Raw genomic sequence first — 72,089 nt, forward strand, 5'->3', positions numbered from 1 at the left:
TGCCAATCTGCTGAGCGCGCTGAAACAGGGCAAAATTACACACGTGCCATGCATGGCACGCGTCCTGAACTTGGTCATACAGCGATTCGTTGTCAAATACCCTGGGGTCCAGGACATCTTGCGGCAGGCCAGGAAAATCTTGGGCCATTTCAGAAGATCTTACACAGCCATGGCTCGCCTTGCTGACATTCAGCGGTGACACAACCTACCCGTCAGGCGTCTTATTTGTGACTGCCCGATGCGATGGAACTCAACCTTGAATATGCTTGATAGGCTGCTCCAGCAGAAACGTGCAGTTAATGACTACCTGTACGAACTCTACGGTAGGACAGGTTCTGGGGAGCTTGGGTTTTTTTCACCGTGCCAGTGGCTGCTCATGTGCGACGCATGCAGACTTCTGCAGCCATTTGATGAGATCACCAAACAGGTCAGTCGCGGCCAGGGCACCATCAGTGACATTTTACCGCACCATCAGTGACATTTTACCTTACGCCTTCTTTCTGGAGCGTGCATTGCGTCGTGTCATTGATCCATCCGTCTAGGAGCAGGAGCAGGAAGATGAGGAAGTCGCAATGTTGGATGAATTCCCAGGGGGTGCTACTCCATCTGAGACAAGTCAACAACAGGAGTCTGAAGAGGAGTCAGAGGAGGATGGTGCCGGGGTGGATGAAGAGGAGCAAGAAGAGCATGCCTTAAACCTTTCTGGGATCCCTGGTGTTGTCCATGGATGGGGGAAGGAGAACGAGGACAACATTATCCTGGATGATGAACAGGAGCAAGGCCACTACACCACTTCCAGTTTAGTGCAAATGGGGGCCTTCATGCTCCAGTGTTTTAAGGGGGACCCCCGTATAAAAAGCATAAAGGGCAAGGACCAGTACTGGGTGGCAACGTACTTAGACCCCCGGTACAAACAAAAAATGGCAGAAATGTTACCACCATCACAGAGGGCGGTCAGAATGCAGCACTTCCAGGCCTTGCTTTGAGAAATGCTGCATTCTGCTTTTGCATGCACTGGCAGAGGAATTTCCACTCACAGAAAAACAGTTGCGGTTACCAATCCTACAGCGCCTGCAAGAAGAGGGCGTTTGAAGATGTGTTGGTCACTTCGGATATGAGATCATTCTTTCAGCTGACCCATCGACAGCTGTACTCCGGATCCAGCATCATGGAATGCCTAGACTGACAGGTGACTGACTACATCGGGTTAATGTTGATGTGGATGCTCTGAGGAGTCATGAACCCCTGGACTACTGGGTAGGCAGGCTTTACCTCTGGCCAGAGCTTGCACAATTTGCAAAGGAACTGTTGGCTTGCCCCCTGTCCCGTCCGAAAGGACGTTCAGCGCAGCAGGGGGGAATGTGACCGATAAGCGCATTCGCCTAGCTCATGACAGTGTTGAATACCTCACCTTATAAAATTGAATGAGGCATGGATCTCAGAGGAATTCAACACATGTGACCAGTAGACCATGTTTGATTCAAATTCCTCATGACAGGCCACAAATATCCGCTAGACCGCCATCCCCCACAACAATTCATGGTCCTTGTCTTCAGTAAATACAGCAGCATAAAAGGCATTTTATGTCCATTGAATGCTCAATTTTTGGGGCCTTTCATGGCCGACAATTATTTATCCTGTCAATGCCTAATGTACCTCCAGCCACATAATACAACGTTTTTAGCTGTCATGTAAACGGATGTGGGCTAATTTTTGGGGCCTGTAATGGCCAGGCGACACTTCTTTCTGTATCCTGTCAATGCCTAATGTACCTTCAGCCACAGAATACAATGTTCTTAGCTGTCAGGTAAACGCATGTGGGCTAATTTTTGGGGCCTGTAATGGCCAGGTGACACTTACTTATTTATCCTGTGAATGCCTGATGTACATTCAGCCACAGAATACAACGTACTTAGCTGTCATATAAACGCATGTGGACTATTTTTTGGGGCCTGGAATGGGCAACACTTACTTCTGTATCCTGTGAATGCCTAATGTACCTTCAGCCACAGAATACAACGTTCTTTGCTGTCAGGTAAAAGCATGTGGGCTAATTTTTGGGGCCTTGAATGGGCGACACTTACTTATTTATCCTGTGAATGCCTAATGTACCTTCAGCCACAGAATACAACGTTCTTAGCTGTCAGGTAGACGCATGTGGGCTAATTTTTGGGGCCTGGAATTGGCAACACTTATTTATCCTGTGAATGCCTAATGTACCTTCAGCCACAGAATGCAATGTTCTTTGCTGTCAGGTAAATGCATGTGGGCTAATTTTTGGGGCCTGGAATGGGTGACACTTACTTCTGTATCCAGTGGCGGTTTTAGGCATGGGCGAACAGGGCAGCCGCCTGGGGCGGCATTTTTTCATGACACGTGGGGGGCGGCACACGAACTTGGAGGAAAAAAAAAATCATCTGTGCCGCTAAGCGTTTTTTTATTATCTATGATACCTGCGCCGCCCCTGCTGCTGAAGGAGCCGCACAGAAGCTGAGCAAGCGGAGAGGGGAGGGAGGGGATGAGGGGCGGGGGGGGAGGCGCAGAGTACAGTTCACCTCTCCCAAATGAAGCGGACAAGGAGGGGGGCTAAACTATGTCAGTGACACACCTGACTTTCTTACAAATAACGCACATTTCATTCGAAATATTTTAAACACAGACCAATAATTTGCAAATTTTTTTTATGTATTTAATTGTGTAAAATGGCTAATAAAAATAGGTAATAAAAAATGATTATGATGTGGAGGTGAATTGGTTTAGTCTTGACTTCTCGTCGTGAGTGACAGCGTTGGGAGATGGGAAATCTGTTGATTGCCGATCACTTAGTAAACACAGCGATGGAGAGAAAAAGGCCAACGCTGTCAGGTGCCCAATTTAGGAAAAAAAGAAAAGAAGATGAGGAGAAACGGGCAAAAGATAAAGGTATGCAACAATATTCTCTCTGCATGATTAAGGTATTCATGTCATTGTGTTAATTAGTGGTTAGTGTTGAGCGAACACGGACTGTATTATTCGTGTTCGTACCGAATAATTGGATTTTTTGTACCCGAACACGGACACGGACACTTTACTGTATGTTCGGGTAAAAATCCGTGTTCGGTCGTTTTATTTCCGGGTTTTGCATGCTTTGGCGCTCTTTTCATGGCGGGCTTTCAACAGCCAATCAACAATCGTTTAACTGGTGTGCCTTAAGCCATCCCAGCCATGCCTGCAAATGTCTCAGTAGCTGTGATTGGCCGTCTGAAGCATGTGACCAAGTCTTTATAAGTTCGAGGCAGCCGCAGCGGCGTCATTATGCTGCTTAGATTCAGGGACAGAGCACACATCAACGTGCTGGCTGCTGATTAGGGAAAGATAGGCAGGAAAAAACCATTTGTGTCCGGATAGAATTGAGGGACAGGTCGGAGTGTTTAGGCAGGGCGAGTTGTAGGCATTTTAGGGATAGAGTCTGCTGAATTATAGGGTCAGTGTCTTCTACAAACTACAATCGATATTGCTGTGTGGGGGGTGGGGTGAATCTGCACTCAATCCTGATCTACGATCTCTTCTCAATCCTGTTAGGGACAGAGTCTGCTGAATTTTAGGGAAACTGTGTTCTACAAACTACAATCGATATTGCTGTGTGGTGTGGGATTGGAGATAGGCAGGTGTCAGTGATCCACATCCATTTTTCTGTGTGTGAGCTGCAGTGAACACAATCTTTTTGGGCTGCAGTGAACACAATCATTTTGGGCTGCAGTGAACACAATCTTTTTGGGCTGCAGTGAACACAATCTTTTTGGGCTGCAGTGAACACAATCTTTTTGGGCTGCAGTGAACACAATCTTTTTGGGGTGCAGTGAACAAAATCTTTTTGGGGTGCAGTGAACACAATCCTTTTTGGTGTGCAGTGAACACAATCTTTGTGGGGTGCAGTGAACAAAATCCTTTGTGGGGTGCAGTGAAGACAATCTTTTTGGGGTGCAGTGAACAAAATCCTTTTTGGGGTGCAGTGAACAACATCCTTTTTGGGGTGCAGTGAACACAATCTTTTTGGGGTGCAGTGAACAAAATCCTTTGTGGGGTGCAGTGAACACAATCTTTTTGGGGTGCAGTGAACACAATCTTTTTGGGGTGGAGTGAACAACATCCTTTTTGGGGTGCAGTGAACAAAATCCTTTTTGGGGTGCAGTGAACAAAATCATTTTTGGGGTGCAGTGAACACAATCTTTTTGGGGTGCAGTGAACACAATCTTTGTGGGGTGCAGTGAACACAATCTTTTTGGGGTGGAGTGAACAACATCCTTTTTGGGGTGCAGTGAACAACATCCTTTTTGGGGTGCAGTGAACACAATCTTTTTGGGGTGCAGTGAACACAATCTTTGTGGGGTACAGTGAACAGAATCTTTGTGGGGTGCAGTGAACACAATCTTTGGGGGGTACAGTGAACACAATCTTTGTGAGGTGCAGTGAACACAATCTTTGTGGGGTGCAGTGAACACAATCATTGTGGGGTGCAGTGAACTCAATCTTTGTGGGGTACAGTGAACACAATCTCATACTTCTGAAGGTTTGAGGGTGCTGCCTGTTCCATACTCCCCCTACTCCTCATCTAGCCTTTTAGGGGTACAAACAATAGTAATTGGGGCCTAGTGTGGTTGTGTACGTGTGATATACATACACTTTTTTGGGATCATATTTTCTATTCCGCTATTTAATCAAAAACCTTTGGGGATCAGTTAAATTGGGGGATAGTCTGTGTTGGTACGTGTGAGAGAGATCCACCTTTCCAAGTTGTTGGGGTTCATCTCATACTTCTGAAGGTTTGAGGGTGCTGCCTGTTCCATACTCCCCCTACTCCTAGCCTTTTAGGGGTACAAACAATAGTAATTGGGGCCTAGTGTGGTTGTGTACGTGTGATATACATACACTTTTTTGGGATCATATTTTCTATTCCGCTATTTAATCAAAAACCTTTGGGGATCAGTTAAATTGGGGGATAGTCTGTGTTGGTACGTGTGAGAGAGATCCACCTTTCCAAGTTGTTGGGGTTCATCTCATACTTCTGAAGGTTTGAGGGTGCTGCCTGTTCCATACTCCCCCTACTCCTAGCCTTTTAGGGGTACAAACAATAGTAATTGGGGCCTAGTGTGGTTGTGTACGTGTGATATACATACACTTTTTTGGGATCATATTTTCTATTCCGCTATTTAATCAAAAACCTTTGGGGATCAGTTAAATTGGGGGATAGTCTGTGTTGGTACGTGTGAGAGAGATCCACCTTTCCAAGTTGTTGGGGTTCATCTCATACTTCTGAAGGTTTGAGGGTGCTGCCTGTTCCATACTCCCCCTACTCCTAGCCTTTTAGGGGTACAAACAATAGTAATTGGGGCCTAGTGTGGTTGTGTACGTGTGATATACATACACTTTTTTGGGATCATATTTTCTATTCCGCTATTTAATCAAAAACCTTTGGGGATCAGTTAAATTGGGGGATAGTCTGTGTTGGTACGTGTGAGAGAGATCCACCTTTCCAAGTTGTTGGGGTTCATCTCATACTTCTGAAGGTTTGAGGGTGCTGCCTGTTCCATACTCCCCCTACTCCTAGCCTTTTAGGGGTACAAACAATAGTAATTGGGGCCTAGTGTGGTTGTGTACGTGTGATATACATACACTTTTTTTGGATCATATTTTCTATTCCGCTATTTAATCAAAAACCTTTGGGGATCAGTTAAATTGGGGGATAGTCTGTGTTGGTACGTGTGAGAGAGATCCACCTTTCCAAGTTGTTGGGGTTCATCTCATACTTCTGAAGGTTTGAGGGTGCTGCCTGTTCCATACTCCCCCTACTCCTAGCCTTTTAGGGGTACAAACAATAGTAATTGGGGCCTAGTGTGGTTGTGTACGTGTGATATACATACACTTTTTTGGGATCATATTTTCTATTCCGCTATTTAATCAAAAACCTTTGGGGATCAGTTAAATTGGGGGATAGTCTGTGTTGGTACGTGTGAGAGAGATCCACCTTTCCAAGTTGTTGGGGTTCATCTCATACTTCTGAAGGTTTGAGGGTGCTGCCTGTTCCATACTCCCCCTACTCCTAGCCTTTTAGGGGTACAAACAATAGTAATTGGGGCCTAGTGTGGTTGTGTACGTGTGATATACATACACTTTTTTTGGATCATATTTTCTATTCCGCTATTTAATCAAAAACCTTTGGGGATCAGTTAAATTGGGGGATAGTCTGTGTCGGTACGTGTGAGAGAGATCCACCTTTCCAAGTTGTTGGGGTTCATCTCATACTTCTGAAGGTTTGAGGGTGCTGCCTGTTCCATACTCCCCCTACTCCTCATCTAGCCTTTTAGGGGTACAAACAATAGTAATTGGGGCCTAGTGTGGTTGTGTACGTGCGAGATACATACACTTTTTTGGGATCATATTTTCTATTCCGCTATTTAATCAAAAACCTTTGGGGATCAGTTAAATTGGGGGATAGTCTGTGTCGGTACGTGTGAGAGAGATCCACCTTTCCAAGTTGTTGGGGTTCATCTCATACTTCTGAAGGTTTGAGGGTGCTGCCTGTTCCATACTCCCCCTACTCCTAGCCTTTTAGGGGTACAAACAATAGTAATTGGGGCCTAGTGTGGTTGTGTACGTGTGATATACATACACTTTTTTTAGATCATATTTTCTATTCCGCTATTTAATCAAAAACCTTTGGGGATCAGTTAAATTGGGGGATAGTCTGTGTCGGTACGTGTGAGAGAGATCCACCTTTCCAAGTTGTTGGGGTTCATCTCATACTTCTGAAGGTTTGAGGGTGCTGCCAGTTCCATACTCCCCCTACTCCTCATCTAGCCTTTTAGGGGTACAAACAATAGTAATTGGGGCCCAGTGTGGTTGTGTACGTGTGATATACATACACTTTTTTGGGATCATATTTTCTATTCCGCTATTTAATCAAAAACCTTTGGGGATCAGTTAAATTGGGGGATAGTCTGTGTTGGTACGTGTGAGAGAGATCCACCTTTCCAAGTTGTTGGGGTTCATCTCATACTTCTGAAGGTTTGAGGGTGCTGCCTGTTCCATACTCCCCCTACTCCTCATCTAGCCTTTTAGGGGTACAAACAATAGTAATTGGGGCCCAGTGTGGTTGTGTACGTGTGATATACATACACTTTTTTGGGATCATATTTTCTATTCCGCTATTTAATCAAAAACCTTTGGGGATCAGTTAAATTGGGGGATAGTCTGTGTCGGTACGTGTGAGAGAGATCCACCTTTCCAAGTTGTTGGGGTTCATCTCATACTTCTGAAGGTTTGAGGGTGCTGCCTGTTCCATACCCCCCCTACTCCTCATCTAGCCTTTTAGGGGTACAAACAATAGTAATTGGGGCCTAGTGTGGTTGTGTACGTGTGATATACATACACTTTTTTTGGATCATATTTTCTATTCCGCTATTTAATCAAAAACCTTTGGGGATCAGTTAAATTGGGGGATAGTCTGTGTCGGTACGTGTGAGAGAGATCCACCTTTCCAAGTTGTTGGGGTTCATCTCATACTTCTGAAGGTTTGAGGGTGCTGCCTGTTCCATACCCCCCCTACTCCTCATCTAGCCTTTTAGGGGTACAAACAATAGTAATTGGGGCCTAGTGTGGTTGTGTACGTGCGAGATACATACACTTTTTTTGATCATATTTCCTATTCCGCTATTCAATAAAAACCTTTGAGGATCAATTGAATTGCGGGATAGTCTGTGTCGGTACGTGTGAGAGAGATCCACCTTTCCAAGTTGTTGGGGTTCATCTCATACTTCTGAAGGTTTGAGGGTGCTGCCTGTTCCATACCCCCCCTACTCCTCATCTAGCCTTTTAGGGGTACAAACAATAGTAATTGGGGCCCAGTGTGGTTGTGTACGTGTGATATACATACACTTTTTTTGGATCATATTTTCTATTCCGCTATTTAATTTAACTGGGCCTCCATGCGAGACCTGTGTGCCTTGTTGCGCTGTTTTGAGTACTCCACCAACATGGCCAGTGGCAATGACGCCGTTCTCAGCTTAACTATCCCACTTCTATGCCTCCTTGAAAAAACAATTCGGGCGATGATGGAAGAGGATGTGGCACAGGATGAGGAGGAGGAGGAGGATGAAGAGGTAACATTTCCAAGGCTTTCAGGGCAGTCATTCGCAAGGGGCTCCGAGGGTGGGTTCCTGCACACGCAAACGCCAGGGACGCAATTGTCCAGCAGGGGCACAGTTCTGGAGGATGAGGAGGATGAGGAGGAGGAGGAGCTGGAGGAGGAGATGGAACCATGTTCACAGCAGGGTGGCACCCAGGCCAGCTCATGGCCATCACTGGTGCGTGGCTGGGGGGATACAGAGGACACGGAGGATACACCTCCCACAGAGGACAGCCTTTCGTTGCCTCTGGGCAGCCTGGCACACATGAGCGATTACATGCTGCAGTGTCTCCACAACGACCGCCGAGTTGCCCACATTCTAACTTGTGCTGATTACTGGGTGGCCACGCTGCTGGATCCCCGTTACAAGGACAACGTACCGTCCTTAATTCACTCACTGGAGCGCGATCGCAAGATGCGCGAGTACAAGCGCACGCTGGTAGACGCCATGCTGCTGGCATTCCCATCTGACAGCGGGGCCACAGTGGAAGCACAAGGCAGAGGAGGAGGAGGAGGAGGTCGCCAACGCAACCAGGGCACCGCCAGCACCGCAGAAGGCAGGGTTAGCATGGCCGAAATGTGGAAAAGCTTTGTCAGCACGCCACAACAAACAGCAGCACCAGCAGCTCAGATGGAACGTCTTAGCAGGAGGCAGCATTTTACCAACATGGTGGAGCAGTATGTGTGCACACGCCTACATGTAGTGAATGACGGGTCTGCCCCCTTCAACTTCTGGGTCTCCAAATTGGGCACATGGCTTGAGCTTGCCCTTTACGCCTTGGAGGTGCTGGCGTGCCCTGCAGCCAGTGTATTATCTGAACGGGTATTTAGCACGGCTGGGGGCGTTATAACAGACAAGCGCAGCCGCCTGTCCAGAGACAATGTGGACAAGCTCACGTTCATTAAAATGAACCAGGCATGGATCCCACGGGACTTTTCCGTACCTTATGCAGAATAGCAATGGATACCGACCTTACCCACCCATTGTTCCATTTTTGCTCTTTCTCACTCTTTTGGGGTGCACCCTCATTTAAAATTTTTGAAAAGAAGCAGTGTTGGCTACCTCGTCCTCCTCCTCAGGGCCAGATTAATGTAGGGGCTATTGGAGCTGCAGCTCCAGGCCCCTACCTTTTATATAGGCCCCGGGTTGGCCATATTCACTGTTACCGCTCTTCTGTCACTTGTAAACACAGAAGTCTGGCTTCTATGCTCGCTTCCCCAGGCAGCACCCTCAGAACCTCCCCACACAGCGTGAAGGCCGGACAAGGAGGGACAGTTGGCGATGCATGGATGTGTTTATGGGCTTCAGAGACAGCATCCCATGTTGAATTAGGCATGCATGGCTGCACCCTTCCTCCTCTGGGTGCATGGCAAGGCACGGCCCTTAAGGCCCTTCAAAATCCTCAGCACCAAGCCCATGATGCTGTTAATCCGGCCCTGGTCCTCCTCCACCGCCGCTTCCACCTACACCGCCCATAGGTGTGCGCAGCCTATTGCATTAAGGTGTGCACCCCAAAGTTGAAATACACATGCATGTGTTTGCCAGCAGGGAGAGTAATGTATCGGGGCCATGTACCTGTAGGCAAGGAGAAATAGAGCAGAGCAGGTCCCAGGGAGATCTTTCCCATCTCCTCACTGGCAATGCTATGTGCCCTAGGTGATTAGGGTGTGCCCAGGCACACCCAGCACACCCTGTGCGCACGCCTATGTCACCGCCACATCCACCACCACCTCAACCTCCCTCCTACTCCATATGGGCCTCGTCCTTCAGAGATGAAGAAGAACATTGTTTTATTTTTCTGTTTTTTTTTTGTTGTTTTAAGTTATTTCCCTATCCACATTTGTTTGCAGAGCACTTGCCATGCTCTTAATTACGTTTTGCTGCCATTTGCAGCACTCTAGCCCTTTCCTTTGGTGTTTTAGAGCCATTTTAGTGCCTTAAAGTTCGGGTCCCCATTGACTTCAATGGGGTTCGGTGTCCGGGAAAAGTTCGGTAAAAGTCCGGGACACGGACCCGGACTTTTTTTTAAAGTTCGGCCGAACCCGTCGAACACGGACATCTAGGTGTTCGCTCAACCCTATTAGTGGTCTAACGTTAACTCTTAGGTTTGTTGTTAGCCTTCTTGCTTATGATGCATGCTATGCTTACCTTGCTAAAAAAAAAAAAAACACAGTAAAAGCCTAATATACAGTGCCTTGCGAAAGTATTCGGCCCCCTTGAACTTTGCGACCTTTTGCCACATTTCAGGCTTCAAACATAAAGATATAAAACTGTAATTTTTTGTGAAGAATCAACAACAAGTGGGACACAATCATGAAGTGGAACGAAATGTATTGGATATTTCAAACTTTGTTAACAAATAAAAAACTGAAAAATTGGGCGTGCAAAATTATTTAGCCCCCTTAAGTTAATACTTTGTAGCGCCACCTTTTGCTGAGATTACAGCTGTAAGTCGCTTGGGGTATGTCTATATCAGTTTTGCACATCGAGAGACTGAAATTTTTGCCCATTCCTCCTTGCAAAACAGATCGAGCTCAGTGAGGTTGGAGGGAGAGCATTTGTGAACAGCAGTTTTCAGTTCTTTCCACAGATTCTCGATTGGATTCAGGTCTGGACTTTGACTTGGCCATTCTAACACCTGGATATGTTTATTTGTGAACCATTCCATTGTAGATTTTGCTTTATGTTTTGGATCATTGTCTTGTTGGAAGACAAATTTCCGTCCCAGTCTCAGGTCTTTTGCAGACTCCATCAGGTTTTCTTCCAGAATGGTCCTGTATTTGGCTCCATCCATCTTCCCATCAATTTTAACCATCTTCCCTGTCCCTGCTGAAGAAAAGCAGGCCCAAACCATGATGCTGCCACCACCATGTTTGACAGTGGGGATGGTGTGTTCAGGGTGATGAGCTGTGTTGCTTTTATGCCATTGCATTGTTGCCAAAAAGTTTGATTTTGGTTTCATCTGACTAGAGCACCTTCTTCCACATGTTTGGTGTGTCTCCCAGGTGGCTTGTGGCAAACTTTAAACGACACTTTTTATGGATATCTTTAAGAAATGGCTTTCTTCTTGCCACTCTTCCATAAAGGCCAGATTTGTGCAGTATACGACTGATTGTTGTCCTATGGACAGAGTCTCCCACCTCAGCTGTAGATCTCTGCAGTTCATCCAGAGTGATCATGGGCCTCTTGGCTGCATTTCTGATCAGTCTTCTCCTTGAATGAGCTGAAAGTTTAGAGGGACGGCCAGGTCTTCGTAGATTTGCAGTGGTCTGATACTCCTTCCATTTCAATATTATCGCTTGCACAGTGCTCCTTGGGATGTTTAAAGCTTGGGAAATCTTTTTGTATCCAAATCCCGCTTTAAACTTCTCTACAACAGTATCTCGGACCTGCCTGGTGTGTTCCTTGTTCTTCATGATGCTCTCTGCGCTTTAAACAGACCTCTGAGACTATCACAGTGCAGGCCCATTTATACGGAGACTTGATTACACACAGGTGGATTCTATTTATCATCATTAGTCATTTAGGTCAACATTGGATCATTCAGAGATCCTCACTGAACTTCTGGAGAGAGTTTGCTGCACTGAAAGTAAAGGGGCCCGGCTGAATAATTTTGCACGCCCAATTTTTAAGTTTTTTTATTTGTTAACAAAGTTTGAAATATCCAATAAATTTCGTTCCACTTCATGATTGTGTCCCACTTGTTGTTGATTCTTCACAAAAAATTACAGTTTTATATCTTTATGTTTGAAGCAGTGGCGGCCTGTGCATAGGGGGCGCCAGGGCGCCGCCCCCCCCCTAAAAAAAGAAAAGAAAAAAAAAAATAAAAAAAAAAAAAAAAATTACAAAAAATCGATAAAGTTTTCAAAAAAAAAAAAATTGTGTTCGCCGGCCTATGTGGAGGCTGTGGGGGGGTGGGGTTTACGACCCAGAAGAGGCGCCGATTGGCTGCCTTCTGGGGCGTAACCTGGGCGCAGGGTACAGCGCTAGGAAACCCCCACTTTCGGAATGTCCTGGCTGTGATTGGTCCAGTCTCCAGCCTGGACCAATCATCATCCAGGACATCCGATGCTGACCCGTGACCCCGCTGACGTCGCGTACGTCAGTCACGAGTCAGTGCGGTGGACGGATGGGCACAGCAGAGCGGAGCGGACTCAGAGTCAGCGGAGACTCGGAGAGCAGACCGGACACCGGAATCGGCTTCAGAGAGACGGACGACCCGACCAGGCAGTCACCTCACCAGGCCGCAGCCGCGCAGCGTCTCCAGAGGAGTGGAGGTCATCTGGACTGGAAGAGAAGACTCGATCACCACCGGTAAGTGAGCTGTGGCGCTCTGCAATCATTGGGGGACAATGCTGTGGCACTCTGCAATCATTGGGGGACAATGCTGGCACTCTGCAATCATTGGGGGACAAAGCTGTGGCGCTCTGCAATCATTGGGGTACAATGCTGGCACTCTGCAATCATTGGGGGACAATGCTGTGGCGCTCTGCAATCATTGGGGTACAATGCTGTGGCACTCTGCAATCATTGGGGGACAATGCTGTGGCACTCTGCAATCATTGGGGGACAATGCTGTGGCGCTCTGCAATCATTGGGGTACAATGCTGGCACTCTGCAATCATTGGGGGACAATGCTGGCACTCTGCAATCATTGGGGGACAATGCTGTGGCACTCTGCAATCATTGGGGGACAATGCTGTGGCACTCTGCAATCATTGGGGGACAAAGCTGTGGCACTCTGCAATCATTGGGGGACAAAGCTGTGGCACTCTGCAATCATTGGGGTACAATGCTGTGGCACTCTGCAATCATTGGGGGACAATGCTGTGGCGCTCTGCAATCATTGGGGTACAATGCTGTGGCACTCTGCAATCATTGGGGGACAATGCTGTGGCACTCTGCAATCATTGGGGGACAATGCTGGCACTCTGCAATCATTGGGGGACAATGCTGTGGCACTCTGCAATCATTGGGGGACAATGCTGTGGCGCTCTGCAATCATTGGGGTACAATGCTGTGGCACTCTGCAATAATTGGGGGACAATGCTGTGGCACTCTGCAATCATTGGGGGACAATGCTGTGGCACTCTGCAATCATTGGGGGACAATGCTGTAGCGCTCTGCAATCATTGGGGTACAATGCTGTGGCACTCTGCAATAATTGGGGGACAATGCTGTGGCACTCTGCAATAATTGGGGGACAATGCTGTGGCACTCTGCAATCATTGGGGGACAATGCTGGCACTCTGCAATCATTGGGGGACAATGCTGTGGCACTCTGCAATCATTGGGGTACAATGCTGTGGCGCTCTGCAATAATTGGGGGACAATGCTGGCACTCTGCAATCATTGGGGGACAATGTTGTGGCGCTCTGCAATCATTGGGGGACAATGCTGTGGCGCTCTGCAATCATTGGGGGACAATGCTGTGGCGCTCTGCAATCATTGGGGGACAATGCTGGCACTCTGCAATCATTGGGGGACAAAGCTGTGGCGCTCTGCAATCATTGGGGTACAATGCTGTGGCGCTCTGCAATCATTGGGGGACAATGCTGTGGCGCTTTGCAATAACTGGGGGACAATGCTGTGGGCACTTTGCAATCATTGGGGGACAATGCTGTGGGCGCTCTGCAATAATTGGGGGACAATGTTGTGGCGCTCTGCAATCATTGGGGGACAATGCTGTGGCGCTCTGCAATCATTGGGGGACAATGCTGTGGCGCTCTGCAATCATTGGGGGACAATGCTGTGGCGCTCTGCAATCATTGGGGGACAATGCTGTGGCACTCTGCAATCATTGGGGGACAATGCTGTGGCACTCTGCAATCATTGGGGGACAATGCTGTGGCGCTCTGCAATCATTGGGGTACAATGCTGTGGCGCTCTGCAATAATTGGGGGACAATGCTGTGGCGCTCTGCAATAATTGGGGGACAATGCTGTGGCGCTCTGCAATAATTGGGGGACAATGCTGTGGCACTCTGCAATAAATGGGGGACAATGCTGTGGCGCTCTGCAATCATTGGGGTACAATGCTGTGGCGCTCTGCAATCATTGGGGGACAATGCTGTGGCGCTCTGCAATCATTGGGGGACAATGCTGTGGCGCTCTGCAATCATTGGGGGACAATGCTGTGGCGCTCTGCAATCATTGGGGGACAATGCTGTGGCACTCTGCAATCATTGGGGGACAATGCTGTGGCACTCTGCAATCATTGGGGGACAATGCTGTGGCACTCTGCAACCATTGGGGGACAATGCTGTGGCGCTCTGCAATCATTGGGGGACAATGCTGTGGCACTCTGCAGTGATTGGGGTACAATACTGTGGCGCTCTGCAGTGATTGGGGACAATGCTGTGGCGCTCTGCAGTGATTGGGAACAATGCTGTGGCGCTCTGCATTGAAAGGGGCTCGCACGCTTAACTCTGCATTGATGGGGGCACGGAACAGTTGCATTGAAGGGGGCACGCACGCTGAACTCTGCATTGTGGGGGCACAGAACAGTGTTTATTGCATTGAAGGGGGCACAGCACAGTGTTTATTGCATTGAAGGGGGCACAGCACATTGTTCATTGCATTGAAGGGGGCACAGCACAGTTGCATTGAAGGGGGCACAGCACAGTTGCATTGAAGGGGGCATGCACGCTGAATTCTGCATTGTGGGGGCACAGCACAGTGTTCATTGCATTGAAGGGGGCACAGCACAGTGTTTATTGCATTGAAGGGGGCACAGCACAGTGTTTATTGCATTGAAGGGGGCACAGCACAGTTGCATTGAAGGGGGCATGCACGCTGAACTCTGCATTGTGGGGGCACAGCACAGTGTTTATTGCATTGAAGGGGGGCACAGCACAGTGTTTATTGCATTGAAGGGGGCATAGCACAGTGTTTATTGCATTGTGGGGGCACAGCACAGTGTTTATTGCATTGAAGGGGGCACAGCACAGTGTTTATTGCATTGAAGGGGGCACAGCACAGTGTTTATTGCATTGAAGGGGGCACAGCACAGTGTTTATTGCATTGAAGGGGGCATGCACGCTGAACTCTGCATTGTTGGGGCACAGCACAGTGTTCATTGCATTGAAGGGGGCACAGAACAGTGTTTATTGCATTGAAGGGGGCACAGCACAGTGTTCATTGCATTGAAGGGGGCACAGCACAGTTGCATTGAAGGGGGCACAGCACAGTGTTCATTGCATTGAAGGGGGCACAGCACAGTTGCATTGAAGGGGGCATGCACGCTGAACTCTGCATTGTTGGGGCACAGCACAGTGTTCATTGCATTGAAGGGGGCACAGAACAGTGTTTATTGCATTGAAGGGGGCACAGCACAGTGTTTATTGCATTGAAGGGGGCACAGCACAGTTGCATTGAAGGGGGCACACACGCTGAACTCTGCATTGTGGGGGCACAGCACAGTGTTTATTGCATTGAAGGGGGCACAGCACATTGTTCATTGCATTGAAGGGGGCACAGCACAGTTGCATTGAAGGGGGCACAGCACATTGTTCATTGCATTGAAGGGGGCACAGCACAGTTGCATTGAAGGGGGCATGCACGCTAACTCTGCATTGTGGGGGCACAGCACAGTGTTCATTGCATTGAAGGGGGCACAGCACAGTGTTTATTGCATTGAAGGGGGCACAGCACAGTGTTTATTGCATTGAAGGGGGCACAGCACATTGTTCATTGCATTGAAGGGGGCACAGCACAGTTGCATTGAAGTGGGCATGCACGCTGAACTCTGCATTGTGGGGGCACAGCACAGTGTTTATTGCATTGAAGGGGGCACAGCACAGTGTTTATTGCATTGAAGGGGGCATAGCACAGTGTTTATTGCATTGTGGGGGCACAGCACAGTGTTCATTGCATTGAAGGGGGCACAGCACAGTGTTTATTGCATTGAAGGGGGCACAGCACAGTGTTTATTGCATTGAAGGGGGCACAGCACAGTGTTTATTGCATTGAAGGGGGCACAGCACAGTGTTAATTGCATTGAAGGGGGCATATCACAGTGTTAATTGCATTGAAGGGGGCACAGAACAGTGTTTATTGCATTGAAGGGGGCACAGCACAGTGTTTATTGCATTGAAGGGGGCATGCACGCTGAACTCTGCATTGTTGGGGCACAGCACAGTGTTCATTGCATTGAAGGGGGGCACAGCACAGTGTTCATTGCATTGAAGGGGGCACAGAACAGTGTTTATTGCATTGAAGGGGGCACAGAACAGTGTTTATTGCATTGAAGGGGGCACAGCACAGTGTTTATTGCATTGAAGGGGGCATAGCACAGTGTTTATTGCATTGTGGGGGCACAGCACAGTGTTCATTGCATTGAAGGGGGCACAGCACAGTGTTTATTGCATTGAAGGGGGCACAGCACAGTGTTTATTGCATTGAAGGGGGCACAGAACAGTGTTTATTGCATTGAAGGGGGGCACAGCACAGTGTTTATTGCATTGAAGGGGGCACAGCACAGTGTTTATTGCATTGAAGGGGGCACAGCACATTGTTCATTGCATTGAAGGGGGCACAGCACAGTTGCATTGAAGGGGGCATGCACGCTAACTCTGCATTGTGGGGGCACAGCACAGTGTTCATTGCATTGAAGGGGGCACAGCACAGTGTTTATTGCATTGAAGGGGGCACAGCACAGTGTTTATTGCACTGAAGGGGGCACAGCACAGTGTTTATTGCATTGAAGGGGGCACAGCACATTGTTCATTACATTGAAGGGGGCACAGCACATTGTTCATTGCATTGAAGGGGGCACAGCACAGTTGTATTGAAGGGGGCATGCACGCTGAACTCTGCATTGGGGGGGCACAGCACAGTGTTTATTGCACTGAAGGGGGCACAGCACAGTGTTTATTGCACTGAAGGGGGCACAGCACAGTGTTTATTGCACTGAGGGGGGCACAGCACAGTGTTTATTGCATTGAAGGGGGCACAGCACATTGTTCATTACATTGAAGGGGGCACAGCACATTGTTCATTGCATTGAAGGGGGCACAGCACAGTTGTATTGAAGGGGGCATGCACGCTGAACTCTGCATTGGGGGGGCACAGCACAGTGTTTATTGCATTGAAGGGGGCATAGCACAGTGTTCATTGCATTGAAGGGGGCACAGCACAATGTTCATTGCATTGAAGGGGGCACAGCACAATGTTCATTGCATTGAAGGGGGCACGCACGCTGAACTCTGCATTGAAGGGGGCATGTACACTGGTCTCTGCATTGAAAGGGGGCATGTACGCTGGTCACTGCATTGAAAGGGGGCATATACCATCTCCTGTACCATGACCCGTGACATGCCTATACCATATCTGTGCCATGCCTATACCATCTCCTGTACCATCACTTGTGCCATGCCTGTACCATCACCTATGCCATGCCTATACCATCACCTGTGCCATGCCTATACCATGACTTCAAAGTCACGCAATTTTTTACTGCGTTTTTTGACGCGAAGCAATACCTATTACATTTTTCTTTTTGCGCCCCCCCAAAAATTTTGAGCACCAGCCGCCACTGGTTTGAAGCCTGAAATGTGGCAAAAGGTCGCAAAGTTCAAGGGGGCCTAATACTTTCGCAAGGCACTGTACAAACCATCACTGCTTCAGCATCTGCACGGTTGTTTGGTATGACATGCTATCTGCAATACAGCATGTCAGCAAACTCATGCAGTCTCCAAATACGCATGTCGACCTAGCTGTGAATCTTTTGAAGAAGACTGAGCAAGGTCTCCAGAGCTACAGGGCAAGTGGCTTTGTGACTGCACAGATGGCGGCCAAAGACATTTGTGAAGAAATGAATGTGCAAGCTGTTTTGAAACAAAAAAGGCTGAGGTCCACAAAGCGCCACTTCTCATATGAATCACATGATGAGCCTTTCAGGGATGCCCATAGGAAGTTGGAGATTGGATTCTTCAATGTTGTTCTTGATGCAGCCCTGTCAGCCATCGCAGAGAGATTTACCACATTGGAAAATGTGGAAAACAAATTTGGGGTTTCGACAAATTTCCCTAGTCTTGCAGATGAGGAGCTGGCAGAGCAGTGCAATGCACTAGGTACCACACTGCACTTCGAAGGGCATTCTGATTTGGACAGTAGAGAGCTTTTGCAGGAAATCAAGAACTTCCCTCACCTGCCATCAAAAACCATGAGCCTCCTTGAGCTTATCACTTTCATGCACGATAAGGATCTATCTGAGATCTACCCAAACTTTTGGACTGCTCTCAGGATTGCACTTACCCTGCCAGTGACTGTGGCTCAAGCAGAGAGGAGCTTTTCCAAACTGAAGTTAATCAAGACATACCTGAGGTCAACCATGTCTCAGGAACGGCTCACTTGCCTTGCTGTCATAAGCATTAATCATTCAGTAGGGGAGCATATCTCATATGATGCCATTATTGATGACTTTGCATCTAGAAAGGCCAGAAATGTCAGATTTTAGTTTCAGTTTGTGTTTTCTGTTCTGCAGTGAAATAATTTAGTTTTCTTTAGTGTGATTTATTCTATATTTTATTTGTATATTATTCTTAATAATTTAAAATATTTTTTCTTAAATATTGGTTTGTACAGAGTATATTTAAGTTATGAGCAGCTTATTTATTTATTTATTTTTTTGCAAAAATTGGTCTGTTACGGAATGACATAGTATTACTACCATAAAACGTGTGGTGTGTACAAAATGTGAAGTTTTGTCATGCTATTTTTTTTGGGGGGGGGCGCTGGGAGGGAGTCTCGTCCGGGGAGCAATTTAATGTAGAACCGCCACTGCCTCTATCCTGTGAATGCCTAATTTTTCAGACTGGAATTGAAAATCAATGGGTCTGTAAACGTTCCGCTAAATTGTGGAAAGGATGCAGACCCATTTTACAGACGTGTGAATGGACCCTATATGTATTTGAGATGTATTTACCGGCTGCTGTCAGTTCTGGCTGATTTAGAAAAAAAAAACAAAGTTTTTTGCTGAAAAAAAAAAAAAAAACATTTTTAGGGCAACTTTTCCAATAGCAATACTTCTGTTATGACATGTGGTGGGACTATTTGTGCACAGCTAGTAAGTATTTTGTGGCTGCAAATATGACCGGAAGGTTTTTAAAGTTCGCCTGCCATTAAAGTCAATGGGGCCTGCCGCAAACTTGCATTTGAGAAAGTTTGCGGATAACGTTCACGAACCGCCCCGGCCGATGTTCGTCCATCACTAATTAGCATACCTTTATATACATAAATACATATTTATGTAGCAGGATTCCCTGCTGTTTTGCTGGATATGGGTCCGCCTGGGTTAACGATAGCAACAACAGCACATTTAAGCATGTTCTCCAAGTGTAAGCGACAACGACCAGTCCAGTATCTTTGGGTTTTTCTATTTATTGAGAACTTGTAATGGGAGAAGGGAATGAGTGGGATACTCCTTTGGCTCAACTATGCAAAAATTGCTAGGGACAACTGAAAAATGCCGAGCGGCGCTGACTTGACGCTGGCTAGATTCTTGTCAATGCCGGTTGACGTTGGTTAATGATGGCTTGCTGCCTGTTATCTCCGCACTGACTGCGGACTGCTTTCTTGCATAAAGAAGTCCTCTTTGAGCTCCCTTAAGAACTCCTTGCTGGGGTAGCTACTTGTACTACTGCTGCACTGCTGAACACTTCAGGGCCCACACCGGCGCCCTCTTTCACTCACTTATCTTCAGGGCTTAGACTCTCACTCCCGCTTTTCTAAGCCTTCCTCTACTAGTTACCTGGCTCCCGGATCCCTCTGACCTTCTGGAGTGGTCCCCTCTCCTAGGCAGACCCCTGGGCAGTTTTGAGTACTGTTATATACTATTTTTACTTTTTTTCCTGGAAACTTCTGTCCAGCAGCTCCACTCTGTCAACAGCACATTGGATCCCTCTCTGCAGCTGAGCTCAACCTTCGTCCTCTAGGCCAACTGCCCAGGACACCCTTTACTAGCGCTGACAGGAGGAGAGACAGCCGTCACCCTCCTCCTAGGACTCTGCTTCCCATCAAAGATGCTCTGTTATGTGCTCCCCTTAGACTTATACCCCATCCCAGGGTGCATTGCGGCAGGTTCCACCCACTGAGACTAATATAAGCCCTGGTGTGCTATTGGTCAGGTTTCCTCCACTGTCCAACAAGCACCCACATTGGATACAGGGATACTCCCCACGCTCAACAGACACACCTGGAAGCACATGACAGCCTATCTGAATGATCAGGCCCCCCTGATAAGCAGACAGGGTCACAATATGCTCTTTCCTAGCACCTACCTAGGAGGGTGCTATAGTTACATAGTTAGTCAGGTTGAAAAATGACACAAGTCCATCTGGCTCAACCAATAAAAAATAAAAAATAGTAAAGAAAACCCAACCATACAATCCCATATTCACAATCCTATGCCCGCAGTTGATCCAGAGGAAGGCGAAACAACCCCAGCAAAGCATGATCCAATTTGCTACAGCAGAGGAAAAAAATTCCTTCCTGATCCCCCGAGAGGCAATCGGATATTCCCTGGATCAACTTTACCTATAAATATTAGTACCCACTTATATTATGTATACCTAGGAAAGAATCCAGGCCTTTATTAAAGCAATCTAGTGAGCTGGCCAGAACCACCTCTGGAGGGAGTCTATTCCACATTTTCACAGCTCTTACGGTACAGAAACCTTTTCGTATTTGGAGACAAAATCTGTTTTCCTATAGACGTAACGAGTGCCCCCTTGTCTCCTGTGTTGGCCTCAAAGTGAAAAACTCAACACCAAGTTCACTATATGGACCCCTTATGTATTTATACTTGTTGAGATATTTAGATGTATTTTTAAACACAACCCATGTAAGTCGCTGAATTTGACTTATAATTAGGGTAGGAATCTGCTGACCTCTACTGTCTGTATTTGTAAATAGCTATTGCTTCGTAATTAGCACATAGTTAGTTGGTTATAGGCAGCTACCTCCTGTCCCTTCTAGCTGGTACAGAAATCCCAGAAGGAGGAAATGAAGACAGAGACAGAGCGGTTGAAGACCACATGTCCTGCTATGGAGGAGCTACTACTAACCCAGGCCAGAAGCAGGGATTATTAGGCAATAGTGTTGGGTGAATGGTTTGGTCCGAGAATGAGAATAATTTGTATGGAATGTGTTAATGATAACAAGAAAAGCAGTAAATTAGATCCCCTGCAGCCAGCAACATTAGACCCCCCAGCTACAATACATCCCCCCAGCAACAATGGACTCCACCCCAGCAACAATAGACCCCCTGCAGCAACAATAGATCACACATTAGCAACAATAGACACCACACAATGGACCCCACCCCAGCAACAGTAGATCCCCCATACAGCAATAAACTCCCTTAAAAACCACTGACTCCTCTCCAGCAACAATAGGTCCCACAAAGCAACAATAGACCCAACACAACAATAGATCCCACACCAGCAACAATAGACCCCACACAATAGACCCCACCCGGCAAGAATAGATCCCCCACAAAACAATATTAGACACCCCCCCCACAGCAACAATGGACCACCCACAACAAAATACCACACCGAGCAACAAAAGACCCTCCAAGCAGCAATAACAGATCTCCCAGCAGCCAGCATCAATTGACCTCTCCCTCAACAGTAGATCCCTACCAGCAACATAAGACCCCCAGCAACAATAGACCCCCACCAGCAACAAAAACAGATCCCCACCAGTGAGAATAGATTCCCCAGCAGCCAGCATCAATAGGCCCTACAATACACCCCTCACCCCTTGCTGTTACATACATTCAGTGCTGGATGTGTCGGGACAGCTTTCCCCTGCATTCCCACTGAAAAAAGCCCTGTGCACTTTATTGTCAAACTTTTAATATATGTTGTATTATTAATATGTATGGGTGGTTCCTGCGCTATCTGAGGTGGTGTATATTTTCCTTCTTACTGCAGCCCCACGGTGCTGGTACCAGAAACCAGTTTATATAGGTAAAAATATTGTGTGTTTGTGGCGCGCTTCAGAAGTGAAAATACAAATGCCTTATAAACTGATGTGAATCTGTATATAATCCTTGAATAAAACTGTGTTCTTTTTTAGCTGAGAAATAGTTGGTCACTTAAAATTGTACCGTGATTAAATATAATACAAGATATAAATAAATAATTAAATGGTTCCAATATGTCTCTATATATATCAAAAAGTGCTGGGTGCTTGTGTTCCAAATAAAATAAATAAATATCCAATTGACTCAATATAAATATTTCTTCAAAATCAATCAAAAAGTATAGACTCACTCACTATGAGATTGGGACAATACATTGACACATTTCTACAACCAATAATTCCGCAAACAAAAGCCTTCACTAAGGATACAAAGCATATTTTACAAATACTGGAAGAAAATCAACAAGAAGAAAAAATTCAAATGGCCACCATAGATGTAGCATCGCTATATACAATTATCAAGCATCATGAAGCATGCGAATCCGCGAAATGGGCTCTAAGGAAATATACAGGATTGATTTGCAAACAACGGAAATTCCTAATAAAATGTTTAGACTTTTGCCTAAAGAAAAATTATTTCTGGTATAACAGCACATACTATCACCAGAGTATCGGAGTCGCAATGGGCGCGAAGTTCGCGCCGAGTATAGCCAATATATTCATGGCTCAATGGGAAGAGGAGACGATCTACAAAAACAGACCACCAGAATTGATTTTATACAATAGATTCATAGATGATGGACTAATCTTCTGGAAGGGTACAAGAAATACACTTGAAGAATTCTTGGAGAAATTGAACAACAACGATAAAAACATAAAGTTAACATGGAACATCAGTGAAGAAGAAATAAACTACCTGGATCTTCATATCTCGCAAGACAATGGAAAAATCTCGACAAAAACCCACTTTAAGAGTACAGACCGCAATAGTTACCTCCCCATCACCAGTTGCCATCATAAAAACTGGCTATGGAATATCCCGAAGGGACAACTACTAAGGCTTAAACGCAATTGCACAGAAGATAAAGACTTCGAAGAGCAAGCTAAATCGCTAGCCAAAAGATTTTTGGACAAAGGCTATGAACCGAAATTTATGGAAAATAAAATAATTGAAGTAAAGAACACACAGAGAAAAGATCTTTTGAAGACAAAGAAAAAGGAAAATTCCTATACAGACAAAATTCCAATAATATTAAGCTATAATTCACAATATAAAGCAGTGGAAAAAATATTTAAAAGACACTGGCATGTATTAAAAATAGACAAACATCTGAGGAAACACATTCCAGAGAAACCACACTTCATATACAAAAGGGCACCAACACTGAAAAACAAGATAGTAAAAACCATCATAGAACCCCCAAAAAAAACATTTTCCTTTTTTACTGGAAAGGGATTTTACCCTTGCAAAAGATGTTTTGCATGTATAAAAACAAAACAACCAAAGCAGAAAATAATGGAGTTCTCATCTACCAGTAATGGAACAAAATTTAAAATTAGAGATTTCATCTGCTGCAATACAGAGGGGGCAGTTTATGCCTTACAGTGTAGTTGTGGACTACAATACATAGGTAGAACAAAACGTCTGCTAAGGATCCGCATTAAAGAACATGTGCAAAATATAATTAAAGGAAGTGATAAGCACACTGTATCAAGGCACTTTGCAAAATACCACCACAAAGACCCCTCTAAAATGATCTTTTGGGGGATAGCTCCCTACATAAGACATTGGAGAGGGAGTCATAAAGTTCGCACCTTAAGTCAACTTGAATCACAGTGGATTTTTAAAATGGATTCTTTTACACCTAATGGTCTTAACGTAGATTTTGACTTAAACTGTTTTATTAGTGATTTTTAGTTTTTTAAAGTTTTAAAGTTTTAAAGTTTTAAAGTTTTAAAGAAGGAATATCTCCCACATTTTTTTAAAAAAAGTACAAGTTCAAAATACACCTTTAATATTCTTAAAAACAATGAAAGGTCAGAGGTCCTTGTGTTTTAGGAAAGTATTAATAATGTTCCCCATCCCCCCTGGGTATATTTATTAAAACCTTTTGCGAAGAGATTGAATAGACGGAATACACACACTGTTTAGGAATATACACCTATTTTATCCAGGAATAGATATTAATCATGACTATTTATATCGTCTTGTGTATATAATCTCCGCTGTATGTTTCGTAAATATGCATCTGCAGATAACAAATTGGTTGGTGTACGCAGTACATGTATTTGTCTAGACAGGAAATACGATCCACAACCTCATTTCCGGTGTAAACAATGAGAAAAAATCATTAGTAATACATTCGGCAATACGAGCAATATGGCGGAGTTACTATATCCGCCGGAACTCCGATCATAAGTTCCCTCAAAATGGCCGCGGTGAGACTTCCGGCCCGACTGATATAAATAAACGTCACATCCAGTATAGGCCACTCCCTGAGGAAGTCACGTGATGTGACGTAACACGTAGGAGGAGCCGCCAGACTACCGGAAGTGACGTTGGAGATCGGAGCGAAGTGCTCCCAACGCTGTATTTGCACAATCTTTGCGTACAAAATACCTGCTAAATGTAAGTGCAGCTCTATATTTTTTTAACAATAAACTGGTTTGATATACTACACCATGATGCCCCTTTGTGCTTACTGAGCCCGAGGTACGATAAGGAGTTAAGGACGCTAGAAAGCATATAACCCCCCAGACACGGACAAGACAGGAAACACCCGTGGTCATAACAGGATATCGGAACGATTAAAAAGCCCTCAACTATCGATTCGGAGACCAAGTTGTATATAATAGGCGCAATATACACCTTATTAAGGTGAGAGTCCAGAGCACCTAGATGTGACACCTGGTGGAAGTAGAAAGTCACAACACTTTCCCTTTGCATGAGAGCACTTTTGAAGATATTGAATAGAATTGCACCTTACCGTTTGGATTTATGTATATGGACATTATGAAACACAGTATTGTATTAATTTTTAATTGAAGAAAGCACAGAGCACTTTTTGATTGATTTTGAAGAAATATTTATATTGAGTCAATTGGATATTTATTTATTTTATTTGGAACACAAGCACCCAGCACTTTTTGATATATATAGAGACATATTGGAACCATTTAATTATTTATTTATATCTTGTATTATATTTAATCACGGTACAATTTTAAGTGACCAACTATTTCTCAGCTAAAAAAGAACACAGTTTTATTCAAGGATTATATACAGATTCACATCAGTTTATAAGGCATTTGTATTTTCACTTCTGAAGCACGCCACAAACACACAATATTTTTATTTATGTTGTATTATTATCATACTGCTGTGCATCTGTATATGTATGGTTAGTGTTATATGCAGGCTGCAGTGGTTCCTCTGCTCCCAATTATTCTCAAAAGAATACTGGTTAATTTTCCCAGGAATGAGATCACCCTCTCTTCACAGAGGCCCTGTCCTGAGTGAAGGCACTACCAACTAAAATGTGATCTCTTTAACTGATCCAGTTGTGACAAGATAGCTATAACTTAATGTCAGTAGAATTAGCAGACAGTGACAAGAGCCAAATTACATCTTGCATATTGTGAAAAGCTTTAATCCAAAACTTGTGCAGATATTAACAGATGAACATCAGATAGGTCAAATGCTGGTACTGCATGTGCCACAATCAGTCGGTGTGCGGTCCACAGGCACATAGTGCAAATATATAGAAGCTGTTTTTTCCTGCGCTACGGAGCCTAAAGAAACCCTTAGTTGCAGCTTCTCATCACCATGTGAACATTGATATCTTTCATAACACCCACGGGGAGGGGCGAAACGCGCTGATGCAATTTCCGGCTGACGGTAATACCAACGGCGTCACTTCTGGTAACCAGGTGGAACGCAAATAGGGAAGTGCACACCCGTAGCAGCCACAGGAACACCGGATACCCCTGACATACTACTAGCTTTTTTTGCAGCTAATAACTAAGTGCATTTTTGGCTTTTTTAATAAAACATCTTTAACGGTATTACGCTATGGAGATTTTTTCTTTCCTATCACTTATGAATTAATGTCCACTGGGGATATCTACACAAAGTCCATCTACCGCTGGGGGGGATCAGGAACAAAGTGCCCACTAGGCTAACCAGTGTCCAATCATACTGGACCCTAAGCCTGAATGACCCACATGCAGTACTGCTAAGGGGTCCACAGAGTCCGGAGAGTGGATTTGAAATTGGGAGTGCACCTTCACTTATTGCATGGTTTTTATGGACTGGCATTAAGTAGTACTAGGAAGATAGCACAGAGCATGTCTCACTTTTTTTCTTCACTGGCTACCTGCTGATTTGGACTTTGTTTGGATTGGGACATTGTTTAATATATATACAGTATATATATTTGGTGGTCATTCTAACACTAGTGTTGCTCTAAAATTATTGCACTACTATTATTTTATTGAGGACATGTATATATTTTTTTGGTAAGAGGATTTATTTTTAATTTTATTTTTTCCACAGTCATATTCATTTAAACTTATAAGGATTGATATAACCCCTTTATTGCGCTGTGTTTCAAATGATTGTTTACAATTGATCAGGTTTGGAAAACTTTCGAATACACTATACTCTGTTAGGGACATACACACAGAACTGTTTTGCTCAGTTGTGAATGTATCCCAATACTATCTTACTATATGTTTAAACATGGAAGCAGTTTATTTCACATATTAAAAGCTCAGCAATATCAAAGGCTAACAGGGTGCATAGAGTTAAAGCCTTGGAATGGTATGTGCTGGTTTTGTGGTCAGCTTGGCCCCACCGAGGACAAAACCCATACTTAAGCCCCGTACACACGTACCGATCGTCGGCCGTAAATATTCGGCCGACGACCGATCGCCCGATTGTAGGCTTGTTAGTATGATGCTTCCGACAGCCGACAGCGCATTTTCGGCCGAACAGAATCTGTTGTGCAGGCATTAAAATTTTTGTTGGCCAACACCAGAACGGCCGATTGTTCGCCAGTCAGTACAGATTTCGGCCGACAGACAGCAGATTTGCAAGACTGGGCATGCTCAGAAAAGAAAAAAGACAAGGAAAGTTAACCATCACATGACATCACTTCTGCAGTCGGCTGTTTTTGGCCGACAAAATTCGTGTGCAGTCTTTTGCAGTTTTCAACAGACACGACAGCCCTGGACAAAAGACGGCCGACCGTTCGGCCGACAATCGCTACGTGTTTAGCTTAAAGCCCCGTACACACGTACTGATCATCGGCCGAACGATCTATAACTTTGTGGTAAGCTACCACAGCTTTTTCAATGGAAGCGTGGGTCTCTCTTCTGGTGACATTCTGTAAAGATGCAGAAATGTAAGAGCACGGCATCTGAAGATGTTCTAGTGCTTTCAGAGACTGGTTTTATGATTCCATCTTTGTTGTTTTTCTCTGGGTAATGGGGCATCCTGATCTGTGTTTTCAGAGGTAAGCTGTCTTGAAAGTATCTAATGCTGAATGGTAAAGGGTGCTATGAAACCCAAAGAATCATAAATGCCGTCCACAGAAGACAAAACTCCTCATTTTGTGAAGGCCCTAGTAATACTTGAAATTAAAATGTGTCTTGTTTGACACCCCAAAGCAATCCAAGGCGGTTTTATGTAAGGGAAAGATCCATTCCTAGTTTGAATCTCTTTACACTAACAACATCGTTGCCAGAAGGAAAGGCCTTCATTACCTTGTCACTGTTAGAGACAATTTTGTGAAGTCTGAGGCTGACAGTAGCAAGCATATCCTGAGTTCTCTTGAGAAAATCAATTGCTTCTTCTTCTGTAGGCAGAGATTTGACCCTAACGTCTATATAGAAATTCCTTTCCACAAATTCACATGCATCAGATCCAAATTCTTTTGCACCTTCTTGAGTTGTTCTTTTCAGCCCATAAATTGCTACAACAAAAGGGCCGATACCAAAAACACCAAAAACATGTCATATCATTTGGTAGTGTATGACTTTGACGCTGACGTTGTTGCGATACCATTGAACTTGAGTACATTTCTGTTTTTTCATGCTTTCATAATAGCAACTGAATCTTGTCAGAAGCAGAACAAAACTGCTATAAGGTTGTTGTTCAGACTAGACCCAGTGAGAAGGGTGTCGTTGAGGGAGACACTTTCATATTGAGCACTTGAGTTGAAGACCACCTTGATCTGATCTGGCTTGCAAGGTTGGTACAGCATGGGAGGCACCAACAGTCCTCTCCTTCCCTAAGAGGTGGTGCAGGCTCAGCATGATCTTTAGCAAACACTTTCTGCATAAAGTCAACAAATTGTTTTTTTCTCTCAGGTTTTCTGTTCAGCGTGCATTGTAAATAAATACACCGGTGGGACTAGTGGAACAGCTAGCACAAAATACTATTGTGTTGTTAAAAAAAAAAAAAAAGATAATTTGGACTAGGGATGATCGAACTTTTGAAAAGTTTGGTTCGACCAGAACACCCGAACTTCCTGAAAGTTCGGGTCCGGATTCCAGAACCCCATTGAAATCAATGGGACCCGAACTTCGGTAATCAAAAAACATCATTTTGAAGCCCTAAAACCCAATAAATGCCCATAAAAAGTGCCTAGGGTTCTGGGTCATACCCCAGGGACTATTAATCACACAAAAAAAAAGTTCTTAAAAATTGTCGTTTTTGATAGAGAGCCAATTACTGAAAAAATTACTGAAAAAAAAATGAGTTTTCTTTGGATTTAGTGTCTGGGGGGTCTAAAAAGTGTTAAGTTTCAGCTCTGTAGCAAGTCCAGAACCAGAAAAAAAGATAATTTTTCTTAGAATTTTTTTTAGCGCAGGGATGGAGTTCCGCTACTCTCACACCTGGGCGTTTTTGTTTCAGGCGTTTATTGGGCATTTTTGGGTGTCTTTGGAGGCAGGCATGACATCTGAACTTCTGTATAGGGGTATACACACACACACACACACACACATATATATATTATATATACCGTATATACTCGAGTATAAGCCGACCCGAATATAAGCCGAGACCCCTACTTTTGCCACAAAAAAGTGGGAAAACGTATTGACTCGAGTATAAGCCTAGGGTGGGAAATGCTGCAGCTACCGGACCCAACTGAACGACCACGAGACACAAAACAGGGGCTGCGGGCATGGTACAGGAGATGGCGCAGGTCATAGTACAGGCATTGCACAGGTCATGGTAAGGGCATGGCACAGGTCAGGGCACAGGTGATGGTACAGGCATGGCACAGGTGAAGGTATAGGCATGGCACAGGTCATGGTACATGCATGTTACAGGTCATGGTACAGGCATGGCACAGGTCACGGTACAGGCATGGCACAGGTCATGGTACAGGCATGGCACAGGTCACGGTACAGGCATGGCACAGGTCATGGTACAGGCATGGCACAGGTCATGGTATAGGCATAGTACAGGTGATGGTATAGGCATGGCACAGTAAGTACAGGCATGGCACAGTATGTATAGGCATGGCACAGTAGGTATAGGCATGGCACAGTAATTACAGGCATGGCACAGTATGTATAGGCATGGCACAGTATGTATAGGCATGGCACAGTAGGTATAGGCATGGCACAGTAGGTATAGGCATGGCACAGTAATTACAGGCATGGCACAGTATGTATAGGCATGGCACAGTATGTATAGGCATGGCACAGTAGGTATAGGCATGGCACAGTAGGTATAGGCATGGCACAGTAATTACAGGCATGGCACAGGAGATGCAGTGCTGCGGGCATGGTACAGGAGAATGTCCTGTACCATGCCCGCAGCACTGCATGAGGAAATACAGGGGCTGCGGAGGCATCTCACTTACCTGTCGGTGAGGCGCCGTCTTCGATTTAAAAATCGCGCCACCCGGCGCCGCCATACGTCACCGCAAATGCGCCACCGATGCTCGGGAAAAGCCGAACGCGTTCGGCTATTTCCGGGCATGCGGCACATGCACAGTGACACGTCGGCGCCGAGCGGCGCCATTTTTAAAAAGACACTCCAGTCAGTGACTCGAGTATAAGCCGAGGGGTGCATTTTCAGCATGAAAAAACATGCTGAAAAACTCGGCTTATACCCGAGTATATACGGTACACATACACACATATAGGTGTGAAAGTAGCGGAACCCCATCCCTGCACTAATGAAATTATTTGCAGGGATGGGGTTTCCGCTCCTATCACACCTATATGTGTGTGTGTGTATATATACCCCTATACAGAAGTTCAGATGTTATGCCTGCTCCAAAGACGCCCAAAAAATGCCCAATAAATGCCTGCAACAACACACCTGGGCGTTTTTTTTGTTGCAGGCGTTTATTGGGCATTTTTTGGGCGTCTTTGGAGGCAGGCATAACATCTGAACTTCTGTATAGGTGTATATATACACACACACATATATGTATATATACACATACACACATATAGGTGTGATAGGAGCGGAACCCCATCTCTGCAAATAATATCAGTAGCGCAGGGATAGGGTTTCCGCTACTTTCACACCTATATGTGTGTATGTGTGTGTATATATATATATATATATATATACAGTGCCTTGCGAAAGTATTTGGCCCCCTTGAACTTTGCCACCTTTTGCCACATTTCAGGCTTCAAACATAAAGATATAAAACTGTAATTTTTTGTGAAGAATCAACAACAAGTGGGACACAATCATGAAGTGAAACAAAATTTATTGGATATTTCAAACTTTGTTAACAAATAAAAAACTGAAAAAATGGGCGTGCACAATTATTCAGCCCCCTTAAGTTAATACTTTGTAGCACCACCTTTTGCTGCGATTACAGCTGTAAGTCGCTTGGGGTATGTCTCTATCAGTTTTGCACATCGAGAGACTGCAATTTTTGCCCATTCCTCCTTGCAAAACAGTTCGAGCTCAGTGAGGTTGGATGGAGAGCGTTTGTGAACAGCAGTTTTCAGTTCTTTCCACAGATTCTCGATTGGATTCAGGTCTGGACTTTGACTTGGCCATTCTAACACCTGGATATGTTTATTTGTGAACCATTCCATTGTAGATTTTGCTTTATGTTTTGGATCATTGTCTTGTTTGAAGACAAATCTCCGTCCCAGTCTCAGGTCTTTTGCAAACTCCATCAGGTTTTCTTCCAGAATGGTCCTGTATTTGGCTCCATCCATCTTCCCATCAATTTTAACCATCTTCCCTGTCCCTGCTGAAGAAAAGCAGGCCCAAACCATGATGCTGCCACCACCATGTTTGACAGTGGGGATGGTGTGTTCAGGGTGATGAGCTGTGTTGCTTTTACGCCAAACATAACGTTTTGCATTGTTGCCAAAAAGTTCGATTTTGGTTTCATCTGACCAGAGCACTTTCTTCCACATGTTTGGTGTGTCTCCCAGGTGGCTTGTGGCAAACTTTAAAAGACACTTTTTATGGATATCTTTAAGAAATGGCTTTCTTCTTGCCACTCTTCCATAAAGGCCAGATTTGTGCAGTATACGACTGATTGTTGTTCTATGGACAGAGTCTCCCACCTCAGCTGTAGATCTCTGCAGTTCTTCCAGAGTGATCATGGGCCTCTTGGCTGCATCTCTGATCAGTCTTCTCCTTGTATGAGCTGAAAGTTTAGAGGGACGGTCAGGTCTTCGTAGATTTGCAGTGGTCTGATACTCCTTCCATTTCGATATTATCGCTTGCACAGTGCTCCTTGGGATGTTTAAAGCTTGGGAAATCTTTTTGTATTCCAATCCGGCTTTAAACATCTCCACAACAGTATCTCGGACCTGCCTGGTGTGTTCCTTGTTCTTCATGATGCTCTCTGCGCTTTAAACGGACCTCTGAGACTATCACAGTGCAGGTGCATTTATACGGAGACTTGATTACACACAGGTGGATTCTATTTATCATCATTAGTCATTTAGGTCAACATTGGATCATTCAGAGATCCTCACTGAACTTCTGGAGAGAGTTTGCTGCACTGAAAGTAAAGGGGCTAAATAATTTTTCACGCCCAATTTTTCAGTTTTTTATTTGTTAACAAAGTTTGAAATATCCAATAAACTTCGTTCCACTTCATGATTGTGTCCCACTTGTTGTTGATTCTTAACAAAAAATTACAGTTTTATATCTTTATGTTTGAAGGCTGAAATGTGGCAAAAGGTCGCAAAGTTCAAGGGGGCCAAATATTTTCGCAAGGCACTGTATATATATGTATGTGTGTATATATACCCTTACACAGAAGTTCAGATGTCATGACTGCCTTTAAAGACGTCCACAAAAAAAACCCAATAAATGCCTGAAACAAAAATGCCCAGGTGTGACAGGAACGGAACCCCATCCCTGCTCTACTAATAATTCTAAGAAAAATGATCTTTTTCTTATGGCGGTCACCCTGACATGGATGAATTCGGTCACCCTGGCATACAAGGAGCGGAGCCCCATCCCTGCTCTACTATTAATTCTAAGAAAAATTATCTTTTTCTTATGGCAGTCACCCTGACATGGATGAGTTCTGTCACCCTGGCATAGCAGTCAGAGTCAATTCACCCTAAGCTACACTACGGTCACCCTGACACTTAACACTTTCCCTACAGAAACTAGATTATTGAATCTAACTTAAGTGGTATATAGTACCCTAACTACACTAGATATCCCTTTCCTCACACTAATAATTGCTAAATGACACTTTTGCAGCAGGAGTAACAGAACTGCTTCCACTCTCTTCCACAGCCCCTGTATTACAATGCTAGAGATTTGGCTGGGCTATGTTATGTACTGGGGGGCGTATTCACTACTGATTGGCCTCTGGACCCCCTAGTCACTCCAATCACATTCCTATCATCGTCCTGCCCCCTCAATTGGCTTTTACCAATGTTTCTGGTCCAATCACGGGCTTTTAAAGCCCAGTTCCTGTCCCATTGCATTTTGGGCAGTTCTGGTTGCCGAATTCCGAACTTTTTGCGGAAAAAGTTTGGAAATTCGGCCTAATTTCGAACAGTCAATGTTTGGGTCGAACTGATGGTCGACCCGAACCGTTCGATCATCCCTAATTTGGACATGCCATTTTCATAAATGTATTGTTTTCATTTCTCTAAGCTATCTGTTACCACTTTTACCTTTCAGTATGATTGGCTACAGAAGATAGAAGAGTACCTGATGAGCTAATACACCGATCAGCCATAACATTATGACCAGCCATAACATTATGACCAGCCAACTAATACTGAGTAGGGATAGGCTTCGTGTTCGAGTCAAACCTAAGTTTGACTTGAACACAGCCCCTTCGCCCGTTCCCCGAATGGCAAACAAATGGGGTTCTTTGTGTGAACTTCAAATTCCTGCATCCATAATGCACTGCTCACTGGCAGTGCATTATGTGATTGGCCAAAGCATGGACTCTGCCCTCCATGCTTTGGTCAAAGGCAGGTGCCTTTAGATAGTCATGGCACAAGGCAGGTGCCTTTAGCCAATCATGGCTCAGGGGCAGCTGTTAAACTCGCTACACTCTCCCTGAAGGAATTCCACTTATAAATCACCCACTGGCCAAGGGATTTGAACCCACAACCTCTTACATTGTCTGTTCGCGCATTCGTTGAATGACAAACAAATGGGCTTTTCTTCACAGAAACTTTGAGTTTCTGCATTATCATGGACTCTGACCTCTAATTCCAATAAATCACCTGCTGGCCAAGGGATTCAAACCCACAACCATCTCAATTGCAAGCCTGGCATTCTACCACCTACGCCACCGTCAAGCCGGCTTAGGGGTAAACAAACTCTCCCTAACTTCTATCTCATCCACTATGTGTAGGGTGAGATAGAAGTAAAGTAGTTAGGCAGGGATAGTGTGTGCAGCTTAAGCCTGCTTGACAGTGGCGTAGGTGATAGAATGCCAGGCTTGCAATTGTGAGGTTGTGGGTTTGAATCCCTTGGCCAGCGGGTGATTTGTAAGTGTCATTCTATAGTTAATAATACATTGCTGGCAGGCAGAGAGATTTGTGCTTTTTACAGTTTGTTGAGATCAGTGCAGTGCAGTGCAGTATATACCACAAAGATATATATATATATATATATATATATATATATATATATATATAGGCAGTTTATATCTGTTTATGTCAGTATTGCTGAAAAAAAAGGCGTGGGGTTCCCCCTAAAATCCATACCAGGCTCTTATCCGAGCACACAGCCTGGCTGGCCAGGATGGGGGTGGGAGTGAGTGAGTGCCCCCCCTCCTGAGCAATACCAGGCCACATGCCCTCAACATGGGGGGGTGGGTGCTTTACGGCAGGGGGGATTCCACCCCAAAGCACCTTACCCCCATGTTGACGGGGACAGGGGGCTCTTCCCGACAACCGTGGGCTGTGGTTGTGGGGGTCTGCGGGGGGAGGCTTATCCAGATCTGGAAGCCTCCTTTAACAAGAGGGCCCCCAGATCCCGCCCCCCATGTGAATGGATATCGGGTACATCGTACCCCTACCCATTCACTAAAAAAAGTGTACAAAAAAAATAAAGACAAAAGCCAGTTTTGGACAAGTCCTTTATTAAAAAATAAAAATAAAAAAATAGTATCCCCCGATGATCACGTCACCCGCCCGCCCACAACCGAAAAACATGACGTCAGTAATTTATTCACTGCACCTGAGCAGTGCATTATGGGGCGCTCGTGACATCAGATCCCTATAAAAGAGCTGTCAAACTCAAAGAGCTCATTAGCGCAGGAGGCGTCTTGAGAAGCAGGAGCTTCTTTTTTTTCTCTTTTTCGGTTGCAGGCGGACGGGCGACGTGATCATCGGGGAATACAAATTTTTTATTTTTATTTTTTAATAAAGGACTTGTCCAAAACTGGCTTTTATCTTAATTTTTTTGTACACATTTTTGATGAATGGGTAGGGGTACGATGTACCCGATATCCATTCACATGGGGGGAGGGGCCGGGATCTGGGGGCTTCTTTGTTAAAGACTCTGATAAGCAGACCCCCACAACCACAGCCCACGGTTGTCGGGAAGAGACCCCTGTCCCCATCAACATGGGGGCAAGCTGCTTTGGGGTGGGGGGGGCAGAGCCCCCCATGTCCCAAAGCAACCACCCCCATGTTGAGGGCATGTAGCCTGGTATGGTTCAGGAGGGGGGGGCACTCGCTCGCCCCCCACCCCCATCCTGGCCAGCCAGGCTGTGTGCTCGGATAACGGTCTGGTATGGATCTTAGGAGGAACCCCACGCCATTTTTTTTTTTTACATTTTGGCGTGGGGTTCCCCTTAAAATCCATACCAGACCCGAGGGGCCTGGTATAGACTGGGGGGGGGGGGGGGGCATGCCGTTTTTTTTTTTTTTTTTCAATTTTGTATCTGTATTGCCGGGAGCCGATAATACATTACAGCCGCAAGCAAGTTTAAATGACATGTTTTCCTTTAAAAATGTCAGTATTGCTGCGGCAGGCTACATACATCGCACAAATGCGCCACTTTTCAGGCACATTAGGGGGCCCTCCAGGCACGATATTTAAAGGATTTTTTCATTTTTATTGTTTCACTTTAAGAATTATTAAAATCACTGCTCCTGTAAAATCGATCGTTTTTAAAAAAAATGTTTGCATCGATTCATGTCCCACAGGGCAGTACCCAGGTCCCCATACACTTTTTTGGGCCAATAACATGCATTTAAGCCTTTAAAATTACAACTTTTTTTCATGTTTGTGTCCCATAGACTTTAATGGAGTTCGCATGTTCGCTAGAACATTTTCCCTGTTTGAGATGTTCTGGTGTGAACCGAAGAGGGGGGGGGGGGTGTTCGGCTCATCACTAATACTGAGTATGGCCCCCTTTTGCTAAAAAAGCCCTGACCCATTGAGGCATGGACACCAAAGTAACATCCAAATAAATGACAGGACCCAAGGTTTCCCAGCAGAAAATTGCCCAAAGCATTACACTGCTTCTGCCGACTTTCCTTCTTATACCGTATCCTGGTGCCATCTCTTCCCCAGGTAAGTGATGCACACGAACCCAGCTATCCACATGATGTAAAAGAAATTGTGATTCATCAGACCAGGCCACCTTCTTCCATTGCTCCTTAGTAGGGTTGAGCGGACACCTAGATGTCCGTGTTCGACGGGTTCGGCCGAACTTTAAAAAAAAGTCCGGGTCCGTGTCCCGGACTTTTACCGAACTTTTCCCGGACACCGAACCCCATTGAAGTCAATGGGGACCCGAACTTTAAGGCACTAAAATGGCTCTAAAACACCAAAGGAAAGGGCTAGAGTGCTGCAAATGGCAGCAAAACGTAATTAAGAGCATGGCAAGTGCTCTGCAAACAAATGTGGATAGGGAAATAACTTAAAACAACAAAAAAAAACAGAAAAATAAAACAATGTTCTTCTTCATCTCTGAAGGACGAGGCCCATATGGAGTAGGAGGGAGGTTGAGGTGGTGGTGGATGTGGCGGTGACATAGGCGTGCGCACAGGGTGTGCTGGGTGTGCCTGGGCACACCCTAATCACCTAGGGCACATAGCATTGCCAGTGAGGAGATGGGAAAGATCTCCCTGGGACCTGCTCTGCTCTATTTCTCCTTGCCTACAGGTACATGGCCCCGATACATTACTCTCCCTGCTGGCAAACACATGCATGTGTATTTCAACTTTGGGGTGCACACCTTAATGCAATAGGCTGCGCACACCTATGGGCGGTGTAGGTGGAAGCGGCGGTGGAGGAGGACCAGGGCCGGATTAACAGCATCATGGGCTTGGTGCTGAGGATTTTGAAGGGCCTTAAGGGCCGTGCCTTGCCATGCACCCAGAGGAGGAAGGGTGCAGCCATGCATGCCTAATTCAACATGGGATGCTGTCTCTGAAGCCCATAAACACATCCATGCATCGCCAACTGTCCCTCCTTGTCCGGCCTTCACGCTGTGTGGGGAGGTTCTGAGGGTGCTGCCTGGGGAAGCGAGCATAGAAGCCAGACTTCTGTGTTTACAAGTGACAGAAGAGCGGTAACAGTGAATATGGCCAACCCGGGGCCTATATAAAAGGTAGGGGCCTGGAGCTGCAGCTCCAATAGCCCCTACATTAATCTGGCCCTGAGGAGGAGGACGAGGTAGCCAACACTGCTTCTTTTCAAAAATTTTAAATGAGGGTACACCCCAAAAGAGTGAGAAAGAGCAAAAATGGAACAATGGGTGGGTAAGGTCGGTATCCATTGCTATTCTGCATAAGGTACGGAAAAGTCCCGTGGGATCCATGCCTGGTTCATTTTAATGAACGTGAGCTTGTCCACATTGTCTCTGGACAGGCGGCTGCGCTTGTCTGTTATAACGCCCCCAGCCGTGCTAAATACCCGTTCAGATAATACACTGGCTGCAGGGCACGCCAGCACCTCCAAGGCGTAAAGGGCAAGCTCAGGCCATGTGCCCAATTTGGAGACCCAGAAGTTGAAGGGGGCAGACCCGTCATTCACTACATGTAGGCGTGTGCACACATACTGCTCCACCATGTTGGTAAAATGCTGCCTCCTGCTAAGACGTTCCATCTGAGCTGCTGGTGCTGCTGTTTGTTGTGGCGTGCTGACAAAGCTTTTCCACATTTCGGCCATGCTAACCCTGCCTTCTGAGGTGCTGGCGGTGCCCTGGTTGCGTTGGCGACCTCCTCCTCCTCCTCCTCTGCCTTGTGCTTCCACTGTGGCCCCGCTGTCAGATGGGAATGCCAGCAGCATGGCGTCTACCAGCGTGCGCTTGTACTCGCGCATCTTGCGATCGCGCTCCAGTGAGTGAATTAAGGACGGTACGTTGTCCTTGTAACGGGGATCCAGCAGCGTGGCCACCCAGTAATCAGCACAAGTTAGAATGTGGGCAACTCGGCGGTCGTTGTGGAGACACTGCAGCATGTAATCGCTCATGTGTGCCAGGCTGCCCAGAGGCGACGAAAGGCTGTCCTCTGTGGGAGGTGTATCGTCCGTGTCCTCTGTATCCCCCCAGCCACGCACCAGTGATGGCCATGAGCTGGCCTGGGTGCCACCCTGCTGTGAACATGGTTCCATCTCCTCCTCCAGCTCCTCCTCCTCCTCATCCTCCTCATCCTCCAGAACTGTGCCCCTGCTGGACAATTGCGTCCCTGGCGTTTGCGTGTGCAGGAACCCACCCTCGGAGCCCCTTGCGAATGACTGCCCTGAAAGCCTTGGAAATGTTACCTCTTCATCCTCCTCCTCCTCCTCATCCTGTGCCACATCCTCTTCCATCATCGCCCGAATTGTTTTTTCAAGGAGGCATAGAAGTGGGATAGTTAAGCTGAGAACGGCGTCATTGCCACTGGCCATGTTGGTGGAGTACTCAAAACAGCGCAACAAGGCACACAGGTCTCGCATGGAGGCCCAGTTATTGGTGGTGAAGTGGTGCTGTTCCGCAGAGCGACTCACGCGTGCGTGCTGCAGCTGAAACTCCACTATGGCCTGCTGCTGCTCGCACAGTCTTTCCAGCATGTGCAAGGTGGAGTTCCACCTTGTGGGCACGTCACATATGAGGCGGTGAGCGGGAAGGCCGAAGTTACGCTGCAGCGCTGCCAGGCGAGCAGCAGCAGGGTGAGAACGCCGAAAGTGCGCACAAACGGCCCGCACTTTCTGCAGCAGCTCTGACACATCGGGGTAGTTTTTAAGGAACCTCTGCACCACCAAATTCAGCACATGCGCCAGGCAAGGGATGTGCGTCAAACCGGCTAGGCCCAGAGCTGCTATGAGATTTCGCCCGTTATCGCACACCACCAGGCCGGGCTTGAGGCTCGCTGGCAGCAACCACTCATTTGTCTGCTGTTCCATGCTCCTCCACAACTCCTGCGCGGTGTGTGGTTTGTCCCCCAAACAGGCAAGTTGTAAAACTGCCTGCTGTCGTTTACCCCTGGCCGTGCTGAAGTTGGTGGTGAAGGTGTTACGCTGTCCGGATGAGGAGGCGGTAGAGGATGAGGAAGCGGAGTAGGAGGAGTTAGGAACAGGAGGCAAACTGAAGCGCCCTGCAATCCTCGGTGGTGGAAGGACATGCGCCAAATTGCTATCCGCCTCAGGCCCATCCGCCACTGCATTTACCCAGTGTGCCGTTAGGGAGATATAACGCCCCTGACCGTGCTTACTGGTCCACGTATCCGTAGTTAGGTGGACCTTGGCACAGATGGCGTTGCGCAGTGCACACCTGATATTTTCCCCCACTTGGTTGTGCAGGGAAGGGATGGCTTGCCTGGAAAAGTAGTGGCGGCTGGGCACGACGTACTGTGGGACAGCCACCGACATAAGGTTTTTAAAACTGTGCGTCTCCACCAGACGGAATGACAGCATTTCAAAGGCCAATAATTTTGAAATGCTGGCATTCAGGGCCAGGGATCGCGGGTGGGTAGGGGGGTACTTCCTCTTCCTCTCAAGTGTTTGGGAGATGGAAAGCTGAACGCTTCCACGGGACATTGTGGAGATGGTTGTTGGTGACCCAGGTGGTGGTGTTGCTGACAGATCGTCTGTTTGCGGGGTGGCAGGTGCCGGTATCACTACAGATGTGGCTGGAGCGGCCGAGACTGCAGCAGAAGAGGAAGCAGGATGAGCCAGAGACGTTTCTTGGTTTTGAAGGTGTGTACTCCACTGCAGCTCGTGCTTTGCACTTAGATGCCTGATCATGCAGGTTGTGCTCAGGTTGAGAAGGTTTATGCCTCGCTTCAAGCTCTGATTGCACAGGGTGCAAACCACTCGTGTCCTGTCATCAGCACATTTTCTAAAGAACTTCCACGCTAGAGAACTCCTTTGAGCTGACTTTGGTGCGCTCGTTCCCTTGCTGCGTTGGGCAGTAGCGGGCGTAGTGTCTAGGGCACGGCCGCTCCGCTTCTGCACCCTGCTCCCTCTTCTGCTGTGCTGGTGGCTCTGTGCGACCACCGCCTCTTCCTCCAAACTACTCAGGTCACCTGCATGACGTTCATTCCATGTGGGGTCGAGGACCTCATCGTCCTCCACATCATCTTCCACCCAGTCTTCACCCCTGCCCTCCTTGTCGGTCTCCACAATGCTGAACGCCGCAGCAGTTGGCACCTGCGTTTCGTCATCATCGGAGACGTGCTGCGATGATCCTTGCATGTACTCATCTTGAGAAATAAGTGGTTGGGCATCGCTGCACTCAATCTCTTCCACTTCTGGGGCAGGGCTAGGTGGATGGCCCTGGGAAACCCTGCTGACAGAGTCCTCAAAAAGAATAAGAGACTGCTGTATGGCTTGGGGCTCAGACTGCTGGCCTGATTTGCAAGGGGGTGAGGTGAAAGACGGTTGGACATTGGCTGCAGGTGCCAACTCTGACCTTTCTGCAGTAGACTGGGTGGGAGACAATGTGAAGGAACTGGAGGCACTGTCAGCAGCAAACCAATCTACTATCGCCTCAACTTGTTCTGGCCTCATCACTTCTAGGGGCGTTTGATGCCCTACCAAATACTGATGCAGGTTCTGTCGCCTACTCACACTTGAGGAAGGTGTTTCACTTGTGCGTGTAGCTGGCACAGATCGACCACGTCCTCTCCTTGCAACAGGAGCTCTACCAGCAGCACCACGACCCAGGCCACGGCCCTTATTTGACGGTCTCCTCATATTTCTGTAATTTAAGATCTTGCCCTAGAAAGGTTTTTATTGAATAGCGGAATAGGAAATATGATCCAAAAAAGTGTATGTATCTCGCACGTACAAAACCACACTAGGCCCCAATTACTATTGTTTCTACCCCTAAAAGGATGGATGAGGAGTAGGAGGAGAATGGAACAGACAGCACCCTCAAATCTTCAGAAGTATGAGATGAACCCCAAAAACTTGGAAAGGTGGATCTCACACGTACCGACACAGACTATCCCGCAATTCAATTGATCCTCAAAGGTTTTTATTGAATAGCGGAATAGGAAATATGATCAAAAAAAGTGTATGTATCTCGCACGTACACAACCACACTAGGCCCCAATTACTATTGTTTGTACCCCTAAAAGGATGGATGAGGAGTAGGAGGAGGAGTATGGAACAGGCAGCACCCTCAAATCTTCAGAAGTATGAGATGAACCCCAAAAACTTGGAAAGGTGGATCTCACACGTACCGACACAGACTATCCCGCAATTCAATTGATCCTCAAAGGTTTTTATTGAATAGCGGAATAGGAAATATGATCAAAAAAAGTGTATGTATCTCGCACGTACACAACCACACTAGGCCCCAATTACTATTGTTTGTACCCCTAAAAGGATGGATGAGGAGTAGGAGGAGGAGTATGGAACAGGCAGCACCCTCAAATCTTCAGAAGTATGAGATGAACCCCAAAAACTTGGAAAGGTGGATCTCACACGTACCGACACAGACTATCCCGCAATTCAATTGATCCTCAAAGGTTTTTATTGAATAGCGGAATAGGAAATATGATCAAAAAAAGTGTATGTATCTCGCACGTACACAACCACACTAGGCCCCAATTACTATTGTTTGTACCCCTAAAAGGATGGTTGAGCAGTAGGAGCAGGAGTATGGAACAGGCAGCACCCTCAAATCTTCAGAAGTATGAGATGAACCCCAACAACTTGGAAAGGTGGATCTCACACGTACCGACACAGACTATCTCGCAATTGAATTGATCCCCAAAGGTTTTAATTGAATAGCGGAATAGAAAATATGATCAAAAAGAAAGTGTATGTATCTCGCACGTACACCACCACACTAGGCCCCAACTACTATTGTTTGTACCCCTAAAAGGATGGTTGAGCAGTAGGAGGAGGAGTATGGAACAGGCAGCACCCTCAAATCTTCAGAAGTATGAGATGAACCCCAACAACTTGGAAAGGTGGATCTCTCTCACACGTACCAACAAAGACTATCCCCCAATTTAACTGATCCCCAAAGGTTTTTGATTAAATAGCGGAATAGAAAATATGATCCAAAAAAAGTGTATGTATATCACACGTACACAACCACACTAGGCCCCAATTACTATTGTTTGTACCCCTAAAAGGCTAGATGAGGAGTAGGGGGGGTATGGAACAGGCAGCACCCTCAAATCTTCAGAAGTATGAGATGAACCCCAAAAACTTGGAAAGGTGGATCTCTCTCACACGTACCAACACAGACTATCCCCCAATTTAACTGATCCCCAAAGGTTTTTGATTAAATAGCGGAATAGAAAATATGATCCAAAAAAAGTGTATGTATATCACACGTACACAACCACACTAGGCCCCAATTACTATTGTTTGTAGCCCTAAAAGGCTAGATGAGGAGTAGGGGGGGTATGGAACAGGCAGCACCCTCAAATCTTCAGAAGTATGAGATGAACCCCAAAAACTTGGAAAGGTGGATCTCTCTCACACGTACCAACACAGACTATCCCCCAATTTAACTGATCCCCAAAGGTTTTTGATTAAATAGCGGAATAGAAAATATGATCCAAAAAAAGTGTATGTATATCACACGTACACAACCACACTAGGCCCCAATTACTATTGTTTGTACCCCTAAAAGGCTAGATGAGGAGTAGGGGGGGTATGGAACAGGCAGCACCCTCAAACCTTCAGAAGTATGAGATGAACCCCAACAACTTGGAAAGGTGGATCTCTCTCACACGTACCAACACAGACTATCCCCCAATTTAACTGATCCCCAAAGGTTTTTGATTAAATAGCGGAATAGAAAATATGATCCAAAAAAAGTGTATGTATATCACACGTACACAACCACACTGGGCCCCAATTACTATTGTTTGTACCCCTAAAAGGCTAGATGAGGAGTAGGGGGAGTATGGAACAGGCAGCACCCTCAAACCTTCAGAAGTATGAGATGAACCCCAACAACTTGGAAAGGTGGATCTCTCTCACACGTACCAACACAGACTATCCCCCAATTTAACTGATCCCCAAAGGTTTTTGATTAAATAGCGGAATAGAAAATATGATCCAAAAAAAGTGTATGTATATCACACGTACACAACCACACTAGGCCCCAATTACTATTGTTTGTACCCCTAAAAGGCTAGGAGTAGGGGGGGTATGGAACAGGCAGCACCCTCAAACCTTCAGAAGTATGAGATGAACCCCAACAACTTGGAAAGGTGGATCTCTCTCACACGTACCAACACAGACTATCCCCCAATTTAACTGATCCCCAAAGGTTTTTGATTAAATAGCGGAATAGAAAATATGATCCAAAAAAAGTGTATGTATATCACACGTACACAACCACACTAGGCCCCAATTACTATTGTTTGTACCCCTAAAAGGCTAGGAGTAGGGGGAGTATGGAACAGGCAGCACCCTCAAACCTTCAGAAGTATGAGATGAACCCCAACAACTTGGAAAGGTGGATCTCTCTCACACGTACCAACACAGACTATCCCCCAATTTAACTGATCCCCAAAGGTTTTTGATTAAATAGCGGAATAGAAACTATGATCCAAAAAAAGTGTATGTATATCACACGTACACAACCACACTAGGCCCCAATTACTATTGTTTGTACCCCTAAAAGGCTAGATGAGGAGTAGGGGGAGTATGGAACAGGCAGCACCCTCAAACCTTCAGAAGTATGAGATGAACCCCAACAACTTGGAAAGGTGGATCTCTCTCACACGTACCAACACAGACTATCCCCCAATTTAACTGATCCCCAAAGGTTTTTGATTAAATAGCGGAATAGAAAATATGATTCAAAAAAAGTGTATGTATATCACACGTACACAACCACACTAGGCCCCAATTACTATTGTTTGTACCCCTAAAAGGCTAGGAGTAGGGGGGGTATGAAACAGGCAGCACCCTCAAACCTTCAGAAGTATGAGATGAACCCCAACAACTTGGAAAGGTGGATCTCTCTCACACGTACCAACACAGACTATCCCCCAATTTAACTGATCCCCAAAGGTTTTTGATTAAATAGCGGAATAGAAAATATGATCCAAAAAAAGTGTATGTATATCACACGTACACAACCACACTAGGCCCCAATTACTATTGTTTGTACCCCTAAAAGGCTAGATGAGGAGTAGGGGGGGTATGGAACAGGCAGCACCCTCAAACCTTCAGAAGTATGAGATGAACCCCAACAACTTGGAAAGGTGGATCTCTCTCACACGTACCAACACAGACTATCCCCCAATTTAACTGATCCCCAAAGGTTTTTGATTAAATAGCGGAATAGAAAATATGATCCAAAAAAAGTGTATGTATATCACACGTACACAACCACACTGGGCCCCAATTACTATTGTTTGTACCCCTAAAAGGCTAGATGAGGAGTAGGGGGAGTATGGAACAGGCAGCACCCTCAAACCTTCAGAAGTATGAGATGAACCCCAACAACTTGGAAAGGTGGATCTCTCTCACACGTACCAACACAGACTATCCCCCAATTTAACTGATCCCCAAAGGTTTTTGATTAAATAGCGGAATAGAAAATATGATCCAAAAAAAGTGTATGTATATCACACGTACACAACCACACTAGGCCCCAATTACTATTGTTTGTACCCCTAAAAGGCTAGGAGTAGGGGGGGTATGGAACAGGCAGCACCCTCAAACCTTCAGAAGTATGAGATGAACCCCAACAACTTGGAAAGGTGGATCTCTCTCACACGTACCAACACAGACTATCCCCCAATTTAACTGATCCCCAAAGGTTTTTGATTAAATAGCGGAATAGAAAATATGATCCAAAAAAAGTGTATGTATATCACACGTACACAACCACACTAGGCCCCAATTACTATTGTTTGTACCCCTAAAAGGCTAGGAGTAGGGGGAGTATGGAACAGGCAGCACCCTCAAACCTTCAGAAGTATGAGATGAACCCCAACAACTTGGAAAGGTGGATCTCTCTCACACGTACCAACACAGACTATCCCCCAATTTAACTGATCCCCAAAGGTTTTTGATTAAATAGCGGAATAGAAAATATGATCCAAAAAAAGTGTATGTATATCACACGTACACAACCACACTAGGCCCCAATTACTATTGTTTGTACCCCTAAAAGGCTAGATGAGGAGTAGGGGGAGTATGGAACAGGCAGCACCCTCAAACCTTCAGAAGTATGAGATGAACCCCAACAACTTGGAAAGGTGGATCTCTCTCACACGTACCAACACAGACTATCCCCCAATTTAACTGATCCCCAAAGGTTTTTGATTAAATAGCGGAATAGAAAATATGATCCAAAAAAAGTGTATGTATATCACACGTACACAACCACACTAGGCCCCAATTACTATTGTTTGTACCCCTAAAAGGCTAGATGAGGAGTAGGGGGGGTATGGAACAGGCAGCACCCTCAAATCTTCAGAAGTATGAGATGAACCCCAAAAACTTGGAAAGGTGGATCTCTCTCACACGTACCAACACAGACTATCCCCCAATTTAACTGATCCCCAAAGGTTTTTGATTAAATAGCGGAATAGAAAATATGATCCAAAAAAAGTGTATGTATATCACACGTACACAACCACACTAGGCCCCAATTACTATTGTTTGTACCCCTAAAAGGCTAGGAGTAGGGGGAGTATGGAACAGGCAGCACCCTCAAACCTTCAGAAGTATGAGATGAACCCCAACAACTTGGAAAGGTGGATCTCTCTCACACGTACCAACACAGACTATCCCCCAATTTAACTGATCCCCAAAGGTTTTTGATTAAATAGCGGAATAGAAAATATGATCCAAAAAAAGTGTATGTATATCACACGTACACAACCACACTAGGCCCCAATTACTATTGTTTGTACCCCTAAAAGGCTAGGAGTAGGGGGAGTATGGAACAGGCAGCACCCTCAAACCTTCAGAAGTATGAGATGAACCCCAACAACTTGGAAAGGTGGATCTCTCTCACACGTACCAACACAGACTATCCCCCAATTTAACTGATCCCCAAAGGTTTTTGATTAAATAGCGGAATAGAAAATATGATCCAAAAAAAGTGTATGTATATCACACGTACACAACCACACTAGGCCCCAATTACTATTGTTTGTACCCCTAAAAGGCTAGATGAGGAGTAGGGGGGGTATGGAACAGGCAGCACCCTCAAATCTTCAGAAGTATGAGATGAACCCCAAAAACTTGGAAAGGTGGATCTCTCTCACACGTACCAACACAGACTATCCCCCAATTTAACTGATCCCCAAAGGTTTTTGATTAAATAGCGGAATAGAAAATATGATCCAAAAAAAGTGTATGTATATCACACGTACACAACCACACTAGGCCCCAATTACTATTGTTTGTACCCCTAAAAGGCTAGATGAGGAGTAGGGGGGGTATGGAACAGGCAGCACCCTCAAATCTTCAGAAGTATGAGATGAACCCCAAAAACTTGGAAAGGTGGATCTCTCTCACACGTACCAACACAGACTATCCCCCAATTTAACTGATCCCCAAAGGTTTTTGATTAAATAGCGGAATAGAAAATATGATCCAAAAAAAGTGTATGTATATCACACGTACACAACCACACTAGGCCCCAATTACTATTGTTTGTACCCCTAAAAGGCTAGATGAGGAGTAGGGGGGGTATGGAACAGGCAGCACCCTCAAACCTTCAGAAGTATGAGATGAACCCCAACAACTTGGAAAGGTGGATCTCTCTCACACGTACCAACACAGACTATCCCCCAATTTAACTGATCCCCAAAGGTTTTTGATTAAATAGCGGAATAGAAAATATGATCCAAAAAAAGTGTATGTATATCACACGTACACAACCACACTAGGCCCCAATTACTATTGTTTGTACCCCTAAAAGGCTAGATGAGGAGTAGGGGGGGTATGGAACAGGCAGCACCCTCAAACCTTCAGAAGTATGAGATGAACCCCAACAACTTGGAAAGGTGGATCTCTCTCACACGTACCAACACAGACTATCCCCCAATTTAACTGATCCCCAAAGGTTTTTGATTAAATAGCGGAATAGAAAATATGATCCAAAAAAAGTGTATGTATATCACACGTACACAACCACACTAGGCCCCAATTACTATTGTTTGTACCCCTAAAAGGCTAGATGAGGAGTAGGGGGGGTATGGAACAGGCAGCACCCTCAAACCTTCAGAAGTATGAGATGAACCCCAACAACTTGGAAAGGTGGATCTCTCTCACACGTACCAACACAGACTATCCCCCAATTTAACTGATCCCCAAAGGTTTTTGATTAAATAGCGGAATAGAAAATATGATCCAAAAAAAGTGTATGTATATCACACGTACACAACCACACTAGGCCCCAATTACTATTGTTTGTACCCCTAAAAGGCTAGGAGTAGGGGGAGTATGGAACAGGCAGCACCCTCAAACCTTCAGAAGTATGAGATGAACCCCAACAACTTGGAAAGGTGGATCTCTCTCACACGTACCAACACAGACTATCCCCCAATTTAACTGATCCCCAAAGGTTTTTGATTAAATAGCGGAATAGAAAATATGATCCAAAAAAAGTGTATGTATATCACACGTACACAACCACACTAGGCCCCAATTACTATTGTTTGTACCCCTAAAAGGCTAGATGAGGAGTAGGGGGAGTATGGAACAGGCAGCACCCTCAAATCTTCAGAAGTATGAGATTGTGTTCACTGTACCCCACAAAGATTGAGTTCACTGCACCCCACAATGATTGTGTTCACTGCACCCCACAAAGATTGTGTTCACTGCACCTCACAAAGATTGTGTTCACTGTACCCCCCAAAGATTGTGTTCACTGCACCCCACAAAGATTCTGTTCACTGTACCCCACAAAGATTGTGTTCACTGCACCCTAAAAGGATGTTGTTCACTGCACCCCACAAAGATTGTGTTCACTGCACCCTAAAAGGATGTTGTTCACTGCACCCCAAAAAGATTGTGTTCACTGTACCCCCCCAAAGATTGTGTTCACTGCACCCCACAAAGATTGTGTTCACTGCACCCCAAAAAGATTGTGTTCACTGTACCCCCCAAAGATTGTGTTCACTGCACCCCAAAAAGATTGTGTTCACTGTACCCCCCAAAGATTGTGTTCACTGCACCCCACAAAGATTCTGTTCACTGTACCCCACAAAGATTGTGTTCACTGCACCCCAAAAAGATTGTGTTCACTGTACCCCCCCAAAGATTGTGTTCACTGCACCCCACAAAGATTCTGTTCACTGCACCCCACAAAGGATTTTGTTCACTGCACCCCAAAAAGATTGTGTTCACTGCACCCCAAAAAGGATTTTGATCACTGCACCCCAAAAAGGATGTTGTTCACTGCACCCCAAAAATGATTTTGTTCACTCCACCCCAAAAAGATTGTGTTCACTGCACCCCACAAAGATTGTGTTCACTGCACCCCAAAAAGATTGTGTTCACTGTACCCCCCAAAGATTGTGTTCACTGCACCCCACAAAGATTCTGTTCACTGTACCCCACAAAGATTGTGTTCACTGCACCCCAAAAAGATTGTGTTCACTGCACCCCAAAAAGGATGTTGTTCACTCCACCCCAAAAAGATTGTGTTCACTGCACCCCACAAAGATTGTGTTCACTGCACCCCAAAAATGATTTTGTTCACTGCACCCCAAAAAGGATTTTGTTCACTGCACCCCAAAAAGGATGTTGTTCACTCCACCCCAAAAAGATTGTGTTCACTGCACCCCAAAAAGATTGTGTTCACTGCACCCCACAAAGGATTTTGTTCACTGCACCCCAAAAAGATTGTGTTCACTGCACCCCAAAAAGGATGTTGTTCACTGCACCCCAAAAAGGATTTTGTTCACTGCACCCCAAAAAGATTGTGTTCACTGCACCCCACAAAGGATTTTGTTCACTGCACCCCACAAAGATTGTGTTCACTGCACACCAAAAAGGATTGTGTTCACTGCACCCCAAAAAGATTTTGTTCACTGCACCCCAAAAAGATTGTGTTCACTGCAGCCCAAAAAGATTGTGTTCACTGCAGCCCAAAAAGATTGTGTTCACTGCAGCCCAAAAAGATTGTGTTCACTGCAGCCCAAAAAGATTGTGTTCACTGCAGCTCACACACAGAAAAATGGATGTGGATCACTGACACCTGCCTATCTCCAATCCCACACCACACAGCAATATCGATTGTAGTTTGTAGAACACAGTTTCCCTAAAATTCAGCAGACTCTGTCCCTAACAGGATTGAGAAGAGATCGTAGATCAGGATTGAGTGCAGATTCACCCCACCCCCCACACAGCAATATCGATTGTAGTTTGTAGAAGACACTGACCCTATAATTCAGCAGACTCTATCCCTAAAATGCCTACAACTCGCCCTGCCTAAACACTCCGACCTGTCCCTCAATTCTATCCGGACACAAATGGTTTTTTCCTGCCTATCTTTCCCTAATCAGCAGCCAGCACGTTGATGTGTGCTCTGTCCCTGATATAAGCAGCATAATGACGCCGCTGCGGCTGCCTCGAACTTATAAAGACTTGGTCACATGCTTCAGACGGCCAATCACAGCTACTGAGACATTTGCAGGCATGGCTGGGATGGCTTAAGGCACACCAGTTAAACGATTGTTGATTGGCTGTTGAAAGCCCGCCATGAAAAGAGCGCCAAAGCATGCAAAACCCGGAAATAAAACGACCGAACACGGATTTTTACCCGAACATACAGTAAAGTGTCCGTGTCCGTGTTCGGGTACAAAAAATCCAATTATTCGGTACGAACACGAATAATACAGTCCGTGTTCGCTCAACACTACTCCTTAGTCCAGTTCTGATGTTCATGTGACTATTGTAGAAGCTTTTGGCTGTGAACATGGGTCACCATGGGCTTCACACCCCTTTACACAGTAAACTGCATTGCCCATTTTTTTCTGCTTTCACCACATCAGCTTAATGGACAACATGTTCATTCGGTGCCTATTATATCCCACCAATGTTCAGATGCCATTGTATTGTATTGTATGGGCGAGCTCGCACTGCTGAAAGCGCACTCCTGCCCCCACTATGGGGATGCCGATCCATGGGACCTGAGGCCGCGATCGCCGCTGGGCACCCGCGATCGCTCCCCGCTGAGAGAAAAAGACGGTCAGCTGTTGTAAACAAAGCTGACCGTTCTTCTCCATGAAATGTTTACTTAGTGCCTGCAATCCTTCTATATAGGATCACAGGTCTCTATGATCATTTCACAAGTCCCTCCCCCCACAGTTAGAAAACACTCCCCTAGGTTCACAATTAACCCTTTGATCACCCCTAGGTTAATCCCTTCCCTGCCAGTGTCATTGTTACAGTAACAGTGCATATTTTTCACACTGAATACTGTGGTAATGTCACTGGTCCCCCAAAAAAGTATCAAAAATGTCAGTTAGGGGTCCGATCTGTCCGCCGCAATGTCACAGTTCCACTAAAAAATCGCAGATAAAAATTACATGAATCTTTCCCCTAGTAAGTAGACACAATAACTTTTGTGCAAACCAATCAAAATACGCTTATTGCGATTTTGTTTACCAAAAATATGTAGCAGAATAAAAATTGGCCTAAAAGGATGAAAATGTTTGATTTAATTTTTTTTGGGAATGTTATATAGCAGAATATGAAAAATAATGTTTTTTTTTTTTCTCAGAGTTGTCGCACTTTTTTGTTTATAGCGCAAAAAATAAAAATTGCACAGGTGATCAAATACCACCAAAAGAAAGCTCTATTAGTGGGGAAAAAAAGTACATTGGTTTTTCTTTTCGGTACAGTGTCGCACAACCGCGCAATTGTACCTTAAATTAATGTAGTGCCGAATCACAAAAAATGGCCCGGTCATTAAGGGGGCAAATCCTTCCAGTCCAGAACTGGTTAAATAAAGCATCCTCAATGGCTTCTGGGCTCCTAAGTCTGTCCCAAGCGGTGTTCAGACCTGAGCAGGGTTGTCAATGTGAACAGCTTTGAGTCTTTTGATACTTTCAGCAGATTGAGGACTTAGCCACCTACCTACCTTCTGTACCTCACTGATTGTGACTATTTTAGGTGGTTTTCCAGCCTCTGTAGTTTTCAGCTTTGTCATCAAACTTATTGAGACTAGTGATGGACGAACATCGGCCGGGGGTGGTTCGCGAACGTCAGCCGCAAATTTTCTCAAAAGTCCGCGAACCGCGACTTTGCGGCGGGCCCCATTGACTTTAATGGGAGGCGAACTTTAAAAACCTTTAGGTCATATTTGCAGCCACAAAAGACGTACTAGCTGTGCAAAAATAGTCCCAGCACATGCAAAATGCCATAACAGAAGTATTGCAATTGGAAAAGTTGCCCTAAAAATTATTATTTTTTTTTTTACAGCAAAAACATTTTTTTTTTGTTTTTCATAAATCAGCCAGAACTGACAGCAGCCAGTAAATACATGTCTAATACATATAGGGTCCATTCACACATCTGTAAAATGGGTCTGAATCCATTCCACAATTTGGCGGAACCTTTACAGACCCATTGATTTTCAATTCCAGTCTGAAAAATTAGGCATTCACAGGATAAAGAAGTAAGTGACGGCCATTCCAGGCCCCAAAAATTAGCCCACATGCTTTTACCTGACAGCTAAGAACGTAGTATTCTGTGGCTTAAGGTTCATTAGGCATTAACAGGATACAAAAGTAAGTGTCGGCCAGTATTGGCCCCAAAAATTAGCCCACATAAAGGGGCACTCTGACGGGGACACACTGGAAATAAAGGGGCACTCTGACAGAGACACACTGTCAGCCTGTGTCCCCCCTCATCCAGTCTGTGTCCCTCCTCATCCAGTCTGTATTCCCCCGTCATTCAGCCCATGTCACTGCTGTCATGCAGCCCGTGTCCCCTGCCGTCATTCAGCCTGTGTCCGTGTCCCCGTCAGAGTCCTCCTTTACATCCAGTGTGTCCGTCCCTGTCAGAGTCCCTCCTTTACATCCATGTCCCCATCAGACTGCTCCTTTTTTTTTTTTTTAACGTTAGTCTGCATGATTTATTTCCATAAAATGCATCAGAGGTGACGTGGTTAATTCACAGAAAGTGCACAAGTGACAAACCAAATTATATATGCTCGTAAAAATAAAGTGCACAAGTGATAATGTTGTTCCCACTCCATTATTGTCCTGGACCAGACAATATCCCGAAATAATTAAAGTGCCAAGTGCAAATAAATAAACAATAGCTGTGATGAAATTTTATTCCAATAGACTGCTCCTTTACATCCAGTGTTTCCCCGTCAGAGTGCCCCTTTACATCCAGTGTGTCCCCATTAGAGTGCCCCTTTACATCCAGTGTGTCCCCATCAGAGTGCCCCTTTATGTGTCCCAATCAGAGTTCCCCTTGATTATTCCAGTCAGAGTGCCCCTTTAATATTGCGATCAGAGTGCCCCTTTAATATTGCGGTCAGAGTTCCCCTTTAATATTGTGGTCACAGAGTGCCCCTTTATTATTCCCATCAGAGTGCCCCTTTAATATTGCGGTCAGAGTGCCCCTTCAATATTGCGGTCAGAGTTCCCCTTTATTATTCCCATCAGAGTGCCCCTTTAATATTGCGGTCAGAGTTCCCCTTTAATATTGCGGTCAGAGTGCCCCTTTAATATTATGGTCAGAGCGCCCCTTTAATATTGCGGTCAGAGTGCCCCTTTATTATTCCCATCAGAGCTGCAGCAACGCTCAGTCACCACACCTGTCACAATGCTGCACAGTGCACAATAATACTACTAATCCACTATAATATGCTTTCTATAAAGTATATTATACCCTGAATTACCCCCCCTCCCCCCCTATATAGTGCACTGCACAGCAATACCAACAGAAATTGCAGCCCTTTAAATGACTTTTGTGGACATTACCAGAGCGATTTGTGTCACTGCAGATGCTAATCTCTAACTGCCCCTAAAGCACAGACTGGATACCTGTCCCTAACCTGAAAAGAGACTGGACCTATACCAAAATACCAGCCCTGAAAAGGACTTTTGTGGACATTAACAGAGCGATTTGTGTGACTGCTGCCGATCTCTAACTGCCACTAAAGCACCGACTGGATACCTGCCCCTAACCTAAGAAGATACTAGTAGACCTATACCGAAATACCAGCCCTGAAAAGATCTTTGGTGGATCTTCACAGAGCTATTTGTGTCTGGCAACCTCTCCCTACGCTGACAAAATGCGGGATGTGAAATGGCCGACAGCTCAGTTCTATTTATAGGGTAGGGGGCATGTCCATGTGCTGAAATTTTTCAATTGGCTGTCCCGTTCCACCTGACGGCTGTGTCATGGGTCAAAGTTCTTCTGAATGAAAAAGAAAATGGCGGCGTATACATATTCGCGAACATCGGCAAAATATACTGACCCTGGTTGAGGGACACAGCTGCTGTGACTGGGAGTAGAAGTTTTGGTAGAAAGTGTGAAGAGTATGATGCATATGATGCAATTAGGTGTCTGCTGCTGTTACACCCTTCACTTTCACTCGCAGTCTACTCTAAACCCTTTAACCTAGGCATGCCTGTGGCATACTCACATTGTTTCTCCAAACCTTCCATCTCTGCTATCTTGCATGTAGCATCTGCTTCCATCTCCACTTTCATCTTTACTTTCTTTAGTGTTTGTTGCGGCTTCTTCTTCTGCCTCTGCTTCCATCAGTGCTTTCATGCCTGCAGTTTCTGGGGCTTCCATGTTGGCTTTCTTTTGGTCAAAGGCTGCCTGAATTTTAGAAGCTTCAATATCAGCATTTATAAGTTGTTGGAGGAGAATAGAAGACCTTGATTGTAGAGACTTGGCGGATCTTGAGGAATGCCTCACATAAGCAGAATGATGAGATTTTGATTTATGAAGTTTCGTAATTCTTTCCTCTGCCTTTGTCTTTGTCTGTAGTGCTAAACAGTCTCTCTCTAAATTAAGTTTGTAAAATCCCTATGAGTAAGGCTACGGCTGAAACACATTTTACTATGTTGTACACTGATGTCATGTTGGAATAAATCACATCAAAAGGAAGCATTCGGGTTCTGGCTTTTCATACTACAGGAGATGGTCAGAGATGGAGGACATGGCACAAGAGATTGTAAGAGACTGCGGACATAGTACAGGAGATTTCAGACCTGTTTAGCAGACTTGCCCTGTTTACTCGCTGTGTCCATCTTCTCAGTGTGGTGTGTCCTCTGTGCCAGTGCTGAGCCAGGGCTGTGCCTTTCCGCTGTGCCTTTCCGCTGTGCCACTGCCAGGCTGGTCACATCACAGAAGCAGGGAGGATCTGGGTGAGCTGTCACTTCTGCACATAGATCGGGGGCTGTACAGATGATAGGGGTGCAGTGTTAGCGGACCCTCCACATTGGGCTTATACAGACCACAGAGAGGGACAGCCCCTCCATCTTCTTTCTGGCTGCAATACCGTCTGGATCTGCTGCTCCATCCTCTGCCAGTCTACCTGCAGCTGCTGTCTGTCCCGCGGTGGCCTCCAGTGGAGTCTCCTCCCACCGGCCCAACAGGATGACAGAGAGCAGCTGCAGGCAGACTGGCAGAGAATGGGGCAGCAAATCCAGGCGGTATTGCAGCCAGGAAGAAGATCTACAGCGGGACTGGAACTCCGGTGAAAAACGGTGATCCTCTTATGCCATGCTCAGCCACGCCACTTTCAGTCCTCATTAGCTATTTGTAAAAGACACAGAGTGGTGCCATGACGTTACTGGCTCCGCGCTTGACCCACCTCTCCTTGGACGGACAGTTGACAACCCTGTGCACAGGCCCCTCGTGATGGCCGGGCCCCCTACAGGTGTATCGGCTGTACTTCCCTGATGGGAGCCCTGTATAATATAATATAATATACATATTTATATTTGAAGAATTTCTTTACAGGGGTTCCTAGGAATGCTAGGGAACACAACCAGGCAGATAGAGAAGGTGTGTGCTGACGGCTCATGTTGCCAGTCGTAAGTTTAATTAATTTTCTGATTCAAAGAGTTTAGTAAGGTGCTAATTAAAAATAAAATGATTGCTCTATTAATTTATCATAAACCTTATTAAGGCTCAAACAGCAGATATCCATACAGAAAATGAAGTATGAAGGGAAAAGAAAAAAAGTTTTGGTTTATTCTATAAAGGAAGCACAGCCAACTCAAATGTGCCAAAATAAAGAGCCTGTGAGAGGCTGCATTTGTTATACTGATTATACTGAGGGCCACACACCTAAATATACAATATTTTAGCTACAATACTTTTGGGATACATTTACCAGCTTTGAAATGCATTCTAAAAAACTGCTAAGCACTGATTTATTGTGTTAAACTATTTGACTTTGCACAATTTCATTCCTGCTAAAGGTACAAGATTACTTTTTCTAAACTACTCAACTGCAGAATATTGCAGGATAATATTACTTAGATGACATAGAGAACAATCCAGGACCTGATTTAATTTAAAATTTTAAACTGGCTCAGCAATACGAAAATGACCTAAAACATAATGTAATGTGAGCATGCCACTGGTAAATGAAGGTGGATCAGTAATCTTTGGTGTTGTGATTTCGGTACAGAAATGAGTTGGTACAAACTGGCACAGGGTTAGGTTAGTATTTGCTAAATAACATGTAAGTTAAGAATAAGCTGATAATTCAGGTACAGCTTAGTTTTGGGGCTGAAGAATGTGGTAAGGATTTGGCTTGGGGTCCAGTTTTAGGGGTGATTTTTAAGAGGTTAAATTAAGATTAGGGGAAGGGAGAAGGTTAAGAGTTACATAGATTAAAGTATTTCTAAAGGGTGAAGGTTTTATAACTTTGTGTATTCTATGCATGAAGGTAAAAAAAACCTTTTCTGTGTAGTAGCCCCCTCAGGCCCCCTAATACTTACCTGAGCCCGACCCTCCTCCAGCAGTCCTTGGCTCTCCAGGGAACTCTCTCTTCTCATTCGCTATGACAGCAGTGGGAGAGAAGTAAGCCAATGAGCAGAGAAAGGGGGGCGGGCCGAGTTATGACTCTGTGTGTGAATGGACACTGACCCTGCTCAGGTGCCCCCACTTCAATCAGCAAGAAGGGAGAGGCCTGGAGCACTGGCCGGGGACCCAAGAAGTGGAGGATCGGGGGTTCTCTAAATAAAAACACTTTATAATATGTTTATTACTTAAGCCATTTTTTTTTTTACTTTAATATCACTGTAGGAGTTAGATTTATCAATTTGCCTAGTGAAGGAGCATGTACGTTTTTTTTTTTTTTTTGCAAAAAAAAAATGATATCAGGTTATTTTCTGAACAAGTTTAATGATTTTCATTGATTTAAAATGGGAAATACCACATATGGCCTGTAGATAGAGCTAAGTATCATACAAATTTTCTATGAAATCTAGTGGTCAAATGTGGTATTTTCCATTTCAAAGTAATGAAAAACATTTGACCAGCACAGCTTATAGCGTAAGAACATTCATTTTTTCCCACATTTGCAAAGAATGCATGTACAGGCACTTTCACTGGGAGAATTGCTATGGAAATTGTTCCCTTCAGGTTTAAAAAGCTATATCAATGTTAATATAGGGCTTAGGGGGCTAGATTTAGGCTCTCGTGGCAAGGCCACTTTGGAGCACGTAATGCTACATACGTGAAGTAGTATCTGCTGACGTTGCCACAGAGATATAGGCTTCCAGGCCAGGGTACAGTCCAGTATCCACCAGACTTACCCCCATCAATTCGTTGGGGGACCTACCGGTTATTCCACCACATGTGCACATACTTTTGGCGTCTAGATGGCCGTATATGGCCTTTTCTTTTTGGTAGAATTGTTATGTGACACTTAAAATAATGTTGAGGGTCCTTGAAGAAGCAGAGTGGAAATTATCCTATGTTCTACAAAACGCTTCGGACCTCTAATTTATGTATCAGCTTGTCACACTTTTTGTACAACTTGTTGAGCTGCTAATTTGCATTTTGTGTATTGTAGTTTAGCTACATGTTTTTATTGACTATTTGAGATTAAAATGTTTAATGATTTTATACAGTTATGTGATTGCTTGTGGAAATGTGAATGCAGCGCTGCTTAAAAGTGTGTAAATATAGATAAATACAAGTAATAAAATCTACTACCGATCACATACTCATAATTATCATAAAATTATAAAATCATATATTTCTTATAACCAAATATATAGGATTAAATAAATATATTGTGCTTAAAATAAAAGTCCATTAGTAAATCCTTCCGGAGTGGTGTGTCCTTCCCCAATATTTATAAAGTGCTTGAGTGCTTGATCTGTGCTTTACATGGGGTTTCCCCCTTCAGATGTCTACTTACCACTAAGTAGATATAAGCAGGCATGAACAATTAGACTTTACACTCAGCGTCTCCACTTTAGCAGGAAAGGACTGTTGCTGGAAGATCAAGGTTCATTCCCCATGTCCTCAGAGAAAGAAACTATTCATAGTGAAGTTCGTTTAAACATCACATTTATTGGGTGTACAACGGGGATTTGTACTCACAAACATCACACAGTAACATGCAGAGAATAAAACAGGACGGCTCGGTGGTGTGCTGCTCCCGCAGCATACAATCCTCCGGCCGGAGATCACGTGGTACTCGCTCTACCTATCGCTAGACGCGTTTCGCTGTAACACACAGCTTCATCTGTACTTTATAGCACTAAGTAATTAATAATTTTTTCTAAAATCCATAAGCGCAGGGTCCCACAGTTCACAAAATATGTGATTGCTTGCTCACCTTACATGACAATCCCACACCCTTAAAAGTCTGTTTTTCTTATGAGAATGGCTATATAGCCTTCCTCATTTTTTGGTTACTAATCTATGAACATTTGGATGCGGATGGAGTGGATTGTCTTTGGAACTGGCTGAATTTGTTTTGCTTGCCGTTACCTGTTCTCATTCACATAGTTACATAGTTAGTCCGGTTGAAAAAAGACCCAAGCCCATCTAGTTCAACCAATAGAAGGAGAAATATATATATATATATATATATATATATATATATATATATATATACACATATACAACAAGACAATGATCCAAAACATAAAGCAAAATCTACAATGGAATGGTTCACAAATAAACATATCCAGGTGTTAGAATGGCCAAGTCAAAGTCCAGACCTGAATCCAATCGAGAATCTGTGGAAAGAACTGAAAACTGCTGTTCACAAACGCTCTCCATCCAACCTCACTGAGCTCGAGCTGTTTTGCAAGGAGGAATGGGCAAAAATTTCAGTCTCTCGATGTGCAAAACTGATAGAGACATACCCCAAGCGACTTACAGCTGTAATCGCAGCAAAAGGTGGCGCTACAAAGTATTAACTTAAGGGGCTGAATAATTTTACACGCCCAATTTTTCAGTTTTTTATTTGTTAAAAAAGTTTGAAATATCCAAATAAATTTCGTTCCACTTCATGATTGTGTCCCACTTGTTGATTCTTCAGAAAAAATTACAGTTTTATATCTTTATGTTTGAAGCCTGAAATGTGGCAAAAGAGCGCAAAGTTCAAGGGGGCCGAATACTTTCACAAGGCACTGTATATATATATATATATATATATATATACACACAGTACCTCCCAAAAGTGAGTACATCCCTCACATTTATGTAAATATTTTATAATATCTTTTCATGTGACAACACTGAAGAAATGACACTTTGCTACAAAGTAAGGTAGTGAGTGTACAGCTTGTATAACAGTGTAAATTTGTTGTCCCCTCAAAATAACTCAACACACAGCCATTAATGTCTAAACCGCTGGCAACAAAAGTGAGTACACCTCTGAGTAAAAATGTCTAAATTGGACCCAATTAGCCATTTTCCCTCCCCGGTGTCATGTGATTCTTTGTGTGTTAAAAAGTCTCAGGTGTGAATGGGGAGCCGGCACGTTAAATTTGGTGTTATCGCTCTCTCTCTCTTATACTGGTCACTGGAAGATCAACATGGCACCTCATGGAAAAGAACTCTCTGAGGATCTGAAAAAAATAATTGTCGCTCTACATAAAGTTGGCCTAGGCTATAAGAAGATTCTCTCCTCTGGCGTCCTCATACATTGAGGTCCGGCACCACATCCTTATGTGTTTCAACCGCACAAGGGGATCGATCCATAGAATCTTTTATGCTGCCTAAACCTGCTTAAATTATGTGAGTGTGCATTTGCTATCCTTATAATAAAGTTTGTGTTCAGGTTACAGTACTGCACTATGAGAGATTCTTCTTTTTGGTATCTCTGCATATCCATTTGACTGGAGGTGATCATCTGCATTATTGAGCTCTGCATGTGGTTCCTATTCTGGCCATTGAAGGATCTGCAGATCTTGAGGGAGTGTGTCCGTCAGGAGTGAGTGTCATCTATTTTATGCTACAGCTGATCTCTGTTGTGGGGATCAATTGCTTTTGGTAAGCTGCTGCACACATTGGTGATGGTGAAAGCTCCTTCAGCAGAGACACACACTGATTATCAACTATTTTCAATCACTCTGGACTGTGTATTATAAGTGACTGGTGATTTTTTCCTTATGTCAAGGATCTGGGAGAATCTACTTTGTGCATGGGGCTTCTTACATCATTTGTTTTTATGTGGACTTTATGATGCTATAGTCCTATCCTAATTTATAGCGCTGCACATTCTCTCATTATATAAGAAGATTGCCAAGACTCTGAAACTGAGTTGCACTGGTGGTGGTATATTTTTTCTTCTTTGGCCACCACTTCTAAATACAGTGCATATGTTTAGCACTGATCACTGTAATAATGTCACTGCTCCCCTAAAAGTGTCAATTAGGTGTACCATTTGTCTGCCAATATTGCAGTCCCGCTATAAGTCGCTGATCGCTGGCATTACTAGTAAAAAAAAAAAAAATATCCTATCGTTTGTGGATGCTGTAACTTTTGTGCAAACTAATCAATATACACTTATTGGGATTTTTTTTTTTCAAAAATATGTAGCAGAATACATATTGGCCTTAATTAATGAACAAATGTGATTTTTTACTTTTTTTATTGGATGTATTTTAGAGCAGAAAGTAAAAAATACTGTATTGCTTTTTTTTTTTTTTTTTTTTAAATTGTCGGTCATTCAAAGAAAGCTCTATTTGTGGGGAAAAAATGATATACATCTTATTTGGGTGCAGTGTCACACGTCCGTGCAATTGTCAGTTAAAGCAACGCAGTGTCATATTTAAAAAAAAATTGCCAACTTCCTACTTCTGATGAAATCTTATCATGTGTGCCATCAGTGCTGGGACAAGGTCATCTAGAGCTCAGGGCAAACATGCCAAATTACAACACCCCCCCCCCACCAAGATGTATGAGCATTTTGTCTCAGCAAAAATCCCCACCCCCCAAAACATTTAGTACTATCCTTCATGTTCCCCTAAACAAAAACCCACCTTCCTCCCAGTACAAACATATCCCCCTGCTGGAATACCCCCTCCTGGCTTAAATCTTTGCCCCTCCCAGCCCAAATCTCCTCCTCCCCCAAAAAACTTCCCCCTCCTAGCACAAATCCTGTACCCCTCAAATTTCCACTCCAAGCACAAATCCCCCCCCCCCCACTCCAAATCGCTCCCTCCTAGCACAAATACCCCTCAATCATCCCTAATAGCATAAATCCCCCCCCCCCCCACCAGAAAAAAATATCAGATCTTATCACAATTCACCCCCCCCCTACTATATTACCTTTTCTAGCAGAGACGCCCTAAATCCCCCCTCCTAGCACAAATCACCTTCACTCATCCCCCCTCCCAACACAAATCCTCCCAAATCACCACTCCTAGCACTCCTCCTCAATTTTCCCCTCCTATAACAATTCTTACACCCTTACTCCCAACACAAATCCCCCCCCCATCTCCTTGTGGTGCTCCCCCACCTCACATGATACCACAGTGCCCAGGGCAGCCGCCCCCTCCTGCCCACCCCTTGTCCTGGCCCTGTGTGCCATGTAGCCCTATTGTGCATCTCAGAGGCATCATTGTGAGTACAATATATCCTAAGCACATGCTTGGAAAAAAAACCCTGCCACATGCCTGAATTAATCACATTCTACAACAGACATGACACAATCATTGATTAGATATATTACCATCCCACATTAGACAAAATATTATTGTCCATGAGATTAAAATGAAAATGTTATATATTGCAGCTTAACAGACCTTGACTGCTATGGCCGAATCCCACATCTGACAATATATACTGTATATTTATTTTTATTAGATAAATTCTCTCTCCATATCTTACAAAATATATTTTTATCAAATACATTCTCTCTCCGTATCTGACAATATACGTTTTTTATCAGACAAATTCTCTCTCCACTTCCAACAACACATACTATTTGATTAGATACATTCTCTCCCCACATTTGACGAAAACATCATTGTTCAACAGATACATTCTTTAGATATACAGTATTCTTTTCCCACATTAGACAAAATATGATTGTCACTCATTTTCTTCCCACACAAAACCTTTCATCATTATACATTAGATATAGTCTCTACTTGTCATGATATCTTTAAAATTTGACATAATACTATAAAAACATATGACATATTATCATCAAATATTCATTAGAGGGCAATCCAACAGTAATTACGCCAATATTCCATGCTTTATTATGAAGCACGTGCTACTTATTTCAAGCTCCCGAATTGTAGTCTATTATAATAATGTTATGTGCTTCACTTTTCTATACAGGTACAGGTGAAGACTTCTCCATCTTGCTTTCTCCAACCAATTAGTATTCTTCTATGTGCAATGAAGAACTCCTGGTACAAAAGTTTATCTCAATTAAAAGAGATGTATGTTTTTTTTTTTTTTTTAATTCATACTTATCTAGGTGGATGCAGTATCAGTCTGATTTGTCCCCCCGCGCCTCTAACACTGAGAACCGAGCGATCAAAACACAGTTGATTGCTCTATTCTCATAGCTCCCGTAACAGAGAGCTGCTGACTGTCAGCAGCTCTCTGTTCTGCCCCCTCCTCGCTCATTGGGGAGCTGAGCTGTAAAGGGGACAGGAGCGGCCAACTCAGGCTCTCTGCGGTTAGCTGAGAGGCTGAGCCAGGTGTCAGTCTCGGGATCTAGGCGGATCAGGACTCCGTGGTCGTGATGACGCGGAGCCTGGACCAACTCTGTGATTCATAAGAGAAGTAAAGCCAAATGAGCTTTGGCTGTACTTCTCCTTTAAAGGTTTTGTGAAACATGTATTGGTTAAAGTGATATCCTTTTTTTTTTTTTGTTTAAAAATAACAAACATGTTATGCTTACTTGCTTTGTGCAGTGGTTTGGCACAGAGTAGCCCCAGTCGCCCTCTTCTCGGGTCCCTCGCAGGCACTTCTAGCCCCTCCCTCCTTTTGAGTGCCCCCCACAGCAAGAAACTTGCTATGGGGCACCCGAACAGAGTCACTGCTTTGTGTGCCCATTCAGACACAGAGCCATGGCTTGGCATGGCCCCCTCTCTCTCCTCATTGGCTCACTGACTTTGACAGCATCAGGAGCCAATTGCCGCCCCACTGCTGTCTCAGCCAATGAGTATAGAGAGTCCCGGACAGCCGAGACTCTCGTTCAACATCGCTGGTTTGAGATGGGGCTCAATTAAGAATTAGAGGGGGGGGGCTAAGGGGGAATGCTGCACACATAGTGCTTTTTATTTTAATGCATAGAAAGCATTAAGATAAAAAACCTTCTAACTTTAGACTCATTTTTACAGCAACAAATACAGTCAACGCATTTTGGGGAGAAATCACTCTTTTTTCACATAATTTAACTTACAAATTATTTTTTGATGAAGAACATAATCAAAAAAAGTTAGAAAAAGATCTTACCAAACTTTTTAAACACAATACCATGTACGAGTTTAGAGCATTGAGAGATTGAATGCTTCTATATGAGGAAAGCTATGTTGAGTCTAATGCCCCCCCAGCTGAGACTGCCCTGAACGTTGTCTCCACTTCTACTCCTAATACTTTTCACATGAGCACGTGTTTCAAACTCAAGTTCTGGCACTTCCCTAATTTATTAACATGGGTCTTTCTTCAACAAATGGTTAGAGATCTAAAATCACAACAATGGCGACTAATTTGACTGCAGAACAGTAGACAGCCCTTAAATCACTCCAAAGCCATGAGGACATAGTTATAAAATCTTCTGATAAGGGTGGGAACATTGTTATGTTCCACCCTCAATATCAGACTATGTGCCTCAATATTCTTTCCAACCAACAGTGGTACCGTCCCCTTGGCAAAGAACAGATCCCTATTTTTGCCAATGAATTGAACCATTCATTATGTACTAATGCTTATCTAGATAGATTGATTGATAAAAAAAAACTTTGGATTATTTAATTGTTAAATTTCCATGTCTTGCAACTTTTTACTCTTTGCTGAAGGTCCAAAAAGATCTGGTTAGTCCCCCAGGACGACCTATTATTTCCAGTAATGAATCACTCACGAAAGGGGCCAGTAGATTTGTTGACTCCCACCTCATGCCTCATCGTTTATCCGTGACACTTCTGACCTTCTCAGACATGTGGAGGGAACTCATGTCCCCCCCGGGTGCCCTGCTCATAGCAGTGGATATAGAAGCCTTGTACTCGAGTATCCCACACAAGCAGGGCATCCAGGTGAATGAGTCCTTCCTAAAGGAACAATATCTAACTACTTGGCCCCTTAATGGCTTTTTTTTTATATTTTGAAATGTATTTTGAATGGAAATCATTTTGTCTTTATGAATCAGGTCTATCTCTAAATCCAAGGGGTTGCCATGGTGTCAGGGTGCCAGGAAACCAGACCACATGGAGATGCAGGTAAAATAAAACAGTTTATTGGAGCAAACAACAGTAAACGCACAGCAAGAGTAAGGAGCAAGATCAGGAACAGCCATGGTCAAGTCCAGAAGCTGGTAGTCATTCAAGCCGGGGGTCGAGTCCAGAAGCGGGTAGTCTGCCTATGCGGGGTTGTCTGCCGATGTGGGGTCCAGAGCCAGGAGAGTCATCAGCCAAGCCTGGTCAGACAGGGCGGAACACGGAGAACAGAAGACTGCTAGCAGTGATGCACCGTGGACCACAAACATAAGGGCAAGGACTGCAACTCGTCAGGTGATTGATATAGTCAGGTGTGCAGCATCATTTCTGTGTGACACCCAAGCAGCAGACAAGTGATGATGCAATCAGAGTTTATAAGTGGCAGCAGTCTGCACATGTCCAAGATGGCTGCCAACAGGAGGGCAAGGTAAGACATTGACACATTGGCGCATGTGTGCCCATGAGCATATGCTAATCTTTACCTTGGAGGTTGGGAGAGACACATTTTTGCAGATGATACATTCAGTGCATGGCTTACCAATTTAATTTATTGGTTTAGATACATTGATGACTTGTTGATCATTTAGACAGGCTCTAAGGAAGACCTGTTGATGTTCTTAGAAGCCCTCAATGTGAATGAATTCAATCTTAAATTCCCTTCAGTGGGGATCGGGTATCCTTTCTTGACCTTACCATCAGTATAGGGGAAGAGGGTTATATTAGTACTTATTTAGATAAACCAAGTGTCGGCAATACCACGCCTCCAGTTCTCACCCAGCTCCTTTAATTAGGAGTATACCGTATGCGCAGTATCTTCTTATTTGCAGAAACTGCTCATCCGATGAAGATTTTATCCATAAATTTAATTTGTTACAACAAAGACTGTTGGCCCGTGGATACTTCAAATCTCTTTTGAGGAAGGCTTTCAAAAAAGCAAAGACTCCCTCAGATCTGATTTATTATTTAGGAATAATTGCAGAACTCACACTAATACTGTGAAATTTATTACTCGATATCCGGTACATGAACAATCTGTAAGTTAATAACTATCTAGACATTGGCATCTGCTATCAGAAGACCACACTTTATCTAAATATGTATGACCAACCCCTGAACTAGTGTTCAGATGGGCCACTTCATTACAAGACACCCTTACGTCTAGTCAGTACCAGGATGTGCCTGACCATACACGTATGCCTAAGGGCACCTATAGATGTGGCTAGTGCCAATGTTGCCCTTGGGTGAATGAAAGTAGGGGTATCCGTTTACCTAATGGTCAATGGACCCAATCTAGGCATTTTGCCAATTGTAAAACTCAGGGTGTCAATATACTTAATGATATGTAGATGCCATGCCTTTTTTATTGGCAAAACGATTAGTGAGTTCAGTAAAAAAATTAGGGATCATGTATAGTGTTGAGCGAACACGGACTGTATTATTCGTGTTCGTACCGAATAATTGGATTTTTTGTACCCGAACACGGACACGGACACTTTACTGTATGTTCGGGTAAAAATCCGTGTTCGGTCGTTTTATTTCCGGGTTTTGCATGCTTTGGCGCTCTTTTCATGGCGGGCTTTCAACAGCCAATCAACAATCGTTTAACTGGTGTGCCTTAAGCCATCCCAGCCATGCCTGCAAATGTCTCAGTAGCTGTGATTGGCCGTCTGAAGCATGTGACCAAGTCTTTATAAGTTCGAGGCAGCCGCAGCGGCGTCATTATGCTGCTTAGATTCAGGGACAGAGCACACATCAACGTGCTGGCTGCTGATTAGGGAAAGATAGGCAGGAAAAAACCATTTGTGTCCGGATAGAATTGAGGGACAGGTCGGAGTGTTTAGGCAGGGCGAGTTGTAGGCATTTTAGGGATAGAGTCTGCTGAATTATAGGGTCAGTGTCTTCTACAAACTACAATCGATATTGCTGTGTGGGGGGTGGGGTGAATCTGCACTCAATCCTGATCTACGATCTCTTCTCAATCCTGTTAGGGACAGAGTCTGCTGAATTTTAGGGAAACTGTGTTCTACAAACTACAATCGATATTGCTGTGTGGTGTGGGATTGGAGATAGGCAGGTGTCAGTGATCCACATCCATTTTTCTGTGTGTGAGCTGCAGTGAACACAATCTTTTTGGGCTGCAGTGAACACAATCTTTTTGGGCTGCAGTGAACACAATCTTTTTGGGCTGCAGTGAACACAATCTTTTTGGGCTGCAGTGAACACAATCTTTTTGGGGTGCAGTGAACAAAATCTTTTTGGGGTGCAGTGAACACAATCCTTTTTGGTGTGCAGTGAACACAATCTTTGTGGGGTGCAGTGAACAAAATCCTTTGTGGGGTGCAGTGAACACAATCTTTTTGGGGTGCAGTGAACAAAATCCTTTTTGGGGTGCAGTGAACAACATCCTTTTTGGGGTGCAGTGAACACAATCTTTTTGGGGTGCAGTGAACAAAATCCTTTGTGGGGTGCAGTGAACACAATCTTTTTGGGGTGCAGTGAACACAATCTTTTTGGGGTGGAGTGAACAACATCATTTTTGGGGTGCAGTGAACAAAATCCTTTTTGGGGTGCAGTGAACAAAATCATTTTTGGGGTGCAGTGAACACAATCTTTTTGGGGTGCAGTGAACACAATCTTTGTGGGGTGCAGTGAACACAATCTTTTTGGGGTGGAGTGAACAACATCCTTTTTGGGGTGCAGTGAACAACATCCTTTTTGGGGTGCAGTGAACACAATCTTTTTGGGGTGCAGTGAACACAATCTTTGTGGGGTACAGTGAACAGAATCTTTGTGGGGTGCAGTGAACACAATCTTTGGGGGGTACAGTGAACACAATCTTTGTGAGGTGCAGTGAACACAATCTTTGTGGGGTGCAGTGAACACAATCATTGTGGGGTGCAGTGAACTCAATCTTTGTGGGGTACAGTGAACACAATCTCATACTTCTGAAGGTTTGAGGGTGCTGCCTGTTCCATACTCCCCCTACTCCTCATCTAGCCTTTTAGGGGTACAAACAATAGTAATTGGGGCCTAGTGTGGTTGTGTACGTGTGATATACATACACTTTTTTGGGATCATATTTTCTATTCCGCTATTTAATCAAAAACCTTTGGGGATCAGTTAAATTGGGGGATAGTCTGTGTTGGTACGTGTGAGAGAGATCCACCTTTCCAAGTTGTTGGGGTTCATCTCATACTTCTGAAGGTTTGAGGGTGCTGCCTGTTCCATACTCCCCCTACTCCTAGCCTTTTAGGGGTACAAACAATAGTAATTGGGGCCTAGTGTGGTTGTGTACGTGTGATATACATACACTTTTTTGGGATCATATTTTCTATTCCGCTATTTAATCAAAAACCTTTGGGGATCAGTTAAATTGGGGGATAGTCTGTGTTGGTACGTGTGAGAGAGATCCACCTTTCCAAGTTGTTGGGGTTCATCTCATACTTCTGAAGGTTTGAGGGTGCTGCCTGTTCCATACTCCCCCTACTCCTAGCCTTTTAGGGGTACAAACAATAGTAATTGGGGCCTAGTGTGGTTGTGTACGTGTGATATACATACACTTTTTTGGGATCATATTTTCTATTCCGCTATTTAATCAAAAACCTTTGGGGATCAGTTAAATTGGGGGATAGTCTGTGTTGGTACGTGTGAGAGAGATCCACCTTTCCAAGTTGTTGGGGTTCATCTCATACTTCTGAAGGTTTGAGGGTGCTGCCTGTTCCATACTCCCCCTACTCCTAGCCTTTTAGGGGTACAAACAATAGTAATTGGGGCCTAGTGTGGTTGTGTACGTGTGATATACATACACTTTTTTGGGATCATATTTTCTATTCCGCTATTTAATCAAAAACCTTTGGGGATCAGTTAAATTGGGGGATAGTCTGTGTTGGTACGTGTGAGAGAGATCCACCTTTCCAAGTTGTTGGGGTTCATCTCATACTTCTGAAGGTTTGAGGGTGCTGCCTGTTCCATACTCCCCCTACTCCTAGCCTTTTAGGGGTACAAACAATAGTAATTGGGGCCTAGTGTGGTTGTGTACGTGTGATATACATACACTTTTTTGGGATCATATTTTCTATTCCGCTATTTAATCAAAAACCTTTGGGGATCAGTTAAATTGGGGGATAGTCTGTGTTGGTACGTGTGAGAGAGATCCACCTTTCCAAGTTGTTGGGGTTCATCTCATACTTCTGAAGGTTTGAGGGTGCTGCCTGTTCCATACTCCCCCTACTCCTAGCCTTTTAGGGGTACAAACAATAGTAATTGGGGCCTAGTGTGGTTGTGTACGTGTGATATACATACACTTTTTTGGGATCATATTTTCTATTCCGCTATTTAATCAAAAACCTCTGGGGATCAGTTAAATTGGGGGATAGTCTGTGTTGGTACGTGTGAGAGAGATCCACCTTTCCAAGTTGTTGGGGTTCATCTCATACTTCTGAAGGTTTGAGGGTGCTGCCTGTTCCATACTCCCCCTACTCCTAGCCTTTTAGGGGTACAAACAATAGTAATTGGGGCCTAGTGTGGTTGTGTACGTGTGATATACATACACTTTTTTGGGATCATATTTTCTATTCCGCTATTTAATCAAAAACCTCTGGGGATCAGTTAAATTGGGGGATAGTCTGTGTTGGTACGTGTGAGAGAGATCCACCTTTCCAAGTTGTTGGGGTTCATCTCATACTTCTGAAGGTTTGAGGGTGCTGCCTGTTCCATACTCCCCCTACTCCTAGCCTTTTAGGGGTACAAACAATAGTAATTGGGGCCTAGTGTGGTTGTGTACGTGTGATATACATACACTTTTTTGGGATCATATTTTCTATTCCGCTATTTAATCAAAAACCTTTGGGGATCAGTTAAATTGGGGGATAGTCTGTGTTGGTACGTGTGAGAGAGATCCACCTTTCCAAGTTGTTGGGGTTCATCTCATACTTCTGAAGGTTTGAGGGTGCTGCCTGTTCCATACTCCCCCTACTCCTCATCTAGCCTTTTAGGGGTACAAACAATAGTAATTGGGGCCTAGTGTGGTTGTGTACGTGCGAGATACATACACTTTTTTTGATCATATTTCCTATTCCGCTATTCAATAAAAACCTTTGAGGATCAATTGAATTGCGGGATAGTCTGTGTCGGTACGTGTGAGAGAGATCCACCTTTCCAAGTTGTTGGGGTTCATCTCATACTTCTGAAGGTTTGAGGGTGCTGCCTGTTCCATACTCCCCCTACTCCTCATCTAGCCTTTTAGGGGTACAAACAATAGTAATTGGGGCCTAGTGTGGTTGTGTACGTGTGATATACATACACTTTTTTTGGATCATATTTTCTATTCCGCTATTTAATCAAAAACCTTTGGGGATCAGTTAAATTGGGGGATAGTCTGTGTTGGTACGTGTGAGAGAGATCCACCTTTCCAAGTTGTTGGGGTTCATCTCATACTTCTGAAGGTTTGAGGGTGCTGCCTGTTCCATACTCCCCCTACTCCTCATCTAGCCTTTTAGGGGTACAAACAATAGTAATTGGGGCCTAGTGTGGTTGTGTACGTGCGAGATACATACACTTTTTTTGATCATATTTCCTATTCCGCTATTCAATAAAAACCTTTGAGGATCAATTGAATTGCGGGATAGTCTGTGTCGGTACGTGTGAGAGAGATCCACCTTTCCAAGTTGTTGGGGTTCATCTCATACTTCTGAAGGTTTGAGGGTGCTGCCTGTTCCATACCCCCCCTACTCCTCATCTAGCCTTTTAGGGGTACAAACAATAGTAATTGGGGCCTAGTGTGGTTGTGTACGTGCGAGATACATACACTTTTTTTGATCATATTTCCTATTCCGCTATTCAATAAAAACCTTTGAGGATCAATTGAATTGCGGGATAGTCTGTGTCGGTACGTGTGAGAGAGATCCACCTTTCCAAGTTGTTGGGGTTCATCTCATACTTCTGAAGGTTTGAGGGTGCTGCCTGTTCCATACCCCCCCTACTCCTCATCTAGCCTTTTAGGGGTACAAACAATAGTAATTGGGGCCTAGTGTGGTTGTGTACGTGCGAGATACATACACTTTTTTTGATCATATTTCCTATTCCGCTATTCAATAAAAACCTTTGAGGATCAATTGAATTGCGGGATAGTCTGTGTCGGTACGTGTGAGAGAGATCCACCTTTCCAAGTTGTTGGGGTTCATCTCATACTTCTGAAGGTTTGAGGGTGCTGCCTGTTCCATACTCCCCCTACTCCTCATCTAGCCTTTTAGGGGTACAAACAATAGTAATTGGGGCCTAGTGTGGTTGTGTACGTGTGATATACATACACTTTTTTTGATCATATTTCCTATTCCGCTATTCAATAAAAACCTTTGAGGATCAATTGAATTGCGGGATAGTCTGTGTCGGTACGTGTGAGAGAGATCCACCTTTCCAAGTTGTTGGGGTTCATCTCATACTTCTGAAGGTTTGAGGGTGCTGCCTGTTCCATACCCCCCCTACTCCTCATCTAGCCTTTTAGGGGTACAAACAATAGTAATTGGGGCCTAGTGTGGTTGTGTACGTGCGAGATACATACACTTTTTTTGATCATATTTCCTATTCCGCTATTCAATAAAAACCTTTGAGGATCAATTGAATTGCGGGATAGTCTGTGTCGGTACGTGTGAGAGAGATCCACCTTTCCAAGTTGTTGGGGTTCATCTCATACTTCTGAAGGTTTGAGGGTGCTGCCTGTTCCATACCCCCCCTACTTCTCATCTAGCCTTTTAGGGGTACAAAGAATAGTAATTGGGGCCTAGTGTGGTTGTGTACGTGCGAGATACATACACTTTTTTTGATCATATTTCCTATTCCGCTATTCAATAAAAACCTTTGAGGATCAATTGAATTGCGGGATAGTCTGTGTCGGTACGTGTGAGAGAGATCCACCTTTCCAAGTTGTTGGGGTTCATCTCATACTTCTGAAGGTTTGAGGGTGCTGCCTGTTCCATACTCCCCCTACTCCTCATCTAGCCTTTTAGGGGTACAAACAATAGTAATTGGGGCCTAGTGTGGTTGTGTACGTGTGATATACATACACTTTTTTTGGATCATATTTTCTATTCCGCTATTCAATAAAAACCTTTCTAGGGCAAGATCTTAAATTACAGAAATATGAGGAGACCGTCAAATAAGGGCCGTGGCCTGGGTCGTGGTGCTGCTGGTAGAGCTCCTGTTGCAAGGAGAGGACATGGTCGATCTGTGCCAGCTACACGCACAAGTGAAACACCTTCCTCAAGTGTGAGTAGGCGACAGAACCTGCATCAGTATTTGGTAGGGCATCAAACGCCCCTAGAAGTGATGAGGCCAGAACAAGTTGAGGCGATAGTAGATTGGTTTGCTGCTGACAGTGCCTCCAGTTCCTTCACATTGTCTCCCACCCAGTCTACTGCAGAAAGGTCAGAGTTGGCACCTGCAGCCAATGTCCAACCGTCTTTCACCTCACCCCCTTGCAAATCAGGCCAGCAGTCTGAGCCCCAAGCCATACAGCAGTCTCTTATTCTTTTTGAGGACTCTGTCAGCAGGGTTTCCCAGGGCCATCCACCTAGCCCTGCCCCAGAAGTGGAAGAGATTGAGTGCAGCGATGCCCAACCACTTATTTCTCAAGATGAGTACATGCAAGGATCATCGCAGCACGTCTCCGATGATGACGAAACGCAGGTGCCAACTGCTGCGGCGTTCAGCATTGTGGAGACCGACAAGGAGGGCAGGGGTGAAGACTGGGTGGAAGATGATGTGGAGGACGATGAGGTCCTCGACCCCACATGGAATGAACGTCATGCAGGTGACCTGAGTAGTTTGGAGGAAGAGGCGGTGGTCGCACAGAGCCACCAGCACAGCAGAAGAGGGAGCAGGGTGCAGAAGCGGAGCGGCCGTGCCCTAGACACTACGCCCGCTACTGCCCAACGCAGCAAGGGAACGAGCGCACCAAAGTCAGCTCAAAGGAGTTCTCTAGCGTGGAAGTTCTTTAGAAAATGTGCTGATGACAGGACACGAGTGGTTTGCACCCTGTGCAATCAGAGCTTGAAGCGAGGCATGAACCTTCTCAACCTGAGCACAACCTGCATGATCAGGCATCTAAGTGCAAAGCACGAGCTGCAGTGGAGTACACACCTTCAAAACCAAGAAACGTCTCTGGCTCATCCTGCTTCCTCTTCTGCTGCAGTCTCGGCCGCTCCAGCCACATCTGTAGTGATACCGGCACCTGCCACCCCGCAAACAGACGATCTGTCAGCAACACCAC

This window comes from Pelophylax lessonae (assembly GCF_965119305.1).
Source record: "Pelophylax lessonae genome assembly, chromosome: 12".
Taxonomy (NCBI): Eukaryota; Metazoa; Chordata; class Amphibia; order Anura; family Ranidae; genus Pelophylax; species Pelophylax lessonae.